Consider the following 72,089-nt stretch of genomic DNA (forward strand, 5'->3'; position numbering starts at 1 on the left):
ATGCTCTACACTAGGCTAGACATTTGTTATGCAGTGGGAATAATCAGTAGGTATCAGTCCAACCCAAGGTTAGACCACTGGACGATGGTTAAAATTATTCTTAAGTATCTTAGGAGAACGAGAGACTACATGCTTGTGTATGGAACTAAAGATTTGATCTTTATAGGATACACTAACTCTGATTTCCAAACTGATAAAGATTTTAGGAAATCTACGTTGGGATTAGTGTTCACTCTAAATGGGGGAGCTGTGGTATGGCGTAGCATCAAGCAAGGATGCATTGCAAACTCCACTATGGAGGCTGAGTATGTTGCTGCTTGTGAAACAGCAAAAGAAGCAGTTTGGCTCAGGAAGTTCCAACATGATTTGAAAGTTGTTCCAAACAAGAACTTGCCCATCACTCTATATTGTGATAACAGTGGGACAGTAGCCAATTCTAAAGAATCTCATAGCCATAAACGAGGGAAACACATAAAGAGGAAGTATCACCTAATACGGGAGATTATGCAACGAGGGGATGTGATCGTCACAAAGATCGCTTCGGAGCACAACATTACTGACCGATTTACGAAGACTCTCACGACTAAAGCGTTCGAGGGCCATCTAAAAAGTCTAGGTCTACGAGATATGTATATTAGGTAATCTAGGACAAGTGGGAGATGTGTAATGGGTATAAGGATGCCCTAGTTTATTGTATTTGTATATATACGTTTATGTAATATACTTGTGCATTTTATCATTTCCAATGTTTGAGGATTACTTTATTATATACATCCCATAGAGACTAGAGTTTTAGTTTAAGTGGGAGTTTGTTGGGTTTTATGTCCTAAAACTCGTAGATATTAAATATAATCCATTAACCGTTATTAATAAAGTGTTATTGTTATAATTTCAGTAAGTATTATTGATTATGTTAGGACAACAAACCCTCCGAATATCTCCACAATGGTATGATACTATCCATTTTGGGCATACACCCTCATGGCTTTGCTTTTGGTATCATCCCAAAAGGCCTTATACCAATGGAGATAGTTGTCCTAAGATCATCCCCTTATCTAATTGATGTGGCACTTTGGTCAGATTCACAATCCTCTCCTCAATCAAGTCCCACATTACAATCCTCCTCGCCTTGAAAAAATTACCACGATCCTCCCCTCAAAATAATCATCGTATCTGTTAAGCTCTATGAGCTAACTCCTCTTCTCGGAGCACCCCTATTTGATAGAGTCTAACTGTAGATCTCATCGTGACCTACTTTTGAGGCTTTCAAGGTTCTACCATATCTTTGTTCGATACTTGAGGATCATAATAGTATGGTTAAGTTAAAGGCATGGCTCTGATACCATTTGTTAGGACAACAAACCCCCTAAATCTCTCCACAATGGTATGATGTTGTCCATTGTGGGTATACACCCTCATGGTTTTGCTTTTGGTATCTTCCTAAAAGGCCTCATACCAATGAAGATAGTTATCCTTACTTATATACCCAAGATCATTCCCTTATCTAACCGATGCGGGACTTTGGTCGGATTCATAGATTATATTATTAGTTTTGTCTTAATAGCCTAAATTCAATAAACCAACATCCTAAGTTGTTTGATGAGTCTTGAACAGTATGTAAAGACATATAGGGATCAATGTTGGAGATCAACTTAAACGGTCTATAGTATAGGTTAAGGTTGGATACCTTATCCTAGTAACACTATGGATATGGTTCGCTTTGTATTTGATACAAACGCAATGATCCGACGCGTTCGTGTAGGTGACATCTGAGTGAGGGTATCCTATGCAATGAGTTTACATAAGATCAGACCACGAAATAGTAACCACTAGATGTAACTCCGTTAACCAGTTACGTTTCTATTTCATTAGGATGACCTAGGCAACTTAGTCTTAATCTTGAGTTTATTATGAACTCCTGTTCGTGAGAGATTGTTCTTTGATTTGTACGAGTGAGAGTGACCATATTGTCGACTCAATATACTTGTCATTTTAGAGACAAGACCGACTGGAGAGCTAGAAACATAATCACACAAGATGAAATTCACTTCTTCCTGACTTTAGGGTAAATAAATGAGTGTTCCCTTAAATGGTGTATTTGGGACTTGAACAAAGTGTCATACCCTCTTTATGGCACGAGAGGGTTTCTGTTTAGTGGTTGGACCATAAACAGGTTGTTCATTAGAGGAGCACTGATATTTAAGGACTAGAAGTAACCCTAGGGGTAAAATTGTCATTTGACCCAACTGGTGTTGTGAACACTTGTGAAGGACTAACTTACTAGTATTGGTCTATATCTATAGATATATAAATATACCTACTGTGAGAAGAGTTCAACTATGAGTCTTTAATGGAGTGTACTCAAAGTTAATGAATATTGATTAATGTGGTTAGTGAGTTTAGCCAATTAATCTCATATCATTGTAGCTTTTGATCTATAGGTTCATTCGGTCCCTATCCTAGCTTGTAAAGGGTGATGAGATTTAATTTTATTGGTTGCAATTTGAAATATCCAAATCTACTTTGGGAATTACTATAAAGTCTATATTTTAATTAAACTTCGTTATATAAATTTAATTTTGGATATGATTCAAAATTAATTTATGAAAGAATAAAATATCTGAATAGATTTTAACCTATATTCTAATTTGAATCTGATTTAGATTAAATTAATATTTGTATGTCAAATATTAATTTAATGTGAATTAGATTCATATTAAAACTATAGGTTAAAATTTAATGCGTATATGATACACATTAAAACTATAGGTTATGAGAGAAATTTATATTTGAATATGATTCAAATTTGGATTAAATTAAATATAAGATATTTAATTTAGCAATTAATTAATTGGAGAATTAATTAATAGTTTAGTTTATTTTGATTTAATTAAATTAATTAAATTAAAACTATAGGTTATGTGAGAGATATTCATTTAAATATGATTTAAATGAAATATGAATGAAATATTAATTAATTAATTAATTAATATTAATATTATTTTAATAATAAGTGATTATTAAATTAATAAAGAACGTTGGCGGTTTTCTCACATTTCCATTTTTTCTCTCAACTTCCCACTTCTTCTGTTTGAAGAAGAGGGAGAGATCTACATAACATTGCAGAATAGTTCTGTGATGCGTACTTGAATTCTCTCAAGAAAAAATGATCGCTCTCTTAGAATTCTCTTTCTCCAATTTTGTTTTCCACAAACCAAAATATCAACCAAAGAATAGGAAGGTCTCCAAGTAGTGGTGCCCCAATTTGGCGTTTTGTAGATCAAAAGTTGTCAACGTTGGTATGTATTCCTATTCTCTGTATTTCTTATAAAGTAATTTTTAGCATGTTTAGCCGTAAGTAAATTAGATTTTGTCAATGTACTGGTATTTTTAGGTTCAAATTAAAATTGGGTAATGGTTCTATAATTCTTATGCTATGCAAGGGCTTTCGTTCCTTCATTTTGAACATCAAAGGTTGACAGGATTTTCGACAGTGAAGAGTGGTCGCTGACGGGGAGAATGTTGAACGGCGGTTGAATGTTGAACGATAGTTGAATGTTAAAGGGTTCCAAGGCTGGGGGAAAACGTTGAAGGATGTTGAAGGGGTCCACAGTCAGAGAAGATGAAATGATTTTTGGATGGGAAAAACTTTGAAGGGGTCGGAACCACAGCTGAAGAAGAAGAAAAGGTCTTGGGAGGGATTTTAGGTTTTGAATTTTTTGGGAAAAAATATGAAAGGTTTGATTTGATGTTGTATTGGGATACAGGTTTTTAATTAGGAAAATTGCATCAACTGACAAAAAAATTTAGAAAAAAGCAGTCCATAGCACCTCTTTTTTTATATTACAAATATAGCAAATATTTAAAGTAATTAGATATATCATATGGTTATCCACTTTTCAATTGCTATTTTTTTCGATTTAGAAAATATAGTGACATTGGTTCTATTATCATAATTTTTTTTTCTATTTTTGCAAACGCCCCTTTTAATTAAGGTGTATTTCTCTTTTTCACAATTATTGTATTTTAGAAGGTACACAACTTGGAATTTGGTAGTTATATAACAATTGGTAACTTATATATGTAGGTTATGGATATCTATATTCATAATATATAATTATATTTTATAATAGATTTGATTTATTTTCAACTGAAAATTTAAAATGCATCATTTCTTTTATTATGCATTTCCCAATATTGGCTAAAACAACTTCTATACTTCGAGACTTTTTCCTCTTTGTACAAATATTGAAATTATCGGTTCTTAGTTATTTTTAAAAACTAAATTTATTTTCAAATATAACACTTAATAAAAGCAACTTTATATATTATATAGATTTGAATCGATAAATTAAATGAAGGTTAATTTACATAAATGTAACAAAATCCAAAAATATTTACGGCTTGTGTAACGCAAAAAACAAAAGCCTATGAAGCCGGTAAAATATTTTCATAATTCTAGATTTGCCTTTGAATATTGCAGACGATTCGTCACTTTTCTTTCTTCTTCTTCTTTGCGATTTATTCATCTTCTCTTTTTTTTCTTCATCTCCTATTCTAGATTTTCTTTCTTATATTTTTAAATGATTTATTCTTCTATTTAAATCTCATATTTTAGGTTCACCGTTTTCAGCAAGATTCTTTGAAACTACTTCATATTCCTTATATTCAAGAATATGAAGATCGTTTAAATATCATTTTGACATGATCTAAACAATCTTTTACAACTGTCAACACAATCGTTTATCATAGTCAACATGATCGTTTAAATTTGAAGCCATTTTCCCATCGTTTAAAAAGAATTAACGATCATGTTGTTATGATCTAAACAATCACTTACCATAGTCAACACAACCGTTTAGCATCTTTGTTAGATTTGCGAAGTTTTTAATGATCATTTACATTGGACTACATGATCGCTTACTGTAATCAACACGATCATTTTTCATGATCAACACAATTGTTTAGTATGGTTAACACGATCGTAAAAATTTGAAGCCTTTTTTCTCATCTTTAAAATGAACTACATGATGTGAAAATGTGTTGACTAAGACATTTTTTGTATTTCTCATTATGGGCCTATATGCTTTTTCTATTTTCAAAATTGTTCTATATAATGTAAATATTTTACAGGTTTGTTTTATTTCTGAAAAAAAAAAAAAACCCTAAGTGAATAACTTAAGATATTATTTCATGTAAATTAAAGAGATTATGTGAATTATATGAAGAAACATTTTGAAATATAACAAAATGAACCAAAATATTTATAAAACATAGTAAAATTTTAGTTATTTTTCATTTGTTGGTTATCTATTAATATAAGTCTATTAGTGTCTATTAGGAACAATGTCTTTCAAGTCTGGTCTTTTATTTAGTTATTTTCATCTGTTAGAATTATCTATTAATTGATTTTTTTATCATCTAAAAATTAACAAAAACAATCAATTCCAATCACCATCACATTGTCATGTTATTGATAGAAAATCTCCAAATACATAGCCCTCAAAGAATATTGGATATAACCAAAATAATGCTGCATATATCATTTAGAGTCTTGTTATTCTTCAAAAGCAACGACGTATCCTTTCGGTGGTTGCATAAACTTATCCTGACAATCATCAATCTCGGTCATGGCACTAGAAGTTACAATATTGACACCATTAAAGTCACCAAGTGCCAAGTCCTTTAGAGCATTTTCTATGTTACCAACAGCTTCATCATAGCTCTTAGCACAAGACGAATATCGTTGCTTAAGTTGAGGATTGGTGGTGGTTTTTGCCAATGAGTTGGCTAGGGTCAAAGATTTGCGAGCATTTGTATGGGCAAGGTTTAAGGTGTATACAGCCAAGCCTTTTAAATTTGCAGTGCCTGCAGATTTCAACACACCTGAACAAAATGGTGGATTTGAGGTTTTGGACAGATGGTAGAAACGACGTTGTTAGATGATGCCGCATTTGAAATGATGGTGAACAAAAGAACTTCAATGAGAGAGACAATAATGAGACAAGAGTTATTGCCCATTTTAATTTCTTTGTTCTTTGCCAATATTGTGTGCGGGTCATTTCATCAATATATATACAATATGCATAGGTGAAATTTAGAGAAATGGTTTTTTTCTTATGTAGGAGAAAGGGAAGTTATAATTACATAATTAAATAACCTATTTTAGTCTTGCTTTTTTCTTATGTTATTTTTATCTTAAAAAATTTAACCAAAATCAATTCATGAATAATCACATCGTCAATTTTTTTGACATAATTATAGCTAAAATGGGTTTTATTTTGGTTTTTTTTTTTTTTTTTTGAAAAGATTCAACTAAGATGTTAAAATTTGATCTTTCTCACCATGTATGATGCCAAAAACTTGGTGTAAAGTGTAAGTATATCTGTCAAGTTATAAAGTAGTAAAATGGCTAAGAAATCAAGTATCGTCTTCTCTAGAGATAAAATGTTCGGATTGAGTCAATTATTCAACAATATTTTGGATTTTATTTCAGAAATGAAATTTAGATAATGTGTTTTTTAAAATAATGAAACATAAGAAAATAGTAAAGTTTTAAATTTGAGAGGCAAAGATGTTTAAATGCATCGATTTTCTTAATCATTTCATTTAAACCATGCAAAATTCTACGTAATATGGGTTTTGGTTCTTTAATTATCAAAATGCATAGGTAGATTTGGTTATCAATGGTTTGTTACCCATATATTGGTTTAGGAAAAAATAATTATTTTTTAAATATGGATTTCTTTAGCATATATAATATAATATTATACAACATTTCATGCTATTTTAGTTACCATCAAAACGTAACAAATTTTATTTTAATGTTCTCATATTATCTCTTATTATTTTTTTTTTAAAAAGCAATTCTTCCATCTAGTACGAAGTGATAAAGATTGTTCTAGCTAGTAATTAACTTATTGAATTAATATATTAGTATTCAATCCAATATTGTAATATATATAATGAAATGGTTTTTGTTCTTATCATTTATTGTTTCTCGTTTCTCATGTCATTTTTCATAACATTCTCGTTTATTTTTTTAGTTTAGATATAATTTAATTATGTGAGAATTGAAAAAAAATCATAAATATAACAAATTGGCTAAATATTTATGGCTCGTACAATAAAATGGAAAAGCCCATGAAGATGACCATTTTTTTTTAAATATTCCAGGTTCGCCCTTGCTTTTCCTTTCCATTCCATCGTCTTTCTTCTCTTCCTCTTCTTCATTTTTTTTTCAAACTGTTAATTGGTTGGTCAAGATCGTGTACTAAATATAAAAGACCTTGAAAAAAACCGTCGTTTAGACTTGGGTAGCCAAATTTAAACAATTGTGTACCAAAGAACCTTAAAAAAGTCGTTTAGATTTGGGTAGGGTTTGGGTAGCCAAATCTAAACGATCGTGTTGTAATGACCCAACTTTTTATACTAAGTTGAGGTCATTACTAAAAGGAAACAATAACAAGAGACACTTTTTTTTAAAGGAGGGAAACTACATTTTCATTAAAAACAGAATATTAAAATATCAAAACATTGAAGCGGAAGCAAAACTGAGTCCCCATATAGCATGTCACGGATCCTTCTCTGTCGCTCGCTAGCTTTCCTCTACCTTTACCTTCGCCTGAAATATTAAACATAGAAAGAGTGAGTATAAACAAATACTCAATAAGGGACCTACTACTAGTCTCCCTAGGTGTCTGTTAACTTCCCATTAAAGTCCTGAAAGGTGGTACCTAAGAACTGATACGTTCCCGAACACGTGTAACATGTGATCCCGGAGGAACATAACTGGTCTTCAGTGATCCCAAAAGAACACCTAGGACAAACTGGTCTGTAGTGTACCCGGAGGAAACATTAAGACAATCGGGCTGCGAGCGATGCCGTCAAATCACTCGAATCATTTCTATGTCAATGTCTAAGACAATCGTATTCCCGACGCTCATTAAAAGGCTTTCTCGATGCGCTATGGTGCGTCGGGAAAACCCTTTATTCCCGACGTCGTTCCCGACGCACTGTGTACGGCGTATGAAATAAGGTATATTTTTAATTTAATTTGGCCTATTTTCGACGCCGTTTAGCCGACGCCCCTCCCGATGTAGTGGTCATTTCGTCGGAAATACACTTATTTCCAATGTTCTTTGTGCCGACGTCTTTTTTGGCATCGGGAAACCTCCATTTTCTTGTAGTGAGGGGATGAACTCTCTCTCTCTTTTGTTCTAAGCTCTCACCTAAAACTCAAAGGAAAGGAGAAGACAGACGATGTAGGACTGCTCTCTGACCAAATTGTGCACATCGTGTTCTAAAGTGAGAGGCTCTATTTATAGGCGATGATTGATGTTTACAGGACACCAAGCGTCATTAATGCGTCTGAAAAGTTGCATCGGCATAGCCCAAGCATCCTTTTTGTCCTTTTTCTGACTTTCACACCAACCAGTTTTGTCTGCTAGTGACTCATCTCATCTAGCTTACTTCTTTGTCTTCGTGTTGGCTAAAAGCGTCTTCTTGCGTAAACATTATATCGCTGAGTTTCACTTCTTTTGCCTAAAATCCTGCAATAAGAATACTAAAACACAATAAAACAGGGATGAGGTTCTTTAGTATAATGTTATTCACATATTAATCAAATTGCCTACTTTTTCCCTTGTTTTCTTCTATTCTCATGCAATTAAACTTCATTATTTTACATAAAAGGCTACAATAACTTGTATTTCTACAAGTTATCATAAAGCCTATAGATTCTATGACTTAGAAAATAAGGTAATCATAGAATCAAACGATGCAGATTTCTTGGAAGATAAATTTCCTTTTAAATATAGAAATAGTGGGGGCCTAAATAGTCAATCTAGTGGGGGCTCAAGTTGCAGTAGCTTACCTTCAGTTAAGATTGAAACCCAAAATAAGGAAGTAGATCATGAACCTAGAAGAACCATAAAAGACCTTGAAGAAGACTTCAAAATGTACAATGTAGAAGAAGATCCTAATGATCTAACAGAAGCCTTATCATTAGTAGATGCCAACTTATGGCAAGAAGCTATAAATGATTAAATAGACTACTATCTTGAATCAAATAGGACTTGACACCTAGTTGACCTACCCCCTAGTTTCAAAGCAATAGGCTGTAAATGGATTTTGAGGAAGAAACTCAAACTTGATGAATTAGTAGATAAGTATAAGGTTGGACTAGTAGAAAAAGGTTTTAGATAAAGGGAAAACATAAACTTTATCACCACCTTTTCCTTAGTAACTAAAATTATCACCTCAATTAGGGTGTTGATTTCTATAGTTACTCTAAACAATCTCTTAGTACATTAGATGGATGTAAAAACTGTCTTATTAAATGATGATTTAGAAGAAGATATCTATATGGAACAACCTGAAGGCTCCATAGTTCATGGTCAAGAATCTAAAGTTAGTAAGCTAGATAAATCCCTTTATGACTTAAAACAACATCTTAAGCAATGGCATGAAAAGTTTGATAATCTAATCATGTCTAAAGGTTTCAAAGTAAATGAGAGTGATAAATGCATCTACTATAAGATTGAGAATGGATTATGCACTATCATATGCTTATATGTAGTTGACATGTTAATCTTTAGATCAAACTTGCATGTCATAAATGATGTAAAATCAATGGTGCATGAAAATTTTGGCATGAAGGACTTAAGAGAAGCTAATCCTAGGTATCAAAAGTAAATTATTTGAAAATGGGATTTCTTTAGATCAATCTCATTATATAGAGAAGATTATAAAGAAATACAATTATTTTGGTAGCAAACCAACCTGTACACCCTATGATTCTAATGTTAACTTGTAACACTAGCGATGGTGTTAATCAATCTTAGTATGCAAGCATCATAGGCAGTCTGAGATATGCTGTTGACTACACTAGACCAGACATAGCTTATGTTGTAGAGCTATTAGCTTATGTTGTAGAGCTATTATGTAGGTTTACTAGAAAACCTAGCCAACAACACTGGAATTTTATAGAAAGATTAGTGAGATATCTTAAGAAAAGCGAGAACCTATGATTACATTACCAAAAGTTTCTTGCTATACTAGAAGGTTATAACGTTGTTGATTGGAACTCCCTCTCGGATGATTCAAAGGCTACAAATGGCTATATTTTTAATATAGCAGGAGGAGTTATTACTTGGAAATTGCTTGTTTCTTTATGTGATATATTTTCATAAGTATTATGTATGTAGATTTGTCATGAGGAGCTCTAGTTGAACAACTAATAGGCGATTAAATAGGATTATACGATAAAAAGTGCACTTCTATTCATGTGTTGCTAAATTGCTAAAGATAAACGTTATCGCACAAATTTTTCTCTCTATCACCTAAATATAAGCGAAGAGAGGTTTTCTGGTAAGTCTAGGGTCAAACATAAGGAATTTAAGCTCCTAATTTATCATATCGTGTAATTAAATCATGTGGTATAAACTATATAGTATAATTATGAACAATATATTAATTATCCTAAGTATTTACACTACTGTGCTTGACTGTGCAAGGTGAGCATGGCAAGGTGGAAAAATGGGTTATGAACTCATTATAGACATGGCAAGGAAGGAAAAATTTAATTGTCTAAACGCAATAATTTGTGCTTTAATACTTCAAGGCGATATAAAGCATATATTAATTCAAAATTAGGGCGACCAACCTCTCAGCGGTTTTGCCATACTTGCTCGCCTTTCAGGAAGCAAATACACAAAGTTTAGCTATGATTTATATTTAATCATCTTGAATGTGCTATTAGCAACTTATCCTTAATTAAGGCGGGCAACCGCTAGGTGCTATCGCCACACACATCATCCTCTCGGTGAAATATATGCAAAAGATGAGTTTGGCACTAAGATTGTATCGATACAATCTTCTCTCCACTCGCTTAGTTAAATATTGGTTCTCACTTATCAAGCAATTACAATCTGTATCATTGTTCTTCTCTCAAATATACAATGTTAAGACATTCGCGTTTAGCAAAACTCATAGTACATCCATTATAATTCTCTAAGTATTAAAAACACATTTCATTACTAGTAAGCTAATTAAACAGATTGAACATGGAAAGAATAAGAAATACGAGATAATGAAAGAGGAAATGCATTGCTTTAATAAAAACAACGTTAGGCCTCTCAGCCATGGTGTTCATTTTACAAAACAACACAATAAAAATATAAACTAGAATACAAGGAAAAAGTGTTACGTCGCAGAGTTCGATTTCTCATTCTCTTTGGCTCTAATTTTTGCCTATTGATGAGGGGGAAGATAGAGGGGATAATTCTCTCTTTCTCTCTCTCGTTCTAAGCTCTCACCTAAAACCTAAGGAAAGGGAGAAGACAGAAAATGTAAGAACTTGCTCTATGGCCAAAATGTGCACACTATGTTTTAGAGTGAGAGGCTTTATTTAAAGGTGAGAGTTGATGTTGACAAGATGCCAAGCACCATTAAGGTCTCTGAAAAGTTGCAGGCACTATGCAGATGTCCTTTTGTGCTTTCTCTAAATTTCCTGCCCATCAATTTTGTTTGCTAGTGCCTTGAACACCTAACTTGTACTGCTTTTCGCCATAAAAGTTAAATGTGTCTTCTCACGTAAACATGATATCACTGAGCTTCACTTCTTTTTACCTAAAATCCGGCGATTAGAGCACTAAAACATAGTAAAACAGGGATAAAGTTCTTTTGTATCATGCATTTCGCAGATTAATCAAATCGCCTATTTTTTCCCTCTATTTTCTTCTATTTTCATGCGATAAGACTTCATTATTTTACTTAAAAGGCTATAATAACTTGTATTTCTACAAGTTATCATAAATAAAAAAACATACTATTTTAGCCCAGTCAGCGATGAAGTCAGAAAGATAGCACTAGCTATTGCTAGTGAGAAAGCAAGCTAGCTTCAAAGCTTGCTATCAAAGATTGTCATATGGGAAAGACGGGTATCAGACATACTGATCCATTACGACAGTACTGCAGGAATCACAAAAGTTCAGAACCGTTATTACAATAATAAGAGACGATATATACGTCGTAAACATAGTGTCATTAGAGAATTTCTCACTACTCGTGCAGTGATAGTGGATCAAGTATGTACTGACAATAACTTGGTTGATCCTTTGACAAAAGGACTAGCTAGAGAGAAGGTTTTTAAAATCTCGGAAAGAATGAGGCTCAAGCCTATAGAAAACTAAATCACATGTGAGGCAGACCCAACTTAAAAGACTGAAGGTCCCAAGAAACAAGCTCAATGGGTAATAACTGATCACAAGTAATATGAAGAGAATCATGCTAAAACACCTAAAAGTTCCATTCTTATGATTGAGCAATTAGCATGATATCCTAAAGTGAATGAAAAGGCTTAACTTAGTTCTTAATGAATTTTATACTTGATATCAAGTAGGGTACCTAGCTACAAGAGTACTGTTGATAGATTCACCTATGTGAATGTGGAAGTAAGGGATGCTTCCTATGGAATTCTAGGCAAATTCTCTAGAGCATTTACTAAATCAGAATATATGTGCAAGGTCTTAAAGTACAATTATCTAAAACTTTGCTTAAGCACAACCATCATAAGACACCTTTGCTTAAGTATAGTATTACATAGATAGATATTGATCGATGAAAAAGTTTTTAAAAATTTTCAAGTAGAATATTATTAAATGAAAATTTGTGTGAACAGTCGTGGTTGCGCGATCATGGCTATGTGATCATGGTTTGTGGCTACACATCATGGTTGTTAGTTGCTGATGAGCTATAAGCAATCGTGGCTACATGATCGTCATTGTACAATCGTGGCTACGCGATATTGGTAGATCATGGCTATAACCGACTAATTGTTAGACATTTTATTTTGACCTTCATAAAATCACTGATTAAGTAATTAATTTTTGTTCGTTGGAGCCTCCACCATCCACCCTAAAATCATCGATTATGTGATTAATTTTTTTTCGTTGGAGCCTCCCCCATCCACTATAAATCACCATTTCGCCTCTCATTTGCTACAGAACAACAAAATACTTCTCCACCTCTCAAAATCTCTATTATCTTTCTCGTCAATCTCTTTTATCTCTCTTAGACTCCATCTTTCCATCGTTTCTCTTCATACTTATTTTTTATTTACTGAGCAAAAAGTATTTATCGAATGTTGGGATTCTGATATGTTTCAGTGCATAAAAAATGTAATGACATGGGCTCTATTATCATAAATATTTTTGCTATTTTTGCAAACACCCTTTTTAATTATGGTGTACTTCTCTTTTTCACAAGTATTGTATTTTAAAAGGTATCATTTGTACTAAGGAAAGAGGCATTTAAGTTCTATTTATAAGAATTTATTTTTATTTTTTTTCCATTTTTTTTTTCCATTTTTTCCATTTTTATAATTAAAATAAAATTCTGTTATTATTACAAAGTAAACTTGAAGATTTTCTATTTATCTAGTTGCCTCTTAAATATATAAACAGTTATATATTTAATATTCTCTCTTCTCGTTAAATACCATTTATGTACGTACGTATGCACGTATGTATGTAATGTATGTATGCATGTATGTATATATGATTTATTTATGTATGTATGTATGTAGTTAGATTATTCATCCTTTTTCTCATCTATAACCACTTTTCTTCCCTCTACCTATATTTAATATCTTAATCCATATTCCACCAATCACATTTTCCCCTTAAATACTAATTTTTTAAAATGGAAACAAGCCTCTTTATTGATATTAATCAAAGAGACTAAAACTCAAAGTACAAGAGAAATATAAAAAAAGCAAAAATGAGTAAGAAAAATAGATACAATATAAACTAAGACACAAGAGAACATAATAAAATTACAATGAGCTGGGCAAGGCCCTCTAAAACCAGAGCAAAACAAGAACAAGACATAAAGAAAAATAAAAAATCTTTCAACAATGAACCCAAATCACCTCAAATCTTAGATCACAAATTGCTCAAAAACTGAATGGAAAAGAAAACACCAAGAAAGGCAACTGTCGAGCTGTTTCAAGCTTGATTTAAAAAATGCAATCATGTTCCCTAAAAGACTTACTGAAATTTTGCATAAACACGTCAAAGCTTCAAAACATCAAACAGAATTTTGAAAGGAAGAAAGAAAGATTGAAATACGTAGGAAAATGCCAAACATGAAATCTCTCACTTTATAAAAACCCCATTATCTTGCTTCAACAAACCTTCCAATACGTTCTGAAAATCATCATATACCTATACAATTTTTAAGAATAAATGTCTGAAGAACCAGTAAACATATCTACTTTCAGCGCTTAACACAAAACTAACCCACATTTCTCAACAAAGGACTTCAAATGTTTTGGAATACCACATTGATTAGCTTGTGAGAGAACTCCAAAGGCTTATTTCATAAAAAAATTAAATCTTCCTCAGGCTAAAACAAAATTCAGATAAGTTTCTAAAGGGTCCATCAAAAATTGATCTTCGTTCACATCTAGTCTTATCAAATGATCATCTTCTCTTTCCCTTAAAATCTAATTAAACTAATTAACATATATAATAAAAATTAATCTTAATAAACCAACATACACTTAATTAATTTAAGATAATTAAAATAAAATTACCTCAAATTGGAGTATTTTTGTCACTCATCGACTTACCTTTATCTTTCCTTGAAAAATAAACATGGAAACAGTGAGTATATAAAATACCTAGTAAGGGACCCACAACTAAGCCCACTAGGTGAACCGTTAACTTGCTATAAAGCATATGATACATTATATGTCATAACAGTCCACTGGTACCATATGAGTGCACATTAGTTATAAAAGTGGACCGAGGGTACACTTATCAATCAATACAGTTAACAGTCTTAAGTAGTTATTCCATAGGAACACTGTACACACATAGTAAAATAACATAATAGCCAAGGTTAACATTATCATCAGTTCAAAACAATCTAATTTAATCAAATTCAGTTAAATACATAGCATGTAAAATTAAGTCCACTTTGTCATACTAAACACATAATCATCATATATCAAGAATTTCCATGATAATCCACAATAAAAAAACAGCCATAAGGGTTTTAACTACCAGAGTGTAAATAAATAGATTCACTCCTAAGGGTTTTAACTTCCTACCCAAACCCAAAGCAAAAACACTAGAAATAAATGAATGGGTAGCTCCTAGATGTAGTAAAACATAACAGGTCGATCAAAAATAAATAACATACCCATAACAACATACGAAGCATCCTTAACCTTCTGCGAGTCATAGTACACACATTACATTGTTGTCGCGGTCGTCTAACAGGTACTTTTTGTTTATCACCAATACTACTCTCTCTACCTACAGTTGCTTTAGGTTGCTTCACTGCTTAAGTCGATGCTCTCTGCTCTATTCTATCTTCTCCTATCACGTGCAGAAAATTCCTCTTATAATGTGTCATCTATCCACACTGATAACAAGTATTCATATCACCCGCCATCTTTCTAGCGGAGCTAATAATCAACTCCTCAGATTTTTCAATTCTAGAGCCTCCAATTAACTCAGTTGGGTAACTAATACCCTTTGGTTCAACCTCTCGTTACTGAATCCATGTTGAAATCCAGATTGCCCGCTATGTTGGGGGTTTGAAATTCCTTCTCTCAGAAACCTCTGGCACAATCTTCTGCTTTCCACCCTTCCTAGAAAAAGTACGAGACGTCTTGGATGAATACTTCATGTGTCCACTTTTAAAGAGTCCTCTATCTTGCTTTTCATTATTTTTACTCCTCTCAACTTTCATAAGTATTTACTAACTTGGAGAACTCTGTACATGTAGTACTTGTTGTAACTAGGGCCCTTATCATTTTTCTTAATCCATTTTCAAACCTTTTACACAAATCAGCCTCCTCTGACACAATGTGCAAAGAGCATACCTTGACATTTCTATGTACTTCTTCTCATATTCAACCACTATCATCGACCCTTAAACAAGCCTAAAAAACTCATTCCTTTTTGCATCACCGTAAGAGTTAGAGTGATACTTATCCTTAAATACTTTCTTAAACTCTTTCCATGTTGCTTCAACATTACTCATCCGCCTATGCTCTGTCAATTTCCACCAACCCTCTGCACCTTTTTGAAGCAAGAAAGTAGATAACTTAACCTTGCGATCCTTTAAGTATCGTATTACCCTAAAGAATTTCTCAACTTGCTTCAATCATGCCTCCGCATCAACAAAATCAATTGTTCTCTCAAACTTAATCGCTCCGAGCGACTTCAACCTTTATGACGAACTTCTTTTCATGATCCAAAGGTATTGATCCCACACTAGTTGCTAGTCTCCTAGCAATTATAATAAAGATCCTATCTTCCATCTGAACCTCAAGTTGAGGTTCACTAAATGCACCCTCTAACACTTCCTCGTGCCTCTTGGTAGCCTCCTGAGTTCATGACCTTCTTGTCTTTCATTTACTACCACATTCAATAGCTTTTATATAATATCATAGATTAGCTTTGTGGTCATTTAGACTCTTAATGACAAAGCAGGACTCCCAACATATCCTATAGAGCTAAATCCTCGAACTCTAAATCTCTAAGTTTGATACCAAACTGTCACACCCCCTATTAAACAATCCACACTATCTTGAAAAGGAACGTGATGGACTGATGGATGAATAGTAAGTATTTCTTTCCCAATATCATGTAGTAGCCACAAACCAACATACCGAATAAAAAGCTAGCTAAAACATGACTTACAAGCTAAATCTCTATTACCAAATGGATGAATAGTGAGTGTTTCTTTCCCAATATCATGCAGTAGCCACAAACCAACATACCGAATAACAAGCTGGCTAAAACATGACTTATAAGCTAAATCTCTACTACCAAGCTAGTGAGAACTTTTATACATAAACATAAGCCTTCAAGAGGCTAGTTACTCAATATTCATTCATCACATTTCAATAACTAGCATATGCAACACAGCAGAATACAAGTACATCTACACTCAACCCCTACCATTAAACTCAGAAGCAAGCTAATGTACAAACATGTACTAAGTGTGATAAGAAGCAACGTCAGCAGTCAACACGTTTAGGTTCTAAGAATTCTCATGCTACCTGGAGAGGGAGAAAAACAAAACATTTGAAAGCATGAGCTAAATGAGCTCAGTGAGTGACAGTTTAATAAAACATATATTTTTCCTTTTGAAATACATTTGAAAACATGTTTATTAACAAAAAAACATGTAAAAATTAAATCTTAATATCAATTTCAACAAAACCTAGCAATATCAAACATTGTAAAATGTAAATCGTGCTTTGTAATAAATAACTAGAAATCTTCCATAGATCACGTAAACCCATGTACCCTTAAATTATTATGATATTCTGGTTTGTGTGTGGAGTAATCTCCACGCAACCAGCACCAATAATCTTATGTCCTACCTTACGGTCAAACCCTTGTAACCGATGCCTAAAGTCCTCTTACATGCATATAGATGTCTCAAAGCCTAATGCATTGTCACACCCCGTTCTAGGTTTTCCACTCTAACTTAGATCGTGGTGTGATTCTACTCTTTAAAAACATTCCTTTTCCAATGTAAGATCAGTAAAACACTTTTCAAGAAATTCTATAAAAATTTCGACAGACTCTCCTTGAAAAATGGACTAACCACACTTGGAAAATAGAAGAAAATCTATGCTTTTCAAACTTAAATAACATTGAGTGTGTCTCACCATACACTCATCCAGACAATTCCAGAGTTTCATTCAGAGTTTCTATCCAAACTAGATATTAGTTATAAAATAATTATAGTCCAAAAGGGGTCTCCACACACGTGACCTTAGCGTAACCCTCGCTATTTCTAACTACCCCATTATACAATACGAAACTTAATTAAATACCTACAATAAGAATGACAATTTACAATTAATAACAAGGAGCTCAACGATGGCTTGGTCCTTGACCGCTACCTGAGGGGAGAAACATGGAAAATGTGAGCTAAAACTCAGTGAGTGGCAAATTTTTAAAAGTAAAAGCTCACAAGACATACTTTCAAACTGTTTAAATAAGACATCAATAACGAAGTAGTAATTAAAATGTTAAAATCATATATTATCATAAACCGCAAGTAAAGCCAACAAACTTGTACTCAATCAACCATGGTAAGGTGTCTAAATATACGGGCAAAGATAGCTCGCACATGACCAAAGAATCATGCAACCAAAACTAGCTCAAGCATATTTAGTACCTGCCACGATAGCAACCTCCATCCAATCCAACCATGATAGCATACTAAAAACATGACCCAAAATAGCTCACGCGTGATCCATATCCACAAGGAAACACGCAGCCAAACAGAGGTCATGCATACTTAGCACCTACCACAGTAACAACCTTAATCCAATCCAACCATGATAGCATACTAAATACACAGTCCGGAATAGCTCATACATGATTCATATCCATAAGGAAACACGGGTAAATGGAGCTCACGCATACTTAGTACCTACCACAATAACAACCTCCATATCCGCTTCTATGTGCACATAGAGCCACCTGCCATGGGTTAAACTAGGCCCGAAGCCAAAATCAAATCCTCCATCCATGTCCTCACCTAGGCTCAGTTCCCAGATTTCCATTCACAGACTCTTTCAGCCCCCGAATACCTTGACAACCATAGGTGGTACGGAAACACATTCACGTAACCTTTAAGAGTAATCACCAACATTAATAAAAATCACATATTTCATGTTTCAAAGTCAAACATGGGCAAAAATACATTTTCAAATCATTTTCGATCCTTAGCCATCAATACATACTTTTAGAACTCCTTCAAGTCAAGTTATAAATCAAAGAATGTTTTAGAAACAGTTGTCATCTAAAACTTTCTTAGTAAGTTTGAGTTCAACCACAGTTCTGAAATACAAGAGTTTATGGAAAACCGAAAATCATATTTGAAAACATTTCTAACACATAATTCATAAAACAATCATGCTCAAAGTTTTCACAATCATGGCATACCATAATAACAAATATAAATTTATAATGAAAATACTTGAAAGTAAACCAATCACAATAATGACTTGATCCCCCGGGATTATATGCTTTCCCCACTTCAATTTGGCATGAAGCAAAAATTAAGGTCTATCAATTATCTTCACAAAGCAAGACGACACAACAATCTTCAAATCACTTCATAAGGCCAACTCAAACTTATTTTAGTTTCTAAAGTCCTTGAATTCTTAATTCGCCTTAGATTAGTATAGACTTTTCACCTACAAACAGTTAGGGGTCGTTTAGGGGAATGATTGGGTTATGAAAGAGTTAGTATTATGATAAAACTAGGTTTATTATAAACCTAGTTTTATCATAACCTATGTTTGGGGGAAGGGTTTAGAAATGTAGTTTTATAATAAGAGATGCTTAGGGGAAGGGTTATGATAATGTTATGAATAAGATGTCTTTGGGGGAAGGGTTATGTGGGTAGGGTTATGAATATTTTTTTTACTTATTAATTTTGTTTCAAATTCACATTATACATATACCAAATAAATTATTTTTGCATATTTTTTATTATGAAAGCGTCGAAAAATTCCTATAGCATATTTGTTTTTTTTCCATGCGTAATGTTATTAAATTAGTAAATACAGTTCACCAATTTCAAAATAATTTGTTAACAAATTGTACTAACTTTATTCTAAGTAATTTTTTACAAATAAAAACTAGTTATTGCGTATTTGTAATTAGTGATAGCGTCGTACATTTATTTTTAACATATTTCATTACATGGTGTAACGCATACTTCCATATTTATATTTGTTAATTAAATTACTTATTACGTAGCACTGGAACGTCATATTTTTTGAATTGTTACATATATACTATACTATTTTCCTTAATTTGAACGAAACTTTTTAAACCGAATTTCGATAGTAGAAGGGACAAAAAATATGCAAAAAATAATACAAATCATACACAGATCGAAGTACCGTACATAAGAAAAAGTGGGATAAAATAGGAATACAAAGAACAGTAAAAAACATAGTCCAAGTGAAGTACGACTATTGAAAGGAATTAACAACAACCCGAGGCTTATGTGGAAACCCGAGAACCGGGAGAAAAACCATGATACTTTAGTTTTTATTATGTCTCTTATGAATGAATATAATAGGTACAAAGGGAGAGAATAAATAGAGTACAATAGGAGTAAGAAAGGAAAAGATCTAGGAAATAAAATCTTCTATATCATTCTTTCCAAAAATACTCTAAGGGCAAAGCCCTACTAATTCTAACAACAAAAAAAACAAGTAAGCCAACCAAGGAAGGACATAAACTATTGCGAGACATCTCATAGCAGGACTCTGCAAAATTTCTTCCTCTCTTCTTCAGTCATCTCTATAGAATCCCACATGTCCGTACGAGACATCAACTGGCTTTGGCACAACGCCCTGTCCAAACTGCTTAGGTCGAGCATCTCACGCAATAAACGTAAGAATTCCTGGCGAACAAAGGTGTCATTGACAAAGGCGCGTGCAGGCCACTCGGTAATGGTCCTGAGTTGGTCATTCGTACATTCCAAGGTCATATTTATGACCACAAGCTCATTCTACAGCTAGCTTCCCCTCTTTCTCTTAAATCTGCTTGATCCATGCCTACGTCTAATGAGCGAGCAAGTCGTGATGCACGTACATCCTCCTTGGACATCTTAATCATCTAGTTGTACATGGATAGGAACTTGTCGTTTCCATCAGGCATGTCAAACCCCTTATACCCAACAGGCTCGTTAGACCTGACGTCGGCAAACGTCTCTGCAAAGCGACCCATCGCCTTATCTCGTCAAAACAAAGTAAGTTCGTCGTGAAAGGGAAATGGTTTATTAAGGAGGCCCTTTGTTGCAAGATGCGACTACATAAAAAACTATACCACTTTCAAACTACCGATACAAAAAATGTAAACTAAATGTACAATGCACAAGTATTGCCACGTTTTTATTATATTCCTTACACTAACCCAATTGTCAAACACTTCCTTCTCGGTAATTATGCACTTTGCCTCATCGCTCCATTCAAACCCATTGCACGCTGGCCCATGCATTTATTACAATGGTTGCTCAGACCCGATATCTAGGCAACTTTTTTGCGATCATACGGATAAGTTGGGCTAGGTAATCTAGCCGAAACGTACCATTGTCAGACTTCCATCCATCGGTGGATACCAACTCCATTAAACACTTGACTAGAGTGTCCTCCTCTTCCTTCGTCCATACATGTTTAGGAGCACGGGACGAGGTTGCAATATTGAGAATGATAAATGACAATAAATACATGAAACACGTTAGTAATTTCATAATTCCACATTCAAGAGACACAAAAAATACCAAACAATATTAGGACATATAATTTGTTATTCCCAATTGATGCAAAGCATGCACGCATACATTCGATATTCAAAATACAGAGTATAGGTCATTTAAATTGTCATACAACACAGGGGTTCTAATTTCAAATTATTTTAGCTATGTGTTACCCAATTGCCATTCGATGAACATCGCTTCAGCTAATTTGTCCCACCGCTGAGACCACTCGTTTGTGGTCTCAATGTACTGAATGTTGTCTATTGCGGTGGTCATCGCATACACGGAGTCCCCCTTATCATCATCGTCTATGTCTTTGAAATTTTATAGCAATCAACATTTTAGGATGGTATAACACTGCACTTGGAAGGGATGGTACGACTTTCCACGAAGTATTGCCCACCGACCCTCTAGAAGACCAAACACGTGTTCGATCACATTCTTTACCGATGAGTGTTTCATGTTGAAGAATTCCTTTGTAGTGGTTTGGGCATTTCAACGTTACGCTACTCTTGCAAGTGGTACCTCTGGCCTCCATATGGCGTGAGAAATTCTTCTGTGTTTGGATAACCTACATAGAGATAGTAATATCCTGTTACGAAAACCAATGATTTTTGTGTAATCAATATGGAATTTCAAAATGACGTGGTGGGATTTAAAATTGTAAATACCCTTTGGCAACATAAAAAGTCAAGCAAACTATGTAAAGCATTAAACAAGAAAGAATCAAAAGGACCGAAAAAAAGTGCATCATATCCAAACTTGTAATAACAGAATAAAAAATGCAAAGACATACATATATGGAAAAGAAAAATCAGATATTATTGAAAACACCCAGAACTCATCATCGGCTTTTGTAGAAAAAAACTAGCATTGAAAGAGTCCAATACCTCTCTACTATACTTGATAGGTACCCATTGCCACACAATGGTGTAGAGTGTCTGTCTTATTAATGAAGAGAAACCCAAAACGACAAGGGGAACACCAAGCGACAAAAAGAGAACCTCGAGCGGCAAGGAGAAAATTCGAGGGACAAAACGAAGACGCTTGTTCACGGAGAAGACCCATCGAATAGTTTCAGAGGCAAGGATTGGACCCAACCATTCAACGAAACCGACATATCCAAAAATGGAAAGGTGTTTGGAGGCAACATCGTTGGAGCATTGCCTTCAACAAAATACTAGTAGCACTTTAGGGGACAAAGAGACGGATGAGAAAGATGTAGATGGGGATTTGACGTCATGAAATGAAACCCATTTTCCATGGAAAATGGGTTGGAAATTTTCATCTAAAAAACACAACACCTGAATCTCAGACATAAATGAAACACAAAATGCAAATGGAGCAAATAAGAGAGATGAAGAAACAACAAAAAATGGAAGGAAGATGAAGGATTGAAAGGGTTCAACACGGATTGAGAATGCATGGTATACACAGGTTGAAGGGAAAAAATGAGGGAGAGAAATTGGCAAATGAGAGTGGGAGAATTGAGATTTGTGAACAGAAAATGTAAATGGAGGAGATGAGAGAGACAAAGAAACAACAAAAAGTGGAAGGAAGATGAGGGATCCAAGGGGATGAAGACGGATTGAGGACGCATGCTTAACACGGATTGAAGGCAAAAACTAAGGAGAGAAATTGACAAATGAGAGGGAAAGTTTTGAGGGTAAAGTGGGTATTATGGAAACCCTAAAACTAGGGTTTCCATAACCCTTAATCCAAACAGGGGTTAGGCTTGGAGTAACCTAACCCCATAGTAATAAGCCCCCCACCAAAACCCCCTTAGACTTGAAATCTAGATACTTAACCCCATGAACATCCAACTTAGTTCAAACTCAATAGGTCTTTTATGTAGATACACTTTTATCTCTATTATCGATTATGTTTTGGGATTTATATCCACATATCAGCAAGGGGATATGTGGATATAAATCAAATGCTTTAATTTAGGCTAAAATTTCACTTTTAGACCCTTAAACTTCAACTTAAACTCTTAATGCCTCAAGCACCCAAACTTAAGTCGTCTTTTAGATCCATACACTCTTATATCCAATATCTATACCTTAGAGCTTTAGATCCATTAACAATCTCAACAATAATCTAACCGGTCAAGAACTTAGAAACCTACCCCAACTCGTCTAAAACAATCCCAACCGTGTTGACCAATGCTTCCAAGTTCTCTAAATCTTTAATTCCTCATACAAAAAAATATGGGTAATATCATGTCCATGCTAAAACTAAATGGGTATTTAAGAATTATAAGTGAACCCACTAAATTTATCTAAAAACTTATTGATATCTTGCTGAAATCGCCTTGACAGCACATTAACAACTTTCTAATTTTGAATCTAGTACCTACAACTATTTTATGTTTCGAAGCTTATAGAAGTAACACCAAGATGAACTCCAAAGTTAAAGGAAAGTCTATTTTCAACCTTTAACATTCAACTCTAGGACCCGAGTATTATGGGTAATTCAATTTTTAATGCGCATTCAAGAACCCTAAGAAAACTCAACAACAATAGTCCAAAACTTACCAAGTACTTAACACACTACAAGAAAACCCCCTTATTATGACAGTTGGTTCCATCCCAAATTGAAAGGATGGAACAAATAACCGTCATCAAATGTCAAAAAGTGGGTTTTTGGCGGAAAAAGATGGTGATTTCGAAATGTCCAAATACATGACAGTTATTTGTTGTCATAATATGTAAGGGCATTAAAAATATTAATTAAATATTTTTTATTAAAATAAATAAAATAAAGAAAAGGCAAAATCCCTCACTTTCCTTCTTCAAAATTCCTCCATTTCCTTCTTCACGCACACTCCCCTTTCCTTCTTCAAAATCCCTCCCCTCACGAACAACGAACGACGCATGATGAAAACCCCAACCTTAACCCCATTCTTCTCATCTCCACGTCCTTTCTTCTCGGTGCTAGAGACCCACGGCGAGGAGACCCATATCGTCGCCATTGAGTTCTTGATCTTTCATTTTTCATTTCTTCTCCCTCCGTTTATCTCTTCCCCTGTGCACAGTCCCACAATTTACCTTGATCAATTCAAGAGGAAGTAAAGTTCTTAGAGACATATAAAGAGCACCGATTTCTTGTCTTCTTTGTCTCTCCCTTTCTCTTCCTAACTCAACAACGCCTTTGTCCATTCCCTAAGGTACCGTAACTCAAAAACGCATTTTAACTATTTTGTGATTCTTTAAAGGTATATTGATGGTTTTGTGAAATATATTGTTGGCTAAATGATGAAGCATTTTGAGATAATATGTAAGATAATTCTAAGCAACTTTGTAGAAAGAAGTTTTATCATTTAAGTTCTATATTTTGAGATAGTAATCTCCAAAGTTGAAAGAAAGATTCTGGCTAAGAACCGAGTTTCTTAGCATTGTACCGAGTGGCCAAACATCAAGGTGGGGTTGCACACACAAGGGTGTTGGTGGTGCCAATGGGCATTCCATGCGTGTGTGGTATGCACGAGGTGTCACAATCGTAACTCTTCAAACACGATTGTGCGACACTTGTTCTGCTTGGTCAATAAGTTACCGGTTCAAAATTCGTAATTCACGAACAAACTCGCGATATGATGTAGCCTCCCTTCACGTTCTTGAGAAAATTGTTTTATAAAATGTGAGAGAAAAAATAAATTGTTGAAAACATCATAAAAGAGAGCATTGAAGATTGTCAATTGCAAAAAAAAGGCTTAGTTTACAAATAGTGCAACAAGGCTCAGGCGGGGGTTCAACTATTATGCTACCCCCTATAGTACATATTGAGATTTTTGGCCTTGGCAGGCTTGCATATGAAAATGCTGAAATGTCACACTCTAGCTCGACGACACAAAAATGAAAGCAATAAACTAAACTACTTACAAGACATAAAGACAAAGCGATTTGGGGATATTCAGACATATAGCCATAAGCAAACAGCGCCTTGGACAAGTATGCCCGTGACATTTTCCCCCACCTAAACGGTTGTCGTCCTTGTCAACCGACAGAGCTGGAGCTCTTCGGTCTTTTGCTTCCACGCTTCAAGATCTTTGACACATTCTCGGCTTGTTACCTCCATGAGGAGGTTCTTCCACTTCACTAGGAATTTATGTATCTCCCTCGTGGGCCTTCTACCTTTCCTTACTCTGTCAGCAAGGACTTCCTTGACTTCTCTATCTTCTTCATGTTTCAGGTTGACAGATGACTGCACGACATTGTTGCACCGTTGATCGGAAACTTGGTCATCCACTTAAAACTCAAAGGGACATCGCTTTTGATCCACCCTCTTCTCCATCGGCCTTGAAGCTTCTTCTAGGCACACCCAAGCGATGTCAGCCATTTGTTCCCATTCCTTTTCAACTCTGTGAATTTAAGGGTTGTTCCCTAAATAAGGGCCATCAACGAACGGCGGAAATACAGAATGCCTACTACCATTAATCTCAAATTGAATTCTCCTTATCAACGAATCTGTCTAAGCACTATAACCAAACTGGGCGACATTCAGCAACTGAACCCAATTTCTTTGTCTGCCATCAACAAAAGGATGCAAATATTCTCTGAGCATATAGTTGAATCACTTGGCCTCATCTTTAGAAGGCTTGGTCGCATCGGCGACCCCAAGACTTGGCCTCTCAATCGTGGCTTGCTTATCATCGAAGGCAGCTTGCCAGTCAGGGTTCCCACCCCACTGAATGTTTTCTTTCAACAACTCAGTCGGTGAGCTTACTTTTTTTAAGAATCCTTTCACGAACTGACTGTTGTTATTAGCCAGTTTGGGGCATGAGCGTAACTCCGCGACTGATTTTAGTATTTTTCAATCATACGTTGCGGCAATCTTCCTTTTTCCCACATCAATTATGTAAAACTCCACCACATGACCCAACATGTTTATCTGTCCTTGCACAAAGCAACATCTTCCTCCCTTGGCAATCGATTGGTTTTCCTCTAGTTTTTGAAAACCCTTTTGAAGATGGTCTTGAAAGATCTTGTTCGTCGGTACATAGAAGGTTGCAATGGCATCAGTAAGACTAAATGGCACTACAGGAAACTCATATGCTTCATGTTCCGTGACACAAGTCGTCTCGAGTCCCTTTGCCTCCGTTGCTCTTACTCGACAGTACCTCAGTCGAATGTCTGACTTCCAGAAATACTTCATCCTACGTAAGCGGTTAAATAGATTGGTGAGTATGGGAAATGGATATTTACGACGAACTGTGAGCTAATTCTGGATACGACGGTCAATACACCATCGTAGGTTATTGTCTTTCTTCTTTATGGAAAGGACTAGGGTTCTATACGGAGCTTGTACAGGTCTACTAAATCCTGTACCTAACAATTTCTTCGACTGTTTCTGAAGTTCAGCTAACTTCAGTGGCACCATACGATAAGCATTCTCACAGGTGTTTTTGCCTCTAGCAGCGATTCTATCCCATGGTCAATCATCCTTCGCATCGACAAGGATTTTAGCCAACTATTTGGCATCACACTATGGCACTTCTCTGGGACACACAGAGTGTCTTTGGGGACTGTCTCCTCCAATTTTCCCAACACTCCAAGCAGGATCACCACAGATCGTGGTTTCTCTTAGGCAGAACTCTTATCTAGTTTCATGGCCAATATCATTTTAAACCCATTAGGCTGACGAATATCTACTTGCATGATGGTGGGGAAAGATTCAGTAATCACTAGACATTTGGCTGAGAACATTAGTATGACCTGATGTTCAAGGAGGAACTCCATTCCCAGTCCTACATCGAAGTCATCCATCTTTACAACCACAAAGTCTATAGGGCCTTTCCATCCTCCCAACTTCATCATCGTCTGTTTCACTAGTCCAACGATAGGTAAAGCAATGGAATTCACGGCCTTCATTCTTCCTGAATCCCTCTCCCAACGGAGCCTTAGACGTCTAGCTTCTATCTCCGTTATAAAGTTGTGAGTTGCACCGGAATCAACCATAGTGCTCTTAGTTTGTTTTTGGTTGATGCAGGTGTCAACATACAATAAGCCCCTTTCCGCTAGTACACTTCTCTCCCCTGCCTTTTTCTGGAGAGACGACAGGTATTTTAAGGCCCCTATTCTAGGCTTCTCGCATCCTTTTATCCAATCCACTTCACCTTCGGCTTGATCTGATTTATCATATGAATCCAAGGTTAATGAGGTCTGAAAAGCATAGAAGTCAACTCTATTCGGGCATTCTCTTGCCAAATGATTTGATCCTTCAACAGCTTTCTAATGATGGTGTGTCGATGCCAAATGTTGAAAAGGTTATGTAGACAGATCAAACTGCCTACACGCTCTATAAGATGAATCGATGTTGAGGTATTACTTCGACTATGTTCTTGGTAACATCTCAGATTGCAGACAATCGTTTAACATATCATTTGGAGAATTAAAACTATCGTTAAGAGTATTTACACGACCGTTTTAACTCGATACACGATCTTTAAGAGTATTTACTCTATCGTTTAGATTGTGTACATGATTGTTTAGAGTATCTAACATAGAGTGATGGTGAAGATATCTTTGACTTCCTTGGCAACACCATTTGCAAGCCTACGTTTGACTATTTTGACCAAGTCCTCGTGAGGCAAACGGATCAGAACGTGCATATTAAAGCGATGAAAAAGATGATACAAGAATTGTATAAAGAAATCACCGAATCCCAACATTCACAAGAAAAACTTGATGAAAAATCCATCAAACAACAAGGGAGATTGAATGCTATGGGACACGAATCGGGATCCATTTCGGCGAGCCAAACTCAGCTATCTTCAGCAGTATTAGCTCTTACTTCACTGGTCATCTCACAAGTAAGATTGATGCGGCAGATGTCACAATCACTTTACTGGTCATCAGCCAAACTCAGTATGATCAGTAGTTGAGAGCAATGATAGAGTATACCCACGCAGTCTTTGTCCAAGGGGTGCTAGCCCTAATCCGCCTGAACTAGAAGCACTGCTCCTACCACTTCAGCAAGCAAATCTTGGCGATCCTGAGTCCGACCAGGAAAATTAAATTTGGGGGTGCTTCTACCTTTTGTAATCTTTTATTTCGCCTCTTTTTTTTTGTATTTTTTTCCCTTTTGTAAGCTTCAATGTGTAATGAATCATTTATCTACCAAAGTACAAATTTTCTTCTGTTGTTTTTTACTTTACTTGTTGCTTAATTTCATTTCCTGCATTTCTTGCATTCTTTCTTTTTGTTTCTCGCAAGGATAACTTCAATGATAATAATTATGCAAAGTGTAATGTATTTTGTATCAAGCAATTAGTCTTTACTTGATGAAACCTACTTTGTAAATATTTCTGGGATTCTTTAGGCAAATAAGCTTTACCTCAAACCTCTTTTGTAAAATTTTTCTAAGTTCATCTTATCATTCACTTTTTCAACAATGAGGACCTTGCTGCGTTCAAAAATGAGGGTTGTGCGAAGTCCGAGCTAAAATGTTTGAAAAATTGAAAGAACCTTTCTAGACGTTTTAACAAATTTGCAAAACACTTTTCTTCATTTTCATAAAATCTTATTTTCAATTTTTAGAAATGACCTTTGTTTCGAAAATTCTTGGTTCTTTTTTGCGATAAAATTTATTTATTTCTTTATGTTTGGTTTTGAGTGGGAAGTTTTGAAACGGTCAAAATTGTAAAAGTCAACATGTTAACTTTTGACTTTAAAAAACAAAACTTTGACCAGATTTATATTCAAATATGATTTGAATTTTAGAAAAATGAATACGGATTCATACTCGGTTGGTTGGAATTAGTCAAGACGGATAAAATACCAAAAAGTCAAAAAGTTGACTTTTGACTAAGAAAAGTCAAAGTTTGACTTAGACTTAATTGGTCAAAAGACCAAATTGCCCTTTGACTAATATATTTATTACTAAATGTTAGTGGAAAATGTGGTAGCTTGTAATGAATTTATAAGTTATTAATTCCATTAATAGTTAATGGATTAATTAGGTGTTGAGATTTCATGAAGTAAATTGCATGCATTTTGCATGTAATTTTCTTTATAAACTTCCATTTATAGAATGAGGAGAGACTGATAAAGTTTTCATGAAAATTCTCAAAACGATACACTTTTCTCCTTCCATCTCTCTAAGATTTCCTTCATAAAAACGAGTCTCATAACTCGGTTCTTAGTCTTGAGATTAGTAGGTCAACATAGTGGTTGTCCTTTGCTCGTGATCTTTAGGCAAAAAGAAGTTTTCGTTTATCTTCTCTATTCTTTGTTTAGGTCTGTCAGTTGAAGCTTGTTAATTTCTAAATCGTTTAGATACATATAAAGTAAAACATGTTCCTAGTCTTCCGTTGTTGTATGCTCTCTTTGTTGTTTATCTATCACATATCACTATACTGTATAGATACCGCATAAGGTTAGAACGCATGATTAACCCATTAGAATCTCCAATTCCCTATGTTGACCCTAGCTTATCCAGGAAACCTCTCTTTTTGCTTACACTTGGGTAAGAGAAAGGAAAACTTGTAGCAAAACGCTGAATTCATAAAGATAGCAACGCGTAGGTAGGATTATATCTCTTTTATCGCATAACCCTAGCCTAGTCGCCTACTTAAGTCGCATACTTTGAGCCAAACATGACATATTCACGAAATAATTTTGTAATACGAATTACGAAACAAGCATTTAACATATTTATACAATCGTTTAGCATATCCTTTGGAAAACTAAATTATTGTTAAGAGTATTTACTTTGAATCTCTTGGATAGAGTACATGGTCATTGGAAGTATCTACACAATCGTTTAATTCATATTTACACGATCGTTTGTTAAAGGTATTTAAACATTGGCAAACACTCATTCAAAAAACTAAGTAACTAACAAAAAGAATTTACTACCATTGCATATAGAAAACAAAAAACTCTAAGTTACCAAAAGAATTTATTAGCTCAAAGTTCTACAACATACAGTTGTTTAAATAATTTCATGTTTTTTGTTTTTAGACAAGTGGAATTACAGTCTATTACAAGACATTTGGCAAATTTAGCACAAAAAAATCCCGCAATCCAATGACTTCTCGTGTTGCAATGTCTCCCTGGATCTAACTATTGGTCACAAGCCAAATTTGAATCACGTTATTGGCTCGTGATTTCCAACGGCTATTAATAGTGAGGGGATGCATCATTTGACCACTTTGAGTGCCTTTTCAACAATATCTTGATTCATGTAGTTAGGGCATAGAGTCAAACACGAGGATCTTGCAGTTCTTTATGTCAATCGAAATCGATTAAATATATTTTTTCCAAACAAAAAATGAGCATTAAAAATATATTTTTTATTTTATTTTATAGAATATTTGAATTAAAACTTAAAATTTCATTCTCCATGAAGGTAAAAAAAATGAAAAAGAAAAGTCGTTTATTTTATTTTATGAAATATGAAAATTAAAAATACTAAAATTGTATTTTTTATTTTATTTTATTTTTTTTTTTTTTTGTCTTTTCAAAAATATAACAAAGTGGCAAAATATTTACAATATATAGAACAATTCCGAAAACAAAAAAATCCTACGGGCTCACTGTGTAAAATACCAAAAATACACCATCAACAACGCGCGCGTAATATATTTAGTACACGATCGTTTAGATTTGGCTATTGTTTGGTACACTATCGTTTAAATTGGGTCGTTTAGATTTGGCTATAGTTTATTTTTCAATTCTATCATTTAATTTGTTACACGATCGTTTAATTTGGTTACGTTTAAATTTGGTTAGACGATCGTTTAGATTTGGACCTAAATCTAAACGATTTTTTTTTAATTCTTTTATACACAATCGTTTATTTTTTTTAACACAATCGTTTAGATTTGTTTACACGATCGTTTATTTTTCAAGATTCTTTAGTACACGATCGTTTAGATTTGATTAAACGATTTTTTTAATTCTTTTGATACAAGATCATTTAGATTTGTCTACACGATAATTTATTTATTTACAATTTACACGATCGTTTAATTTTTTTACACGGTCGTTTACATTTGGCTACTCCAATCTAAATAAACTTTTCAAGATTCCTTATACACGATCTTTTAGATTTTGCTATTTTTTGTAAACGTCGTTTAGATTTGATTACCCAAATTTAAACGACATAAAAAAAAGAGGAAAAGAAGAAAAGCGATGGAAAGAAATCGTAGCAGAAAAAAAAAAGACGATGGAAAAATTAAACGACGTAAAAAAAGAATAGGAAAAGAAGAAAGACGATTGGAAAGAAATCGCAGCAAAAAAAAAAAGAAGAAAGATGATGAAAGAAATCATAGCGAGGAGGAGAAGAAAGACGGAACGGCAAACCTGTAATATTTAAAAAATGACTAACTTCATGCGTCTTTGTTACACGGGCTGTAAATAGTTTGGTGTTTTGTTACATTTATGAAAATTAACCAATGTTTTTAAGATGCAAAATAACAAAAAGATTTATTTAAAAGAACTTATTTTATTTAAAACAAAAAAAATAGAAGAAGAAAGGAAACCATAAAATTCCAAATAAAGTAAGGGCAACATAAAGAAAGGAAATTGAAAAGCTGCTGAAAACCAAAAGGAAAAACGAGAGTAGTAGGGGTATTCACAGTTCGATTTTGGTGATCAATTGAATCAAATTAAAAATTTTGGTTTTGTACATTATATACCAAATCATACCGTTTGTTTTCTCATCAGCAGGCGAGCATTTGGATATCAATTTGGTTCGATTTTCCATTTGTATATAATTTTTATAAATAAAAAAATATGGTTGGATTCATAATGGTTTAGATTGCTTTTTTATTCTAAATGATGTATTCAAGTCGATTTGTTTTCACAAAATCAGTTTTTTTATAATTTTAAAATTGAACCAAAAAAGAAATATTTAAATTTCAAATTTTTGTTTGAGCTCAATTCAATTTTGTTATTCAGTTTGATTTGATCATTGCAATGAATATATTTAGAGCATAGTCTATACAAGTAACTAGTGAGTTTTTTTGGTACTCGAATATTATAAGTTCGTTTAGATTATGTCATAAAGTTAATCGATTGTGTACAAATTAACTTGAACACTCGCGCAAGGAAAAAAAATCATAAACCCTAAATTGAAAGTAACCTAAGAAAAAGATAGCAAGTTGAAAGGCATGTGAAACCAAAAAAGAGCGTGGAGACTGGCTAGCTGATTTGTGCAGGCAACCAAGCAGGTGTTGATATGGCGTAATTTCTACAAGATTCAACAACTTCCACGCCGGCGCTGACAAAAAGAAACCGAAAACCCATCTCCTTCGCAGCCGCTCGATTCCCGAGAGAATCAAAAATCCCAATTCCCAACTACTGCAACTGCAAAACTGACACACACCCATTAATGGATTCTCCTCGTTTAGCTGCTTTACTCTCTTCTTTGATCTCCCAACTCCTTCTCCTCCTCTTCCTCCTCTTCCCTTCCTCCAACCCACATTCCCTTTTCTCTAATTCCACTCCCGATTCCAGTTTCTATGCCAATCTCTTCACCCACTTCCTCTTTTCCCAGGATTTTGCCGCCTCCCTTCCCTTTCTCTCTGTTTCCCGCAAGAGGAAGAGAACCAATCCCCCCGACCATCTCGAATTGGGGTCATCCCATGGACGAGTTCATCATCTGTTTCGGACTCGGACTCCTGATTCTTTCAGAAATCACTTCAGAATGACTTCTTCAACGTTTGAATGGCTCTCTGGTTTGCTCGAGCCCCTTCTCGAGTGTCGTGACCCGGTAGGTTCGCCTCTTGATCTCTCCGTTGAGATTCGACTAGGTGTTGGTTTGTATCGCCTCGCCACTGGCTGCGATTTCTCCACAATCTCCGACCAATTTGGTGTTTCGGAGTCTGTAGCGAGGTTCTGTTCTAAACAATTGTGTCGAGTTCTCTGTACTAATTTTCGCTTCTGGGTTGAATTCCCTTGCCCCAATGAGCTGGAATTAACATCCTCGGCTTTTGAAGATCTTGCTGGGCTTCCGAATTGCTGCGGTGTGGTTTCTTGTACAAGGTTCAAGATCATTAGAAATAGCCATTTTTATGAAGATAGCGTCGCAACTCAACTTGTTGTTGATTCTTCGTCACGAATCCTTAGTATTGTTGCAGGATTTCGTGGCAATAAGGACGACTCGACAGTGCTTATGTCCTCGACGCTGTTTAAAGACATTGAACAAGGGAGGCTTCTGAATTCTCCTCCGGTTTACCTTCATGGGGTGGCTGTGAATAAGTACTTGTTTGGACGTGGTGAATATCCTTTGCTTCCATGGTTAATAGTGCCTTTTGCAGGAGCTGTTTCAGGGTCAACTGAAGAGAGTTTCAATGAAGCTCACCGATTGATGTGCATTCCAGCTCTGAAAGCAATTGTTAGTTTGAGGAATTGGGGAGTTTTGAGTCAACCAATTCATGAGGAGTTCAAAACTGCTGTTGCTTACATTGGTGCTTGCTCAATTCTTCATAATGCTTTGTTGATGAGGGAGGATTTTTCTGCCATGGCTGATGAGTGGGAGAGCTTATCTTCACTTGATCATAGATCTCAGTATGTTGAAGCTGGATTGAATGTGGACTCAACTAATGAGAAGGCTTCTGTTATACAGAGGGCATTGGCTCAGAGAGCTAGAGAGCTTCACAGTTAGGATTTCAATCACAAGAATGCAGTTGTTTAGTGAAATAAGTACAGCCCATTTGAAAGAGATTTCATCTCTTAGGATATTTATTGAAGGCAGCTCATCCAGCTCCATTCAACAGTTACTATTGTAGGTAATTGATGATTCTTTTACAAATCTATATAACAACATTTTCTCCCAATTTTTGGGTGTTCAGCTCTTTATTTTATCTCTTTTCCTTTTTACACAAAAGTGGTTTAAATTTTTTTTAGTTTCTATGTCTAGAATTAGTTTAGTGGTTTTATGGTTATCAAAAAAAGTAGGCAAAAGACTGGGATATTTGGAGATACCCTTTAAGGCATGGGTAATCTTCAAGTGGAAAATTTGATAATTTAGGACTTTTGTTGGGGGTAATGATTCTCAGAATGACAAGAATGACCACAAGAAATAGAATCATATTGAATCAATGTGATCAAGCACAGGACCCTTTATATCGAGGCACTCTGTAGAAACTACATACAAAATATACAACTGAAAAAGATAAATACAAAAGAACAATTGGGTTTTAACCATACAAATATATAATCAGCCTATCATATTACTCAGTGGGCTATCTTAATAGGGAGCAACCTCCCTAATATTGATGGGTGAGTACTTTATTGGATCCTTAAGGTAGATTATTCATTCTTTTATTGTTTTCACAGCACAGAATTGCCTACTTTTTAGTCATCTTGCTGTTAAAAGCTCCATGAAAGCTTAAATTTCATTGCTGCCTGCCCATGGTTGACTTGGCAGAAACCACACACAACATCCTGCGTTGGGTTTAAATTAGGCTAGTTTTCTTTTTCGATCATTGATTTTCAACTCTTAACTGTCATTGTGTTTTTTGGTTGGATGATAAAGGTAAGCATTTCGGGCCTATTTGGAATGACTTTCCAAGTGATTACTAACGATTTTTCCACTAGGAAAGTCATTCCAAACAGACCATTCTTCTGATGTGTTGTGCTCATTTTTTGCTACTTGTCTGCTTTCTCATAGCATTTGCTCAATTCCGAATTGGACTGTGGTCGAATAAATTGGAATATCATTAAGATATTATGAGCACATTAGTTGCTAGACATTAGCTAAAGGATTGGAGCTTGAAAAGGTTGGTTATAGGCATGGTTTGGAAATAGTTTTAGGAGAAAATTAAGTCTTTCTCGAATGCTTAGTATACCTTTGATATGGTATTACATTTTTTAGCCTATGTTCTTGAGCAAAACTAAAGTTTGGTTCTTATGAGAATCTAAGCAGCTGTTGCAGGGGAAACAAAACTGTGTTAGTCATTATGACACTGCCCTGTGAGAATTGCATTTTAGATTCAGGATGTTGAATAGGCAGTTGGATAGACTTATTGTAGTTTTACATATCTCATTGATTTTCTAAGGAATTTGACGGAACAGTGCGATTCTCAAGAGGTCAGAGGTCCAAAATTCTTCTACGCTTGTTGAAGAATTGATAAATTGTTTTTTCTGGTATTTGATTTCTTTGAGCCCCTTCTTTCTATTTCGTCTCTGTTTGTAGTTTAATATAGATTCCGCATTTGATTTACAAGATTGCTCAAAGATTGATATTAAGGTCTCCATTAATATAATATTATTACTTCTCCACATGAATTTTTTATTTTAGTTTCTACATAGAAAGTCTCATATTAATGATAGATATTAACCCTATTGATTTAAAACTAAATATATCCCTATGATTTTATATGTTTTTTACTAAAGGATGTCATATTGTTGTAGAATTTATCCAAGTTTTGGAAATATCTCATATGTCTTCCATTTATATTTATTGTCTAGTTTCAAGTTTAGAAAAAGATTCAACGTGATCTTTAAGAGTTTTGATCTTTCCTTTTTTTCTTTTTTTTTCTTTTTTTTTTGGTGATAATTAAGAGTTTTGATTTATTCCTTATAGTTTGGTTAAATTTTAAACATATACTCTGGTTTGAATTTAATTTTAAGTCTCTCTGATTTAAAAACTTTCCATTTAATTACTAAGATTTTCTTAGTACAATTACTAAGTTTGAATCATACTTCACAATTCATCTTTTTCATTGTCGTATTAACAACTTTTTCATGTAGGAATTTTATTTATTTGAGTAAATGGGTCAGATGTTTTTATTGATATTTAGCGTAGAGTAAAAAAGTATAGGTGGGGTTTAAAGTAGCCAACTAAATAAAACGTGAATTATTGACCTGAAATTGTTTCTTTTAGTTGAGATTATACTGGAGCTAGTTAAGCCAGGGTTTCTAGGATTATGATAATCCTAATGTTATGATAATGTGTGTTTGAGAGAAAGGTTATTATTGGTAGTGTTACGATAATATGTGTTTCAGAAAAAGAATATGAAAGATAGTGTTATGATAATATGTGTTTGGAGGACAGATTATGATAATAGTGTTATGATAATATATATTTGGAGTAAGGACTATGATTGTAGTAATTTAAAAAACAAAAATAGAATTTGGGTAGGATAATGAAGGGTCGTAAGAAAGGAAAAAAAATGGTTATTTGGGGATTATGATCATTTATCATAACCCTTGTGCCAAACACGATATGGCCTAATTTCCTAACTCTTTTTTCCCTAAATCCTCTCCCGAACGTACCGTAGGATTTATTTAGGGATCAAGGTTCACTCGAAGCTTTTGAGTTTGATAAAGAATTTAGAAGAAACTAGCACAAAAAATATGACAATCAATGATCTAGGATTTATTTGTATATAAGTTTTTATTTTGATGTAAGTAATCTCGAAAGATTAACCGATCTACATATGTTAGGACAAAAAGAAAACCTAAAAGCTATATAGATTATAGGTCAAATTTCATCTATGTTCAAATGATAATAGAGTTGGTAATTTGGCATTTATTTATTCATTGTTATTATTTTGGATAAACTATCAATTTAGAGTATAAAATAAGAGTATGAGTGGCAGGACCCAATAAGATTTGTTACAAGTACACGTGGCAAGTGGAACTGGGGCAGTCGGTCAAAGAAAAATCTTTAAGGCATTTGGCTGGTTTCATTAACGTGTTTAAATTTTTAAATGTTATTTGTAGAATGACTCCCACATCAATAATGAAGAGAAACACATTTGTAATAAAAAATAAACTTGAAAGACCTTTATCTCTGTTCGCAAATGGCCAATGAATTGAATTTTAGAGTAGCATAGATCCACATGCTTAAATTTCTAAAACATAATTTTTAATTAATTAATGATTGGTTTGAGAAATATTATAGCTTGAGGATGAAAATGACAGTTACTTTGTAACTAATTCTAAGTGCGTGGATATTAATATTACGTAACAATTTTAGAAGAAGAAGCATGGGACATGATTCTATCTTCCTAGACTGTATATAACGACAACTGTATCAACTACCATACGAGGCTAGTTGATCTGTTCACGTACAATGTCACCGGGACTTTCTGCTAGAGCTCAACGAGCTCTTTCTCGGGACCCTAGGATTGAAATCTGCATATTAAATTAATTACCAGAACTCGACAAGCTACAAGCTCTTTCTCAGAACTCTAGGATTGGAATCAGCACGAAATCACTCTGTATCGGATCAACTAAAAGGATTTGCATCTCTACTATTTGCCTACCCCACTTAATGAAATCCTGGTTTAAGAATTTTATTTTTCATTTGAATTCCTCTTAATTTCTGATCTCACACATCAATGCACTTTAAATTTCAAACCAAGAAAGCAAAATATATACCTCTTCCAACGTGAAAAAGAAATGTCCAATGAATTAAAACAATACAGTAAAAGCATCGTTGACCTTCCTCCTGAATTCATTCTTCTTGAACTAAAAGTTTATGATCAAAAGAACAATTGTATATTAAATAGAACATACCAAACTTTAAGCGGAAATACCGTTCTGAACAAAATTGTCTCCATAATCAGTCAGATTACATCGTCCAAGATTTTAATGTTAATGAGAAATAGGTTTTTTTCAGAAGGAAACAAAAAAAAAATCAACAAGTGAATTTTAAATAACGATGTAGGAAAAAAGCATTCAATGAACCAACCACTATATGACCAGTTCACAACCTACGGATTAAAAAAAAAAACCAGCTTGTCCTTTATTAAAATCGAATACGAACTCAAATACTTTCGAATGATTAAGTTACAAGAACCAAAAAACCATTAAACCCTGATATGGATAAGAAAATTGGCTAAAGAACAATTATGTTAGCTTGGAGCCGCTCACATCTCAAAAGTACATCCTAAACCTACCAATCAAACAATAAAATTTAACAAAATCCTATCACACAATAAACGGACTAAATACAAACTATAACAGTTAAATCCTCGATAAACAATATAAATGGAGAAAGAGAAAGAGTAGTGCCTAGTTCATTTTGGTCTAAAAATTCATCATTCGTACCACCTAAACTATTTGCTATCATTCATATAAACCGTAACCATGCATTTAAAGGTTTTGAAATTTAATAACCAATGTTTGTTTTGCAGATCCATGATTAGTAAAAGTTAATAATATAAAAAAGTGCATTTCACAAATCTAAACTATTATGCGATGAGGAATTAGCAACCCTACATACTAAAACATAAGTTTTTCTAACCCTTGAAATACACAAAATAACACATAAGTTAAACACCTTTGAACATTCTTTTCAAGATCTATGATGGACTTCAAACCAAGAGGCAATGCCAAACCATATTCATAACTTGTCCATCCCTCGCAGTAGGAAAAGAAAAGGCAACACCTAATCAATAATCCATCGAACGTTACATCAAAACAACTACCCTTAGGAAACCAAAGTTCGCAAAGTGGGAGAAAAGGCATGCAAATTTTCGAATCTAAATCCAACAGTCATCAAGAGTTGGCTCAATTGTGTTAGCATTGGATAACTTTTCCACAGTTAGGCAGACCCATTAGCACAAATGTTTCAAGTTTTTGTCCTTAGCAATGGGCAGTGCATTGATAACCCAGGTAGTATTTACAGACATGCATTGAAGAACAATAGAAATAAAGAAACCAAAAAAGAAAAGGACTAAGGACGTTTCAGAAACTCTGAAGAACCCCGATAGACAAATGCTTATCGATATCCCAAATCAAAAAAATTCCAAAGGCACTCTCAATTTTTAACAACTAATTCGACCCTATAACAAAAAGCGCAATAGGTGAATGATCATCATCAACAACAAAAATCTGTCACATAAGATATCTATGGTCCATTTTGCACGCACAATAATCTAACACAAGCAGAAATTTAAGATGTTTCAAAAAACATTTTGGTTGAGCAATTATCGCGATATCAACGAAAACTCAAGTCTTACAATTCCAAATACTTATACTAAAGCATAAACAGAAACATAATTTCGAAGTCCACAAAGCTATGTAAACTCAAAAACCAAAACAAATTATCATTACCGACTAAAAAGTCTCCGCAGTAGTTCCCTAATACTCTTCGATCAACGGTATGATTTCTGAAACCTAGCACGAGCACCACGACCACCAAACTTCTTGGGCTCACAGCGCCTAGGATCAGCAACAAGCAAAGTCCTATCATACCTGACCAGAATATCTTTAATCTCCTTCTTGCTCTGCTCATCCACATATTTCTGGTAGAAGGCAACAAGAGCCTTGGCAATACTCTGACGGATGGCATAGATCTGGGAGGTGTGACCTCCACCCTTCACTCTGATGCGCATATCAACACCAGAGAAACGGTGACGTCCAAGGAGGAGGATGGGCTCGTAGGCCTTGAAGCGCAAGATCTCTGGCTCAACAAGCTCGATTGGGCAGCCATTGATCTTAATCAAGCCCCTGCCGCGCTTGCAGTAGGTGACGGCAACCGCCGTCTTCTTACGTCCAAAACATTGCACCGATTCGATCGGAGCCGCCATTGGTAGGGCTTGAGAGAAGTATCGGAGTGAAGGACTTCAATTGTAAAGAGATGGTGGAAGCGGGGGCAAAACCTGCTGAAGCGTATTTATATGATTTGTTTGTTTAGGGTTTTGGAGTTGTGAAATGTACCCTCAGTTTATCTTTAAATTACGAAAACGAAAATTATTTATTTGTTTTTTGAAATATTACAAAATTAAATCCCCAACCAAGCACTCGAAAATTCGAAATACACCACACTACACCCATCTATCAAAAAATTAAGCTTTATCTATTTTTCTACCTATATTTTATATTTTTTGAGTGAAAAAATATGATCATCAAAATAATATTTTACCCATATTTATTTCGATATTTATACTAAAACTTTCCTAAATATAACAAACTACTTATATTTGTGTTTGATTTGGGATAGACAAATGTAAACGATATCTAACCAAATCTAAACACTCCAATTTTTTATATTTTTTAAAAAACCCCTACTTTTTATGAGTTTTCGTTTTCTTTATAAAAATTAATAATAAAAAAAAGTTAATCAATCATTTGGGTTCAAGTACTATTTAGTTCCAGTTCAATTTTCATAAATTTAGTGAAATTAATTATTTTTACTAAATTAATTAAATAATAATATAATTTTTCTATCACATATAATTTCATATTTTATAGTAAAAATAGTATAAATAAAAGAAAAACAATTAATTGAAATTAAAGACTAAATCTAAGATTTATCGAAAATATAACAAAGAAATTAATTCAACAGAAGAAAGAGTAAGAGAACTGAACACCAAAATCACACCTTAAATTTTGAAGATTAACTGAGTACGTTTGTTGAACTTTTGATTTTTTGTAATATTATACAATTTTTTTAGAACTTTTTATTGAATTTTTAGAAGATTTATCTAACTCCACCCCTATCCCCGGGCTCTTTGAACCAATTCAAATCTCCAGTAGACTAAACTCCAAGGTTGTTTACTCTGCGCAATGCAACAATGCCATTAGATTTTTCTTTTTTCTTTTTTCTTTTTTCTTTTTGGCGATAATTAGATTTTTTTAATATCATTTTGAATGCAATATGGACTTAAAAGCAACAAAAAAATCTGAACATGAGTACACTATTAGACGTACTTGGAAGTTATTTCACTTCTCACCAGTACTTCGTATTTCAATGCTACCATCTAACTCTTCAATTTCTATCACAATTAATCCAACGCAATAAAGATCGCCATATTATATAGCCTAGTTCTTAAAGAAAACAAACACCATCACAAACCAGAGCTGCTATGAAAGAAAAATAAGGGAAATGAAACATTAGTTAAAGCAGAAAATTAGAATAGTCTCAACAATTTTTTTTAAAAAAAAAAAATCAAACTCTCAAAATTTTCACTCCCACATTTTAGATCTTCATTCTACTAAAATGAAGCCAGCCATCAGCGGGAAACCATTTTTGCCTGCTTACGTTAGTCACACCACAAAGAAGGGTAAAAGTTGGGAAAACGCATTAACACGAGAGTGGAGTAGCACTAAGTCGGATTAATGTTTGAAAAAACCAAGAACAAAAACCTTCGTCCTCTAGGGAAAAAGAGAGTACTGCTAACAACCGAAAACTAAACAAAAGAAAATGTCAGCAAGTCTTCCGAGATAAAACCAGTACTACAAACAAATTATGCCAGTACCGCAGTCTCCAAAAATAAACAAACAGTCAATTGTATCACACACAACTACATTTTCGTTTCATGACTCACGGAGCTTTATGAACACAAGCAACTCACGACACAAGGTTCTCCGTCAGCGACAGAGAAGCTAGCTGATCTGCTGCATTGCCAGCTTGCTGCTGCTGCTGAGCTGCCGCAACATTCCTCAAAACCTCCATAGCTTCCGCTACTTTCGCCTTCAAAGCTTCTGGGGACTCTAGTAAATGCAAAACCTCAGTCTGGTCCATCTCCAGAAGCATTCCAGTTACCTTGGCCGCGTTGTCAGGCTCTAACTGTTCCACAAGCGGGTAAAGATTCTCCCCCAGCATCTACACATCAATCACAAGCAATGTAAGACTTCAAACACCTCCACAACTACCCTATATAAAAGATCTCTAAATCACTTGCATCTTTCTGCACATGTTCTCTCATTTAAACTTCAATCTCTATTTTATTTTTCGTTCAACAGTATAATACAAAGATCTGAGACACAAAGTTGGACAATAGCTCCAACTTTCGTCAAGGTGTGACATCCAAAACCACGTTTATAGTACATGCTTAGCAGGAACTATGTAGCATCCACGACTCCGTTTATTATAGTACAGAAAATGCTTACTGTTCTCTGTTGGTCGGGAGTAGCATTTGCCAGAGCAGAAGCCAGTGCACCAATAGGGATAGGTTGAGAGTGTGCCGCATCTCGCAATGGCATACCTCCCATATCATATGGAACAGAAAACATGCCTCCAGCAACACCAGGCATAGCAACATCAGGCAAACCTCTTCCAGGGGGATACCGATAGACACGTCCTCCTCTAGGCAACATCTATCGCCCAATGAACCAACCAACACAGCCATTAAATAACACGGAAGCCAACAGACAAAAAAAGAAGAAAGAAAAAATCGCCAACCTGTTGTTGCATCATTGGAACAGGCTGCTGAGTTTGCTGGACAGCTCCTGCACGTCTGCCCCCAGGGCGCTGGCCTTGCTGACCTTGCTGAACCATTGGGACAAAAAAATTTGGCATTGGTCCTCCACCAGGCCTTATACCAGGAACAAGCTGCTGCTGATAACCAAAGCCACCCTGGCAAAAACAATACCCATAAGACAAACAAAATAATAATTTAGAAATTGGCATCGGCGCTAATCATACACACACCACACTTTCCAGAAGGCATAGAAGGATTGAATCACAGATGCATGAATAAATACGAACATCAACTATTGACACCACCAGTTTGGTGCAAGAACAAAAGAGATAATATGAAATTAAAATGTTCATAAAAAAGGGCCTGGCGAAAGTAGTTACTTGGGAAGGAATCATTGCAGGAGGAGCTTGACCATAAAACAACTGCTGTCCAATACCTGGTCCACCAGGGGGATATATTGGCATCCGAGGGGCAACTGAAGCAGGCATGGCAACTGGCCGTATTTGAGAGAACTGAGCCTACAGGGCATAGTCAAAGGCATTAAGTCATGGCTTATGCTAGACAAATTTAGGTATTAAGTCATGACTCATGATGTTAGACGAACCTTTTTATTTTAAAGAAAGAAGAAGAAGAAGATGGAGCAGAAGAAAGTAAAAAGGAAAGCAACCATCAGAGATTATATGTCTGAAGGCCAAGTTCTGACAATAGAAGTTACAATACAATGGTAATGCCAAGAAAAAGTATGAAATATCAGCGGATGTACCTGCAATCTGGCTCTTCTATCTTCCTTCCTCTGTGCAAGTGCTACATACAATGGTTTGCTAACAACCATTTTGCCATTCATCTCCACAAGCTATCAATTAAACCAAGTGAACTATTACAGTCCTTCCATATTTTGTATCATTAATCACAGGCATATATGAGGGGATAATCCACAACAAATAAATTAATCATGTAGGGATGTTTCCAAATCATAAATAGAAATAATAACAATAATAAGCACATCTACTCACAGCTCTAGATGCCTCATCAGGGGTTGAGAATGCAACAAATCCGGAACCTCTGCTTATGCCATTGGGGTCGCGCATGACCTAAAACACACAAAATAACCATAATACTTTAACCACAAAAGGCTTAAACCAAAAGATAGTGTCATGAGTTAAACTTCAATGTAATTACAACCTTGCATGAGGTGATTGTGCCAAATGGAGCAAACAGCTCCTTAAGCTTATCATCACCAATGCTATCATCTAAATTTTTAATGTACAAATTTGCCCCTTGGTACTTGTCAGCTGCCTCTTTCATAGTTTGTTCAAACCGGTGCTTTAATTCAACTTCTCTTTCAGATTTTTTCTGTGCTTTTCCAACATACCACTCCTTATCATCAACTAACTTTCCGTTAAGGGCATCAACTGCCCTAGCAGCGTCATCGGCATTTTCAAAATTAACAAATCCAAAGCATCTTGATTTACCATCAGCATCCCTCATCACAACAATACTCGTGAGTGTCCCAAATTCAGAAAAAGCTTTGTTCAAATCCTCTTCAGTAGTAGTCTCAGAAAGATTTTTTACAAATACATTGTTAAATTTGGATTTGTCAACAACACCATCTCTTTCTTGTTTACGAAGAAAAGGTCCTACATAAACTTGCTTATCATTCAACAGCATACCGTTCAGCTTCTCAATAGCTTTCTGAGCAGACTCCTCATTGTCAAATTGCACAAAACCATAGCCTTTTGACTGGCCAGAGGAATCTAAAGCCACTTTGCAAGACAGGATACTACCAAATGCAGAAAATGTATCATGTAGAGCTTTGTGGTCAATTGCCTTGTCTAAATTCTGAAAATTAAAGCGAAAAGTTAACTCAGGAACAGAATCAAATAAACAATTTCAAAATAAATGAACAAGTTAATAACATAAAATGAAAAATACTAGTACCTTGATGAATATATTTCCAGCCCCACTCTTGCGAATGCTTGGGTCACGGTGAGAATACATCACTCTAATAGGTTTACCGTTCAAAGGGGTAAAGTTCAGCACATCCAATGCTCTTGCAGCTGTTCAGGAAAAATAGAATTACATTAGAGAAAAAGATGTGGCTATTTAAAATTTAATGAGGTATTAGAATATGAAATTAACTGTTTGGATTGCATGATAATTTGAAATACAATATGCTTTTCAAATGACAATAAAGGATAAGGACCTACAACCGCAAATCTTTTATAAAATATTACACATTTTTTATCAATAATACCAAACCCAAAATACCTTTTTTTATTAATTATTAAAATAATGTTTTTTAAATAATAATGAAGAAGAAGAAAAGGCCATTAAAAAATAAATAAAATAAAAACCAAACAGACACATCACATAGGAATGTAATAAATCCAAAAGCCCATTTAAAAGTAAGAACCCTAACCCTAAATAACGTTCTTTCTTTTTCCTCCACTATTCTGCTCATCTAACATCCACAGCCACCCCTTGCTCTTTCCCCTACTCAGCCCCCCAATTCTCCTCTCTCTGCGCTGCCACTGTCGAAGATGCTCCAAAGATGCTCAATCTCCCACTCTTTGCCACCATTACTTCTGATCAATGTTGCTGACGCCAACCACCCCTCTCCAGAATCATTGTTGATTTGAAAGGTTTGGGGTTTCTTTAATGTGTTTGTGTATGTTCGTTGGTGTGCTTGTGCCAAAATAATAATAATAAAATAATATGGGACATAGATTTTGGTGTGTTGGACACTGATAGCTCACCCAAGATAAGGAGATGCCACATAGATCAGTATGAAAAGCTTAAAACAATTCAAGGCACAAAGTTAACTGTGGAAGAATTTACATAAAGGTAGCCAAAATTAAGCAAAATTGCTATAGGTGTATGGTGATGATTGATGAAAATAAATAATTGTTGTTACATGAAAAATTTTTCATTCAATGAAGGACACATCACCATAGAGCTTTCAACAATAAAACTAGATTATTGTATCAAGTTTCTGGCTCAAAGTTATCTGAAATCATAAAATATGCATCACAATGATTCAGATCTTCCCAGTAGTGAAACTAGCAATCATCAAATTGAGATATGGAACATTTAAGATGTACTCATGCTATTGGCATTATCGTTTCTCAAACAGGTGTACTTCATAGCCGTAGAAGGTAACATTCTCATCCTGAAGAGTGATGCCCAAACATCATAACGCAATAAAATGACCATCAGCATCTCCTAGTCCACCCACAGCCCGATCTTCTAATTCTCCATAGAATAAAACAAACCGTCTGGCGTTTTACAATTTCTTATAGAAATAAATGACCATCAGACAGTAAACATTATTCATTATTGGACCCTAAAAGCAACCATCCGACCTTTTATAACAGCTATCCACTTTGGTGTCACTAATTTCCCGACTAAACATTAGATTGCTACAAGCTTGACTTTTTGTGATTCAAAAGGCTCAGATAGAGTGATAAATCGATGAATTAATAAACATGATCCACACTAATATTTACATATCAACTCTCCATTTTACCAGTCCAAGCAATCAGTCGAACGAGAAATGTTCACCCTAAATATTAAACTAAAAAAATGAACAAAATGCATTAAACAGCAGAGGGAAATGAAGAAAAGTGAAGGCAAACTGACCATCTTGTGGGTTGCTGTAGTTGACATAGCCATAACCGAGAGATCGCCGGGTCGTCAAGTCTCGGCAAACCCGAACCGAAACTACCTGGCCCACCTGATTGAAAATGTCATAAAGCTGCGAATCCGTGACATTCAGGTCCAGATCTCCGACGTACAAAGAAGTAGTGACAAAATTGGCACCGCCATTCGCCGCTGGATTGATGCCGGAAATAGCATTCTGAGGCTGAGCTTGCACCTGAGCCGCCATACTGGAAATAATTTCACTCTGTTCAAAAAAATCTTTCAATGAATTAATTTTTTTTTCTTTTTTTTGCTATTTTTTTCTTTTCTCCTCACTTCCCTCTCCTAATTTTGTTATTCAGAAACAAACCCTAAGAAGGAATGAATGAACGGCGAATCTTCAGACACTCAAAAAAGGCCAGCAAAACGCAACGAACAACCGGGGGAGGATAACAAAAACCCTTTAAAGATAATAGAAATTGAAGCAAAAATAAACAACCCCGAAGGAAAAATCTTCCTACTACTAAAAGAAAGGAATAATTGGTTTTGATTTTTCAGGATGAGAGAAATGATAATGAAAAGCGGATAGGATAGATAATCGGAAGGATCCGAAAGGAGAAATGAGTAGCCGCCGGAAAACGGGGCGGCGCGTGACGCAGAGAGCGACGGAGAAAGAGACGGTGAACAAATTAAAAAAAACGCGAGGGTTTGGAGGGCAGATGAAACTGCACTAAAAGAAAGAGGAAGAGGGAGAAGATGTAAGGCTTTATATATGTGGGAAGTTCTGGGTAAACCCTAGAGATAAAATCTACCTAAGAAATCTCAACCGTCCATCGCAATGCACTGTGGCCCATCTGACGAGGTCAAGTCTAACCGGTAACGGTAACTTTTTTCGGTTGCCAGTGACGGTCTTCAGGAAGAATAGAGAACCAAATTTCAAATTTATTTATAAAAAAGAAAAAATATATCTCAATAGAATTTTAAAAAATAGAATAAACTTTTTCAATAAAAAAAAAAAAAAAAAGTATTTTCAATTTTACTAGTCCACAACCCTCTCTAAAAAATGTATATTTATACTAGTCCATAACAATTTTAAAAAAAGAAAAATCATTCTACTATTCCACAATTCTCTCAAAAGAATTTAACGAATGTGATTGATTTTTTATGCAAAGATATTATATTACCGGAAGGAGAGGGGATCTCACAACATTCATGAGGTCAAACCACAAACAAAAAATAAAGTACAAAGCAACCAAATATTTGAACTTACAAGGAAAACAACACACCAAAGAACTTAAGAAGAAAATTTCCAAAGAGAATGTCCTATGCTGGTGTCCCTATCGTAATAGTCTACAACCACTTAGAACAACACATGAAAATCCCCATCCAAATATCCAAGCTAACAAAAATTTGTTTAAATTTAGAGTTTATTTTACTCCAGATACATAATTTTTAAAGTGTTTTAATCAAATACTTTAAGAAAAATTAGTGTAAGTAACAAAACTATTCGAAAATATTTACAAAATATAGCAAAACACAATAAGTTTGCATAAAACTAGACCATGAAGTAGTAATCATTAAATGTAACTTTGTTGACTAGTTAGATTTTTATTTCATTAGAATGACCTATGCAACTTAGTCTTAATCCTTGGTGTATTACGAACTTTTGTTTGTGATGTATTGTCCTTTGATTTGCATGGATAAGGATGTTTAATTCATGACTCAACAAACCTACCATTTTGGGGAAAAGACCGAGTTAGGAGCTGGAAACATAATATTACAAGATGGAATTCACTCATTCTCAACTTATAGTAAGTAGATGAGTGTTCTCTTAAATGATATCTCCTAGACTCGAACAAATAACCCTATACTCTCTATAACATAAGGATGTCTATATTTATTGGTTGGACCATAAACTAAACATTTTGTCCATTAGAGGAGCAATGATATTTAAAGACTAAAAAGTAACCTAGGAGTAAAATGGTAATTTGACACAACTTATGTTACGGACACTTCATGTGAATGATTAACTTGATGTTGTTGGCCTATATTCATGGACACAAAGATATGTCTATATTGAGAAGAAGTCAGTTATGAGTCTTTAGTGGATTGTACACACAGTTAACGAATAGTAATTAATGTGGTTAGTGAGTTCGGCCAATTAATCTCATATCATTGTAGCTTCTAATCTATAGGTCAATTAAGTCTCTTCCTAGCTCATAAAGAGTGTTGAGGTTATTTTATATTGAATGTAATTTGAATTGTTCAAATTTACTTGAGGAATAAATATAATATATGATGATGCATTAAAAAAAAAGTTTGTAATTTAATTAAACTTTATAGTATAAATTTAACACTATAAGAATTTTCATCTTTGCCGATGCAGAAAAACGTGGGTAGAGCTTCTGTCGACTTTTTTTTGCGTGGGCACGTTTCGTGATTGAAACACTGTTGTCTTTTTCTTTGTCCATGTTGTTGACGTTACATCGACAGAACTGCTCACGCCAATTAAAATCGTGGGCAAAAAAGACATTTTTAGCCACGAATAAACGTCGTCAGAAAGGTATTTTTACCAACAATCATTATAACATTAGTAAAAATAGATTTTCTGGCCATGAAAAAAACGTCAACAGAAAGGTATTTTTACCCACAATCATCATCACATCAGCAAAAATGGTCTTTCTGGCCACATTGTTTTGTGGATTGAAACTGTTTCTACCAACAAAAAGTTTTTTTGTCAGCAAAAAGAAAATTTCTCCCCACGCTAAATTTGTCGGTAGAAGTATATGTGTGTGTCAATAAATAATATTTGTTTCTTTTTTGCCCACGCATAGAACGTCACTAGAGTTTTCTAATTGCCAACATATTTCTAGCCACACAAAGAATGTAGCAAAGACAATTTTAATTTTTTTTCACATTTATTATTAATATTGTATGCTTATAAATTAATTTTCAAATATAGAATGAATTTTCTACCTATAACAAAATATATCGAACACTGTAACAAAAAATTTAAATATGAAAATATTTCTAACCATTAATACTTCGTCAAAATATGACAAACCATAATTCTTTAGTGTGTGGTACATGAGATATACTAAATTTCATTTTGGCATGCCAAAATGAGGAAAAACAAATATTAAATATACAAAAAATGGTTAATTTGGTCAAATATTATAATTTGGGATTTGATTCAAAATTAATTTGTGGGAGAATAAAATATTTGAACAAATTCAAATATCACTACAAGAAGCGGGGGGAGGGCTCTCGACGCACTAAAACGTCAAGGGAAGTGATAAAAGCGTTGGGAAAAGGTATCCCAACGCCGTTTCCTACGCGGGATCATCGTCAGAAGAAATATGTCAAAAGTGGAATTCCCAACATGTAACCAGCAAAGCATCGAGAATAACGTTCTCCCAACATACGATTTGTCGACGCTTGTGATGCATCGAGAATATATAATTACCGACGTATTCATTTTCGACATCAACCTGTGCATTGGCAATGATGTCTCCTGACGTCCCTATATCTGACGTCGAGAATGCATCGAGAAATACTATCCCTGACGTGTCATGTGTAACATATTCTCGATGTTGGTTGTGTTAGGAATTCCTTTTCATATATATATTTTAAAATATGTAATTTTTAATTTTTTTTCTAAAATATTTTCCTCAAACAAATTCTCTATTTTGTGAAATAATGACATTCGTTTTGGATTAAATTAAAAGAAATTGAAAATAAATTAGTAAATTAAAATACAAACACAAATTCAACAAAAAAAAATTAATATTGATAATGATGGAAAAAACACTAGAGACATGCTGCAGCGGAAGATATAGATCATGTTTTATTCTATATGCATTTAAACGATTTAGAAACTAACATGCACATGCTAAGCGATGGTCCTAAGCGAAGAGCCAAAAAGGTAAACAAAGAACTTACCTTTTATAGTTATGGGCTTCTTCTTCAATCCAAAGCTTCTTCTACGCCCGAAAATTACGAGCAAGGACAACCACCAAGTTGACCTACTATGCTCAAGACCAAGAACAGAGTCGTGAGACTCGATTATATGAAGTAGAAATTAGAGAGAGATGGGAAGCAATGTATCATTTAGATGTTCTTTTCCAAGGAAAACGACATCATTTTCTCATTCGGTAATGAGAAGTTTTATATGAAATTTACATGCAAATTGCATGTAAATTATTTCATATATTATCAACACCTAATCAATTCATTAACTCTTTAATGAAATTAGTGGCTTCAAATTCACAATAATCTGCCACATTTCCCATTAACCATTAATTAATAAAGTAATTATCAAAGGGACATTTTGGTCATTTTACCAATTAAGTCAAAGTCAAACTTTGACTTTTCTTAGTCAAAAGTCAACTTTTTGACTTTTTACTTTTTTTCCCATCTTGACTAATTCTAACCTCCCGAGTATAAATCCGTATTCTTTTCTTTAAAATTCAAATCATATTTAGATATAAATCCGGTCAAAGTTCAAAGTTCTTTTACAACTTTGACCGTTTCTAAACTTTTTAAGCTTTTAAATATGAATCTATATTCATATTTATTTAAATCATATTTAAACACAAAACATAAAGTTTATTTCTACCGACTTATATCTTATATATATTTGTCGGTTTCTCTCTCTTATCTTTATTCAAACAATTCGAATTACTCCAACATACTTGTTCTTAGTTGAATCCATATGAGCTAGTAGGGGAACCTAATGAACCTATAGATCATGGGCTCCAACGATTCGAGATTAATTGGCTAAACTCTTTTAGACCAAGCTTAATCAACATTCGTTAACTAAAGATTCATTTCATTAAAGACTCTTAGTTGCACTCCCCTCACTATAGATATATTTTTGTCCACCTGATATAACCAAGATAAGTAAGTTGATCCTTCACAGGTTGTTCGTAATCTTGGCTAGGTTAAAATATCGTTTTACCCCCGAGATTACATCTTGCTCCTTAAGACTCACTGATCCACTATTGAACAATTGATTTAAGGTATAACCTATAAACCAGAATCCTTCTCGGGCCAATGAGAAGGTGAGGCCTCTTGTTCAAAACTTGGATTCAGTCCTTAAGGGAACAACCTATCTACTATCTCATAAGTGGGTACGAGTGAATTTCATCTTGCACCCTATGTCCCTAGCTATCCATTCGGTCTTACCCCTGAAATGGAAGGCTTATTGGGCCAGCGATGTTGAGTTGTCCTCACCTATGCAGATCTAAGGATACTACCGAATGAACAGAAGTTCATAGTTAGCTCAGGATTAAGATCAAGTTACCTAGGTCATCATAAAGGAAATAATTAGTTTATAGTTTACGGTGTTATAACTAAAAGTGATTATTTCGTGGTTCCAGTTTTATGCAAACCATTTACATAAGACGCCCCCACTCCCATGTCTCTACATGAACAATTCATGAATACATCGTTTGTACTAACTACGGAGTGGGCCACATCCATAGTATTTTCCAGAATAAGACGTCTGACCTTATTCATACACTATAGACTATTTGGGCTATCAACTTGAACTTAATTCATGTTTATGTCTCTACATAAAGTTCAAGTGTAATTGACAAACTCATTAAAATAGACTCGAGACCTTAATTTATTGGTTTTTTAGATCATAGCATTCAATAATAAATTTTATTGATTAACAAAGTACGAGTTTTAGGACACAAATTCCAACTACGAAGAAGTTCGAAAAACATAATAGCATTCATAATACAAAAAATATAGTATTCATAATACAAAAAAGTGCAAAGAAAGTCATACGTCTCCTAATGAGCCTCATACGCGCCATTTTACACCGCGGTCCTACAATGATACAAAAGTAGCTAAGTTTAGTACATATATCCATATCATCACTGTATAGTATCATTGCAAAAACTTAAGAATCATGAAACATATATACGTACCGCAAAGCTAGGGACCATGTGGTGGTCCTTGCTGTGCCCGAGTAATCACTACAAGAAATTGGACTTTTCCCGATGTCACAAAAGATGTCGGCATAAAAGACGTCGAGAATAAGAGGTTCTCCCGACGCATAAAGTAAGACGTCAGGAGAAAAGGCTATTCTCGACGCATAAAGTAAGACGTCAGAAATAAGAGGTTTTCCCGACGCACAATTCATGCGTCGGCCATAAGACGTCGAGAAATAAGGGGTATTCCCGACGCCGTAAGTAATGCATCGGGACAAGCCTCACGTGGAAGCTATTCTCGACGCATAAAGTAAGACGTCGGAAATAAGAGATTTTCCCGACGCACAATTCATACGTCGGCCACAAGACGTCGAGAAATAAGGGGTATTCCCGATGTCGTAAGTAATGCATCGAGACAAGCCTCACGTGGGGAATAAGGGATATTCCCAAGGCGTAGGTTTTCCCGACGCCGTAAGTAGTGCGTTGGGAAAAGCCTCACGTGGAAAATAAGGGGTATTTCCAATGCGTAGGTTTTCCCGACGCCGTATGTGTGCGTCGGGAAAGGCCTAGGTTTTCCCGACGCCGTAAGTAGTACGTCGGGAAAAGCCTCACGTGGGAAATAATGGGTATTCCCAAGGCCTAGGTTTTTCCGACACCGTAAGTGTGCGTCGAGAAAGGCAAGTAGTGCGTCGGGAAAAGGTCTAGGTTTTCCCGACGCACTACTTACGACGTCGGAAGATCCCCTGCTTATTTATTTCGTTTCTGTTTTACACAGAACTGAAAACGAAAGGGAAAGGGTTTGGAGAAGAGAGAAACCGTCGCTGTCTGTAGCTCGCCGCCGTCCCTTCCATCTTTGTTGTCGTCCCTCGCCGTGACTGCAACTTCAGCTTCAGCCTTCCTCCGTCCGTAGCTCGCCGCCAACCTTCTCTTTTCTATCTTTCAAGTTCTTCTCTCTCCATTCTCACTTTTTCAAGATCCCGTTTGTCACCCTGTAGCTAAGTCAGTCAATGACTTTCAAAACAAATATATCTTAAATGAATATTTTTTTTTTATTAAACAACTTTCATTGAATGAATATGTGTGCGTCTGTGCATCATAGGGTTGGCCTAACATTAGACAAACAAGAAAAATCTCAAGTTTAACGAACCTTTTCAAGTGCTTTTCTCGAGCTTTCAGTATAGTGTCGGCAAACTGGTTCCTTAACAAAGTTGCACGGTAAAGCCTGTCGGGGGAGGCTTTCCCGACGCAGTACATGGCGTCGGGAAAGTAGACGAGGCTTTCCCGACGTCGTGGTTTGCGTCAGGAAAGACGACGTCGGAAGAAGCTTTCCCGATGCGTGACCAACACAGCGTCGGGAAAGCCTATCCCGACTCACTTCCCCCGACGTTTGTCCCGACGTCGAGGACTGCGTTTGCAGATCCTTTCCCGACATATTTTTCACTTCCCCCGCGTTTTTCGACGTCGGAAAAATCTCGATTTCTTGTAGTGCATGTCTTGTATCAACTTTCGCATTTATTCCACTTCTGAAGCTTACGCTTGGTGAGTTCTATCTTGCACTTCAATATGTTCCAAAGCTTTATCAATTTTAGCTTGTAATTCAATCTCTCTTTTTGTAGACTTCGAACATGACGTTGAGGAACTACTCGCACTCGTTGTCTTGCGGACCTTCAGCTTGGGTCCCCAACCAAGGCCTTTTGAGTAGCCTGGTAGTCTACCCAGCACCTAATCGCATATCTCATCCCTAGAGAGTGGCTAACTACCTTTTGGGGTAGGTTAGGACTGAAGTTCCAGCATTTGATTCTGCAATAAATTTAAAAACTAAATTAGTAAGTCAAAAATATATAATTAAATAGGACAATTAATAAGGGCATAAGTCTTGCTTCGATAACTTACATGTGCATCCTTTACAGCCTGCGACACGAACGTCCCAGCTTGAACGTGTGTTTTCAAAACAACTCCACACAATCGATCGACTCCCCTCTTTTCTTAGTGACCTCGTACTGTTGTTATAGAAATGACTTTGACCCGCTGCTATAATTGTAAGGCTGCTTCTGTCTAGCAGCCTTGTTCGGCCATGATTATTCATGCATGAAAACAATTATATTGTTTATTTCTTATACATATTAAAAGTTGAAATCATAACTAATCGTGACAAATTGTTCAATTGTTCACTTGGAATGCATGGCTCATGTAGTGGTCGCAAAGGAAGTGTCAATCCTCATCACGTCCTACAAATAGCATTGGTGGGTTGGTACGAGCTCCTCGGGGTCGCTGTACTTTTTAAAGTGTCTATGGCAGTCGACCTGTAACTTTTTAAAAGTGTTGAGCAACTGATGCTCAACAAACCTATTCATTGCTTGATCATTGAAATTAAGCACAAAAGAACGCTACACATTACAAAAATAAAACATCAGATTAGTTAACTTAGATATGTTTCAAACAAAATCATAAATGTGTAATGGACTTAATTACTTGAAGGTTGCCCTTGACGACCTCAATGTATTATCTGTCAACGTCTGCCCACTTAAGGCAGCAGACAGGAAATGTCTATCGCACGCACACGCCTATCGCCTAGCTGAAGTGAACGGTGTGTGAGGAAATAAGCTTCTTTGCACTAGGGGCGATCATCATCGAAATGCACCCATTGGCTACAACGTAGCGCTCCAACTCTAAGAGTCAAGACTGCGCACATCTCCTTGGAGTCGAAGTTATAGGTGGTTGAGAAAACGACCCTGCTCAATAAATTATAAAACATATAATGTTAAAGAAAAAAACATGAAATAATCTTAAGTTAAAATGTAGGAAATTATTAGACTCACCAGAATTGTCGCCCGCCGATGACGACCCTCTCGTAAGCTTATCTAAATCGTTCTCAAACTTGTGGAACATAGCATCCGTCTCGAGAAAATTATTGCGTGGGTATGACAAAGACATAATGCCTGTAGACATAGAAAACAAACATTCAATAAGCAAATATGAACACATAGCTAGAATCAAAATATATAAACTACATAAATATATGGGTACGTGGTTCGTCATTATAATTCGTCGTCGTCGCTTACATATGACAAGTATTCATCCACATCGTTAATGAAGTCATCAGTGGAATGACGTACAAACGGACTTTCAACGATTGTGGGATCAATGTCATTCCTACACAGAGTGTCATCCTCGATGTGGTCATCCACTCGATGGCTCACAATGATTTCTAGTACATTAATATGCTCATTCTCAACATCTTTCACTTCTGACACATCTCATTTACGCTTATTCTGGACGACTTGCACAACTTTCCAATTGCTACCATTTTTTGGATCATCTAGGTAAAAAAACTTGGTATTCTTGAGTCGCAAGAATTACAAGTTCCTCCGCGTACCAAAAACGGGACGATTGAGAGATTTGTACCCTAGTTCAACGTGTGTTCTTTGACTTTTGTTTATGTCTGTGTCATACCACCGACACTTAAATAGCCATACATTTCTTTCCAACGGATATTGTACGTACAACACTTCGTCCAAATCACTTACTCTTATCGTTATGACGCACAAATCACGAAAAAATTACATAATTCGGTAATAGCAGTGTACACATTTTTCGGTAAGAATGCTGGAATACCAATTGATAGCAATCAATGTAATAAAACATGACAATCGTGCATTTTCAGTCCTGATATTTTTCCCTCTCTTTCAGCACACATCTCGATATATTGGAAACAAATTCATTAGAAAACTTAGCTGATTTCAGGAACTTATAAAACTCAACTCGTTCACTGTTAGTCAACATGTTGCTTGACCAATCGTTACCAACTTCTATAAGGTGTAAATTCTTTTTTATCTTCAGATCTTGTAGGTCCAATCGAGCATTCATGGTATCCTTGGTTTTCCCTTCGATGTTCAACAACGTACCAACCAAATTGTCACAAACATTCTTCTTAATGTGCATTACGTCAAGTTTGTGACGTAACAATAGTCTCGACCAATAAGAAAGTTAAAAAAAATATACTTCTCTTCGTCCAATTAAGAGCTCTCTTTCTTTTCTTATCATGTATTGAAGGATGTTTACTCATAACTGGAAACTCCAACTGATCTAGCTGTTCTAAGTTTTCCTGCCCATTCATCACCATTGAAAGAGCCACACGCTCTATCTTTCCATTGCGTAGCCTACTTCTACGCCACACGTGGTTGTATAGAAGATAGCATCTATGTCATATGAAAGATATTCTACCTCGTATCCCGAAGGACGATCTATCACCCATGCATATAGGACATGCATGATACCTCTTTAAGAAGATATGAAGAACTAACCTGTGTCATTAATCTATGTCATTAATCGTCCACAAAAAGGCTGCATGTAGCTGAAAGAACTAACCTGTAAGAGAGTCATACGTATGCTCATCGAAAGTCCATAACTTTTTCAGTTCCTCAATCAATGGTTGGAGATACACATCGATTTTCCTACCAAGAGATCTAGGATTGGGTATGAGTAGTGATATGAAGAAATTTGTCTCTTTCATGCATTTTCATGGTGGCAAATTGTAAGGAAGTAACACAACCGACCACATACTGTACGAGGTACTCATTTCACCAAATGGGTTAAACCCATCTGAAGCCAAGTCCAAACGTACATTTCGTGGATCAGAAGTAAAATCAAGAAATTCAGAACTAAAGTGCTTCCATCCCTCTACATCAGCTGGATGTCTCAACACATCATCTATTTCAACATGTTTATCCCTATGTCATCTCATGTCAGCAGACCATTTCTACGATAGAAACAAGCGTTGTAATCTCAGTACCAAAGAAAAGTGGCGCAATACCTTATGGAAAATTTTTCCCTCTATTATAATTAACCTTGTACCGAGCCTCGCCACATGTAGGATAATGTTGCAAATTAGCAAACTCTTTCCAATACAATACACAGTCGTACTTGCACGCGTGAATAGTCTTGTATCCCAAGCCTAAGTCACTAAGTTTTCGTTTTGCTTCATAAAATGAACTAGGGATGTACTACTACACATTGGAAACGCTACTCTTAAGAGTTCTAACAACATGTTGAAAGACTTGTCACTCCAACCATTTAGAACCTTCACATGCATTAACTTAACCAAAAGATTCAACGACGAAAATTCAAAACAACCGAGGTACAACTCATTACGTGTTTCATTTATTAAGTTCTGAAATATGTTTGTTCTATCTTCATCTATATCTACCCCAATATTCCTCGGCATTTTATCTTCCAAACGATGTTCCTCTATTTCCTCTTCCTGTTCAATCAGGGCTTGTAAATCATCAAGCATACCAAACATATCATCTTCTTCATTAAACTGCCTACTATTAGTTCCTTCATCAAAAGGGTTACAACTAGTTCCTTCCTCAAAGTTTTCTGTACCTCTAAAGCTTAATGGCTCTCCATGATACACTCATTCTGTGTAGTAGAGGGATATTCTAATAGTCAGTAGATGTCGTTCCACACCCTCTAATGAGTTCTAATTTAAATTCATACATCTCTTGCATGGACGCCTTAATCGTTCGTATGCATCAACGTGAAACTTGACAAATTTTAAAAATTGGATCATTCCCTCTCTATACTCAATGGAGAACTTATTCTTAAGTTTCATCCAACCTTTATCCATCGTTTAAGTCCCTAAAACATAAATAGGTTTCATTAGAAAACTATTCATCTCCTCTCACATCTATAACTTACTCCCCTGAAGTTTCACTAATATACAATATCTCAAAATTTTCACTAAAACTAACTTCAAACAATAGATGCTACCATAACTGCAGGATAACCAACACAACCTAATTATTAACAATAAAATACTTCAATCTTCGCATCCTACCCACCCCCTTCCAACAACGCTACCTTACAAGCTATCCTACTACCACCCCCTTCAAACCATCACAAATAGAAACAAATTCAAAATAAAAAAGGCTACCATAACTGCATGATAGTCATCCCAAATCAACAACACAAATTTATTCAACACAAACAAGCTACCATAACTGCAGGATAGCCATCTCAAAACAATAACAAAGTTATTGAACACAAAAAGACTATTAAAACTGCAAGATAGCCAAAATAAATCTTAACACACTTCAAATTTTCAATTCATCATCCACTTCAAATTTTAAATTCAACCCTAAACTCCCATTCAAAATTTAAATTCAACCCCCCACTTCAAATTTTTCCCATTCACCCCCATAAAATTTATATTCAACCACCAACTTCAAATTTCAATTCAACAAACATCAAAGTTTCAATTCAACACACATTCAAAGTTTCTATTTCACAAACAAAAATCTATTTCTAAACAAAATCCTCAAACACTTTTTTTTTTTAAAATACCCTAAACTATCTAAATAAACCTAAAAATTAAACATTTTAAACTTACCTTGTACGGCGGCAGAAGACAGCGACGAGGGCAACGACGGCTCTTCTTCTTCATCCCGCTTCTCTTCCTTTTTTTCTTCTTCTTTCATTTCGGTTCTGTGAAAAAATATCAAATTTATAGGGGATCTCCCGACACAGTACGAAAACGTAAGGAGATCCCCTTTTTCCAACACCATTTTCGATGAACAACTAATGGCGTTGAGGATTCTTGATTACTCCCAACGCCTTTCCCGACGCCCCAAAAAACGTTGGGAATACAAGTCTAATCATAATTAATGCGATCAAATTTCTAACAGTCTTTTCCTGACGCATACACGACATGTCGGGATAATGTGCAATTCCCGACGTTCGGCCCAACGTCTTTATCATGACATCGAAAAAAGGGTTTTCTCTCGATGTGCGACATTATGTGTCGGAATCTTGTGTCATTCTCGATGATTTTGGTGTCGACGTCTTTCACTGCGTCGGGAGAACCTCGATTTCTTGTAGTGTATTAATTTAATGTGAATTAAGTTCATATTAAAACAATAGATTATAGTTTAATGCGTATATATGATAGCAATTAAAGACTAGGGTAATTATATGATATAATTTACTCATGGGCTGTGGGGTTTTCCTTTTTTTTTTTTCCCTTATTTGGTGGGAATGTTTTAAATTTATTGTCCTTTTGTCTTTTTGTGACATTTGATTTAACTTTGTTATGCTTGCTGTGTTTCCTTGTTTTTGTGAGCGTCTTTTACTCTGTTGCCTTAACCTCAGGCTGTGAGGTCCTCATTGTTGTTGTATAATAATATTACCTTTTCAAAAAAAATTAAAAACTAGGGTAATTATAATCGGTGGTAATTTTAGAAACAATAATTAAGTATATAACAACATTTTTAAAAAATTGTAAATATAGCAAAAGCTATCGTTGATAGACTTTTATGATCTAACAATGGTAGACCAATATTTACAACATGGTCTCTCCTATCATTGATAAACTTTACACATTTTGTTATATTTGTAAATTTTTTAAAATGTTGCTATATACTTTATAATTTTGAATCTAATCGTTATATTTGGAATTATCTCGATATTTAATTTAATAATTAATTACTGGAAGATTCAACTAATTGTTTAATTTAATTTAATTGAATTAAAACCACAAGTTTATGAGAGATATTCATTTAAATCATATTTATTAATTAAATATGAATTTAATTAATTAATTAAAGTAATTTAAAATAAAGGGATAATTTCCATGTACCGATCCCTTTGATACATGTTGGAAGTTTCCCACGTTCAATATCTCGGCATCTTCTTCGAGTTAACTAAAAAACTTACAAAACAGAAGAAGGGCGGTGCATGATAATTGAGAAAAGTTCAGTAAAAAAAATAAAAAATAAAGAACTCTCAATAAAAGTTTCCTCAGTTCTCAATCCTAATTGCTCTCACAAACCTAGAACCTCAAAAGATCTTAGAGTCGCAAAGAGGTTTCCTTTTTGGTGGTGTTCATTCAATCTCAAAGACGTTTGTAAAATCAAAGTTCTCGACAAGGGTAAGTTTCTGTATTCTCTCTGATTTTTTTTATTTGAAAAGCATACTTAGCCATGATTTTACAATAGATTTGTTCATCTGTAATATTGTTAATGTATGAGTATTTCAAATTTTCAATTAAATTTGAGATTATGTTTATGTGATATTATTTTGTTGTAGGCTTTTATCCATGCACCCGCAAGATGTCTGAAAAAGTTTAGCATTTGAAACATTAAGGATTTCACCTCAAATGTGGGCTCATCAATTGTTGGTTATATAATGTCAGTGTCCAAAGTTTGAAATATAAGAGCTGCATAATTTATGATTGCTCTATCTTCATCATCAGTCATGTAGATGGGATTCTTTTGTTGCATCTTGTGTTATTGGTGTTATAGCAATGGATCTTCTCCATTTTATTGCACATTGTTTATGGAAGGGTCGTTTGCAAGAGGGTCCATTGGAACAGATTGCACGAATGCGATTGCTTCAAAGGTCTCTTGTGCGATTAACTTTTTTCCTCATCGCTTTCGTCTTTGCTCTTGTCTCATGCGACGAAAGGTTCTTTTTATCTCATGGTCAAATTAAAAAAGCAAAAAAAAAAAAAAAAAAAAAAAGAAGCAAGACCTCCTTTGCTTGCACCAACTCTCTCTCGTAAAGTAAAAAGCAAAAAAAAAAAAGAGTTAGATTATTCCTTGAATAATGAGGCCGCATTAAGTAACAAAATAAAAAAAAAAAAATTATAGTCTCGATAATAGTACTAGAAACTTTATCGACTAAATGGGTGAGTGGTAAAAATATGAGTGAGCTAGGTCTAAGTGCAAGCATAAATTATTGGTGAAGTTATAATCTCTAAATATTTAGAGCCTCGAACCCATAAGACTAACATTAGTTTAAATTGTTTTCGGATATTACTTAATAAAATCGAAGGTAACCAAAGTGAATTTGTGAATATATCAAAATGCAATTTAAAACAGTAAATAATTGTTGGATTTTATCTTCTAAACTTGTAAATAATAAATGTAATATGTTGACCGTCATTATAAAACGCTATTTTTGTAATTTCAATAAAGTGTTATTAATTATTAGTTTTGTCTTAATAACCTAAATCTAATAAACCAACATCTAAAGTTGTTTTATGACTCTTGAACTGTATGCAGAGATATACCCATCCATGTTTGAGATACAACTTAAAAGGTCTATATAGTATAGTGATAAAGTTGGGTATCTTATTCTAGTAACAATATGGATACAACTCACTTTGTATTTGATACAAATGAAATTATTCAAAGCGTTTGGGTAGATGACATGCGAGTTGAGGTATCTTATGCAACGAGTTTGCATATGTCACATCCCATCCCAGAACACCTCCTTACTAGGCCTGAGATGTGGCATGCAGCCGACTAACACCATTCTTCTCCTGTAGTCCTTAATTGTCTCTTTTCAATTAAACTCAGATATATAGTGTGGAAAAAAATGTTTAAACTTGGAATTAATAAGTTAAAATCTTTGCAAAACACTTTTAGGTTTACTCAACTCAACCATTGGACAACCTATTCACAATCTTATATAGACAACACTAAATTCAGAGTTTCAACCACGACAACACCAAAACAAAAAATTCAACCAATTCAAACCCTTGTACTAGTCTATTACAGAAAACGACAACTAAGTCTTCTATTAGTTTAATCACAAATTATCATGCATGCATGGAATGAGTCATACAAAATCTAATCAAACTTCTAGCACAGTAGGCGAAGCTTTAACAGGCGTCAGAACCACAATCACTACCTGCAAGGGAATTAAACATTGAAAGGATGAGCTATAAAGCCCCGTGAGAGATAGCTTTTAAAACAAAACATGTTTATTGAAACTTTACTAGCAAGGAAACTCATGACTTAGAATCAATTGGCTTGGCTTTACTACGTTGTGGTAGGGCATGCCCAGTACCCCCAATGTCTTCATTTCTAACCTTAACCTTACGATGTAGTAGGCATGTCCAGTACTCTCATCGTCTTTCTTTCTAATTTTCTTCTAATGTAGTAGCGCACATTAAGTACTCATATCATCCTTATCATAGTGGGACACGTCCAGCACTCACGATCGCATCGTTGTCATGGAGTACACTTAATATTGACAACAACATAATCTTCTTTGTGCACATAATATCATTATGATCTCAATCTCAATCTCAATCATGTATCTAGTGTCGCCATGTGTCCAAGACAGTGCGGAGCGACCGACGTCCTTAAAATGATTACTTTAAAAACAAAATAGGAGTCACCACCAATCCTTTTTATGGTGTGAGATTGGACACTAAAACATAGTAAACACTTTTTAAATAAAATCATTAAAAAATGGTCTGCGGAAACTAGAGTTGAGTTCGGAAGTTATTTGTGTATGAGGAAGATGTTAGCACCTCACAACACCCGTTTAGAAAACGGTGGCCAAATTTCAAATCTTAAATTGAAAATATTCTTTAATTTCTTATAAAACTAATGTTTTATTTTACTCCTTATTACTCCAATATTTGAAGCAATGATCTCATAAAATAAGTGGAGAACATTCCATCAATTAGACTATATTGAAAAAAAAATTCCCCACCTCAAGAAAGTGAGAAATTAGTACAATTTCTCAAAATCCATCATAGGAATAGTCTTCTAATAAAGAGATGTTTTTTTAAAACATTAATTAAAATAAATTTTTCTTGGGATCAAATATTGGATTCCCAAATATGTGGCCCCCCACCTCAAAAATTCTAAGAAATTGGACTTCCAAATTTACTAGATTCCATCATAGGATTTTGTTAGGGAAAACAGTATAAGTTATTTGATAATATTGATTAGGAAACCTTATAAAATCATAAATTAAATTTTAAACATTTTAGAAAACATAAAAAGTTATAACTTTAAAAGGAAAATTTTCTAAATTGTTTTTAAAAAGAGGAGTTTGGGAAAGATTTTAAAACTTGGAGAATTTTAATTATAAGGATTTTAAAATATTAAAATTTTTAATTAGAAAGAGTTGAGAATTTTAAATAGTAAATAAAATGAGCCTTAATAGGAAAATTAAATAAGTAGAAACAAGAGTAAAGAAGCATCATAATAAATTATGCAAATATAAAATAACATATTGAGATTTTAATAAAAACATATTGAAATCAACCTCGGACTTTCAAACAATCGATTTCCTCACCTCAAGAATTCTAAGAAATCAGAATTCCAAATTTCCTTGATTCCGTCGTCAGATGTTTTTAAAGAAAAATAATTTAAAATGTTAACAAATTTAAACAATTATTAGCAATAACATATTAAATGTGGAAAAAAATAAATATTAGATAACATATAAAAGACGAGAACATATTAAAGAAGCAATAATCAAGATGAGAAAATATTAAAGAAATAAAATCAATGCTATAAAAAGAAAGAAAAATAAATAAATAAAAATGATGATTACGAAAAAAATAAAGATGCAATATAGAGAGAGAATGAAGCTTAAGAATAAATTAACAAATGAAAAACATCACATAAAAAGAGATAAACAACAAGTAGGAAGAAATATGTGATAAATATATATCTATAAAAGAGAAGCTCACAAGATAATAAATAAATAATTATAAGAAAAATAAAAGTAGAGATCAAATAAGAACAATAATAATAAGTAAATATTTAATCATTTAGTCTCTCTCTCTCTCTTTTTTTTTCTTTTTGCATTTTGTTATGGAAGCTTGAAGAAAGATAAATGAAACGATGAAAATAGCAAGAATAAGAAAGAAAATAAAGAACTTTGAAGGAAAATAAACAAAATGATAAGGAGAAGAAGGAAAAAAAAGACAAGAAAAAAGATTGAAATCCCAACATATTAAACTCATTTGTTGTTTGAAGTGTGGATCATTGAGACCAAAATCCTACCATATGCCTCCAACTAAGTTAAAGTTTTTTGTGTGTTGGATTCTTGGCATTGTAGGGAGAAAGATGAAGATTTAGGGAGTTGCTAGAAGAGAAAATAAAATGGATGGTTTAGATCTTTTGATTTTTTTTTTTTTTTAAGAAGATATGAAGGATAAGAGAAGGAGAGGATATGGAGATTAGAGATTTAGATGAAGGAAAAATGATTTGAAGGTTGTAAAATTTTTTAGGGTTTTTTGTGTGGCCTTGTCTTTATGTTTTTTTGTGTGGATGAAGAAGAAGGGATTATTTGTAGCCAAAGTCATTTCTTAAAATGACTAAAAATTTAAAATGATGGGATTTTTTGAAATTTGAAATAATATCATCTTTGGCTTACACCTCAAAAGTGCAGAGTTTTTTGGTAATAAAAACCAATTTAATAAGTTGCCACATTGAGTAATTCTCCATCTACCTTAGTTAGTCTAATTAAATGGTTTAGTTACTTTAGCCAAACTATCTACAAAATAACTAAATAACATTTTTTTTAAAGAAAAAGGTAGTTAATCACATAATTAAAAGTAAGTCAAATTAAGGCAAAAATTAATTTAGCAATTAAATTGATTTTAAATAAGTTTGGACAAAATTAGGTAGCTACATATAGCATCACTCTTAGAAATATCATAAAGCTTAATCATGCTTTGCTCTTAAGATTGGCTAACTTAAGTCTTAACTTAGCTTAACTCGTACTTAGCTACTAGAGCTCTTGAACTTGATGTCACTCTTGCATCATGCCTTGCCTAAACTTATTCATCACTTAGATATATTTTCACAAACTCAAAATTTAAATAACTAGCTCGAAAATCTCATGTTTAGAGAAATATGTTCAACTTTAATGCTTTTAAACTTAGATTATGCATACTTATTAATCAATCTCATAAAACTCTTTCTAAACTTAAAAGTCATGCTTGGTAATACATTTATAACTCAAGTATAAATCAAATACTTTTAACTCAAAGCATGCTATAAATATAACTTAATTTAAACAAGTTTAGAAATTTATTTGAAACTCATCTTTATCACTCACTACTTTTGGCTAGGTTATTGGTTTATAGATTTGTCCTATTTTCTCTTGCCTTGAAAATAACAAGAAAACTCAAGTAAATGTTGGGTTCCAACTAAAAAGGCTTCTTCAACTTCTTACCTTTTTCCTTTTTCTTCTCAAGAGAACTCTTTTCTTACTAACCTTGACTTCCCTTGATTTCTTTGAATTCTTTGGGTAGTCTTAGCTTGCTCAAAAGCGATTCTTCAAGCTTGCCCTAGCTCAAGAGCTTCCAACAAATTTAGAGCCTAAAATAACAAGCCCTAATTTAGCAAACTTGCTCTTAAACTTTTTAAACAAGAAAGAAGAAACTTAAACTTACTTGGATTTTACCTCAAGATCTACTCTTCCTCTTTAGCTTAAACTCGCCAACACCTTTGCTATCTTAGATGTCTCTTGACTGGACGCCTAACTAAAACTTTGTGTCGAACTACTCTCTTGCTTTGACTTCACTCTCGCAAGGAAACTCAGTTTCTCTTTACTTCTTTCTACTTTGTTCTTGAAGTGAAAAGGATGAGAAATGAGATAATTAAGAGTCTCCTATACATAAAACGCTCTTTGCATTTGAATGCTAGCCTTCGTGAGATATAAATTTTCAGAAGTCTGTTCACTGAGTGTCTTTAAGTGATCTCGGCTGAGATTGGCTTGAGATCCTCTGAGATCTTCACTTTTCTCAACGAAACATGCTCGAAACCATGCCCGATAACTCTAATATTTCCCTTTTCTCCTTCTAGTCTCGGTCAAACATGGCCTTGAGATGATCTAAAACTCTTTTGTTTCTCATCTTAATTTACCACAATCTTAAGGCACATCTTTAAACCTTACTCTCTTTCAACTTGGTAGTCTAATAACATCGGGATGCCCCTGCCATAGCACCGAGATTTGCTTTCTGTTTTCCACCTCACCCAAGATTGCTCAAAGCTGGGCCAAGATTCTCACTTTTATCTCTTTCTGTCTTTTCTCTGGACCAAACAAGATCGAATCTGAATTCTTCTATCTTGAGATTTCTTTGGTAGAACTCTTAGCTTCTTCTCAACTTCTTAGAAAGCAAATGGGATAGAATATATAGGTATTACAACATAAGACTAGACCATAAAATAGAAACCACTAGATATAACTCCGTTAACTAGTTAGGTTTCTATTTCATTAAGATGACCTGGGTAACTTCATTTTAATAGACTCAAGTTTGTCCTTTGATTTATACGGATGAGAGTGGCCAAATTGTAGACTCAATATGCTTATCATTTTGGGAACAAGATCGAGTAGGGAATTGAGAACATAATCACAAGATGGAATTCACTCATTCTTAACTTAAGGGTAAGTAGACGACTGTTCCCTTAAATGGTGTCTTTGGGACTTGAACAAAGGGATTTACCCTCGTTATGGCACGAAAGGGGTTTTTGTTTATTGATTGAACCATAAACAAGTTGTTTATTAGAGGAGCACCAGTATTTAAAGGACTAGAAGTAACCCATGGATAAAACGGTAATTTGACCCAGGTGGTGTTACGAACACTTGTGAATGAAACTAACTTACGGTTATTAGTCTATATCCATGGACACAAAAGTATATCTATAGTGAAAAGATTTCAGCTGTGAGTTTTTAGTGGAGTGTACACACAATTAAAAATATTGATTAATGTGGTTAATGAGTTTAGCTAATTAATCTCATATCATTAGAACTTCTGATCTGTAGGTTCATTAGGTCAATTTCCTAACTCGTAAAGGGTAATGAGGTTAATATATATTGGTTGTAATTTGAAATGTTCAAATTTACTTTGAGAATTAATATAATATACGATGATACATTATAATACAAAGTTAATATGTTAATTAAACTTTATTATGTAAATTTAATTTTGGATATGATTCAAAAGTAATTTATGAGAGAATAAAATATTTGAATGAGTTAAAACATTAATTTAATGTGAATTAGATTCATATTAAAACTATATGTTTAATGTATATATGATACACATTAAAATTATAGGTTATGAGAGAAATTTATATTTGAATATAATTCGAACTGGGATTAAATTAAATATAAGATATTTAATGGGAAACTATTGTAAATGTAACAAAACACCAAACTATTTACGGCCCGTGTAACAAAGCTTATAAAATTAGCCATTTTTTAAATATTCGAGGTTTGCCCTTCCATATTTCTTTCTTCTGCGATTCATCTTCCTCCTCTATTTCGTCTTCTCCGTTCTTCCCTGCGATTTCGCCTTTCTTCTTTCCTCCTTTTCTTTTCTGCGATTTCTTTACATCATATTTCTTATTTTTTTTAATTCTTTATTTACGTCGTTTAATCTTTCAATCGTTTTTCTTCTTTTTCCTCTTTTTTTTTTTGCTTCGATTTCTTTCCATCGCCTTTCTACTTTTTTTTTTACGCATTTGCATTTGGGTAACCAAATCTAAACGACTTTGTATAAGACTGTGTAAAATAAATAGCAAAATCTAATGTGTATAAGACTGTGTACAAAAAAATAGCAAAATCTAGAAGATTGTGTATAAAGAATCTTGAAAAAAAAATCATTTAGATTGGAGTAGCCAAATGTAAACGATCGTGTAAAAAAAGTAAACGATTCTGTAAAAAAAATAAAAGATTGTGTATAAAGAATCTTGAAAATAAAATCATTTAGTTTGGAGTAGCCAAATGTAAAAGATCGTGTATAAAAAATCTTGAAAAAAATTCATGTGGATTGGAGTAGCCAAATGTAAACGATCGTGTAAAAAAAAAGTAAACGATCGTGTAAAAAAATCTAAACGGTCGCGTACCAAAATAATTAAAAAAATCGTATACCAAATTTTAAAAAAAAAATCATTTAGATTTGGGTCCCCAAATCTAAACAATCGTGTAACAAAATTAAATGATGGAATTGAAAAACCATATCTAAATGATCATGTATAAATTGTAGTCATACCTAAACGATCGTGTATAAATTGTAATCATATCTAAACGATCGCGTATAAATTATAGTCATATCTAAACGATCGCATTGTAGCCATTATCTAAACGATCACGTATAAATTGTAGTAATATCTAAACGATCAATAACCAAATCTAAACGATCGTAAATATATTAGGCGCACGTTGTTGACGGCGAGGTTGGCGGGGCATTTTTAGTATTTTATACGGTGGGCCTCTGGGCTTTCTCCATTTTCGGAATTGTTCTATAGAGTGTAAATATTTTGTCGCTTTTTTATATTTTTTTGAAAAGACCCCATATTTAATTTAGAAATTAATTAATTGGAAAATTAATTAATAATTTAGCTTAATTTGATTAAATTAAATTAATTAAATTAAAACTATAGATTACGTAACCATCATGTGTTGCCCTAGTGGTAAAAAAGGAGACATAATCTCAATAACTGAAATTAATTTCCTACGAGTTTCTTTGACACTCAAATGTTGTAAGGTCAGACATCGTGAGATAAGTCGAGGTGCACGTAAGCTGACTCGAACACTCACGAATATCATAAAAAAAACTTAAATAATCCTCTTTTAAAATTCCTCTTCTAATGCTGGTTCGAGTCAATAACGAGAGTAAAGTCTTTTTTTTCTCTGTATTTTTTTTAAAAGCATACTTAGCCTTAGCTTTGTATTTTTTTCAATATAATGGTATTTTTTAGTTCCCAATTAAATTTGAGTGAATGATTCTGTTTATATTATTTCGTTACTTAGGGCTTTTATCCCTTCATACATGACTTTTTCTATTCCTACACTTTGAGTTCCATATCTCTTATATGAATTCCTTTTACATTATAGCTTTCTTAACATTAGAGTTCCACTAATTTGCTAAAATTAAGTGATCAATTTAATTTACCAAATATTTTGTTAAAATCAACAAAGAGAATACAAAGACAACATAGTGATGTAAGCCCAATAGTACTTAAGCCATGAAAACAAACATTTACATTGCCGAAACTATAAGAAATTTAACTCATGATCAATGACAAAATAAATTTATTTATTAAACAAAAACCATTGAAACAACAAATTTGATTGGTAAAGAAAGAAAATAAAGAATTACAAGAAAATAAAATAAATACAACTCAAAGATGCCTCAGGATGATTCCTCAATTTCTCTTTTCGCCACACTTATATATGAGATGAGATGACCTAGAGTCATTATGTTCATTCTAAAGGCTACTAACTTGAGAATTTTGAGAAGAAGCCCAAGCACTACAAGAAATGAAGCTATTCTCGATATACAAAAACGTTGGAAATAGTGGAAAATACGTCGGGAACACAATTTCTGACGCACTTACGTTGGGAAGACCGTCTGAAGAAACGCGTTGGGAGACCTTTTCTCGACGCGTCACCAACAGGCATCGGGAATACCCTTCTCCCGACGTCATCTTTTTTTACGTTGTTAATGCATCGGGAATAATGAATCCCCGACGTCGACATTTTCAACGTCAGTAATGCGTCGAGAATAACCCCATTTCCGACGTTTGTATTGTGTCGGCAAATATTTTTAATATGTAACTTTTTATTTTAATTATGTAATTTTTATTTTTTCTAAAATATTTTCCTATAATGTTTTCCAATCGAGTCTCTATTTTCTAAAATATTCACATTCGTTTTCGATTAAATTAAAGAAAATTCAAAATAAATTAGTAAATTATGAAATACAAACACAAATTCAACAAAAAATTTAATGTTCACATTTATAATATTTGTCTTTTACAAATATACACAAAATGAAACTTATAATATTTGTCTTTTACAAATATACTATAACTTGAATCCACCAACAAAGAAAGCGAGAAGTTTCTATCAACAAGTTACAGTGATCATCATTTGTAAAAAAATCATTGAAAAGCATTGCTTCGCTTGAAAGGATGATGATTGACAGCCGCAACGTTGTCAGTGATCTCCACACCGCATATATCGTAATTCTTCTCCTATAGAATCGAAGAGCGTAATCCAAATTTCAAAAACAAACTCATATGAATGAGTGAGCATAAATTGAGTAAAAAGTAAATTGAGCACATGAGAAAAGCCTAGAATCTACAACATTAAATCTACAATGTACAATGATCACCAATGGAAAGTAATCTTAAATCTACATAATCGAAAAGTCAGTAGTGTAGCAACTAATTTACCTCAAGTAATAGATAGCAAAACTAAAGCAAGGAAAAGTTTGATACAGAGCAAATAATGTTGGGCAAAGTTCAATTACATTTGGAAAAGTTAACTTCATGGTACAAACAAGATTGTTTCAATATACAAACGAAGTCTAGGTTTTGGTTTCAAATTATGTTATTAAAAAAAGTTTAAAGCTTAAGTGTGATAATTTAGTTAAATTCAATCATTGTAACAAACACACCTCTCATCACCATCATCATTAACCTCTCCATTTCTATAAATTCTTAGGTTTTGATATGTCTAGCAGCTTCTTCTAATACTCTATTTATACATTTATATATGCACAGCATGATTCATCACTTGTTGGATTGGATTGGGAACTCAAAACACTCTAAAAACGACAAGTTGAACGCTACAACACATCGAAATATTATTGTTGTTTTCAAATAGTCTTCTTTCTCTACTAACAACAATGTTTTTTTTTGTTGCAAAACATGCTAATCTAAAATGAATCCAATACAAGAGCCTAGAGGTAAAATGGCAAAGACAATACACATTAACTGATCTAAAACCATAGAGCTTCAATCTCATTCTTAATCTTTTCAAAATGTTTCAATCAAGTCTCTACTCAACAACGTTCTAAGAATTGGTTGTACTAATTGAACACAAGTTCTCATATTTTTTCTTTCCAACACAAGTTCAAATTAAATTTTACATTCCCAAACGAAGAGTAAGAGCATTCCAAACTTGTTCATTTTCCTAAAAGGAAAAGAAAAAATACAACATTTTGTGTACATATTTGACAAAATTTTGAAAAATACAACTTTAAAATTGCCCTCTCAACTCCAATTTCCTCCCCAAATACCCCCTCAACCCACATTCAAAATTCCCATTTCAAAAACCAAAATCTATTCCTAAACAATATCCTACAACTATTCGTCATTAAAATCCTAAAACTAATTCTAAACAACAAAAACCTAAACTATCTAAATCTATTCCACAACAAAATCCTAAAACAATTTTTTTTAAAAAAACTCTAAACTATCTAAATAAACCTAAAAATTAACGATTTTAAACTTACCTCAATGTACATCGGCAGACGATGGCAAAGGACGACGCGGCGAGGACAACGACAATGAAGGCACAGCGGCGAATCCTTCTTCGTTTCGCTTCTCTCTCTTTTTTTTTGTTTGCCTCATTTCGGTTCTGTGTTTTACAGAATTGAAACAAAATTTATAGGGGATCTTCCGACGCAGACCGATAACGTCGGAAGATCCCACTAACAACGTTGAGAATGCTTCTTATTCCCGACACTGTTCCCGATGCACAACAATAGCGTTGGGAATGCTCCTTACTCCTGACGTCATCTCCGATGCATGATGCATGGCGTTGGGAATAAATGTCTGTCATAATTTATATCATTTGTTTTTCGACACTTGTTTCCCGACGCATGATGCATGGCGTCAGGAAAACATATAATTCCCGATGCTATTCCCGATGTTCATTATACGGCGTCGGGAATATCGTTTTATCCCGATGTTTTACACGGGGCGTCGAAAGATCCTGTCATTTCCGACGACTTTTCTACCGACGTCTTTCTCTGCATCGGGAGAACCCCAATTTCTTGTAGTGAAGGTGGTTGCTGAAAAATGGCAAAAAATGAAGATGAAGAAGATGAGTTTGGTGGTGGCATAATTGATTGATGAAAAATGAAGGATTTTCGTATCCCTTTATAGGCTAAAAGTGGTTGGGAAAAACCTAAAATCACAGTTGGTTGTTCTCCCTTCATTTTAGGTGTGGAATAATGATAACTTGTAGAAACAAGTTATTTAGCCTTTTAGGTAGAACAATCTAGTCAGAATGCAGAATAAAGGACCAAAACACGTAGCTTTTACTGCAAAGTTATAAAGATAAGAGAATACAACTTACATAAATCTCCACACATTTTTTAGTATTTTCGTTGCATGATGATTAAGAAAAGAAGAAATATAACGAACCGCAAGAAGAACGCATGCAAGAACTGAAGCGATAAGAAGTGCCTAGCGATTAATATCACTAGGCGAGATGCTACCTCATCACGAAAGGAGATTCGC

The 72,089-nt window shown here is 34.3% G+C and overlaps 3 protein-coding genes across 3 annotated transcripts; all 3 read right to left on the bottom strand.

Moving 5' to 3' along the window:
• Positions 1-5,557: 5,557 nt before the first annotated feature.
• LOC127149686 (pectinesterase inhibitor-like) lies at positions 5,558-20,672 on the bottom strand. Its single transcript, XM_051085547.1, has 2 exons — positions 20,579-20,672; positions 5,558-5,868 (listed from the first exon to the last, which is right to left on the bottom strand). The coding sequence occupies exons 1-2, from the start codon at positions 20,670-20,672 to the stop codon at positions 5,558-5,560; spliced, it is 405 nt and encodes a 134-aa protein (XP_050941504.1).
• An 18,513-nt stretch (positions 20,673-39,185) lies between these two features.
• LOC103496170 (40S ribosomal protein S16) lies at positions 39,186-40,044 on the bottom strand. The gene has a single exon (XM_008457919.3). The coding sequence runs from the start codon at positions 39,812-39,814 to the stop codon at positions 39,380-39,382; it is 435 nt and encodes a 144-aa protein (XP_008456141.1). The 5' UTR covers positions 39,815-40,044; the 3' UTR covers positions 39,186-39,379.
• Positions 40,045-41,310: 1,266 nt separating this feature from the next.
• Positions 41,311-46,819, bottom strand: LOC103496171 (polyadenylate-binding protein 2-like). The gene is made up of 9 exons (XM_008457920.3): positions 46,070-46,819; positions 44,369-44,487; positions 43,613-44,269; positions 43,444-43,521; positions 43,194-43,283; positions 42,811-42,948; positions 42,412-42,585; positions 42,120-42,326; positions 41,311-41,832 (listed from the first exon to the last, which is right to left on the bottom strand). Exons 1-9 carry the CDS (start codon positions 46,314-46,316, stop codon positions 41,578-41,580), a joined length of 1,965 nt encoding a protein of 654 aa, XP_008456142.1. The 5' UTR covers positions 46,317-46,819; the 3' UTR covers positions 41,311-41,577.
• Positions 46,820-72,089: the final 25,270 nt, after the last annotated feature.

Source organism: Cucumis melo, chromosome 6, assembly GCF_025177605.1.
Source record: "Cucumis melo cultivar AY chromosome 6, USDA_Cmelo_AY_1.0, whole genome shotgun sequence".
Lineage (NCBI taxonomy): Eukaryota > Viridiplantae > Streptophyta > Magnoliopsida > Cucurbitales > Cucurbitaceae > Cucumis > Cucumis melo.

Excerpts from the sequence above, each read along its gene's own strand:
- LOC103496170 (XM_008457919.3), bottom strand. The coding sequence starts at position 39,814 with ATGGCGGCTCCGATCGAATCGGTGCAATGTTTTGGACGTAAGAAGACG.
- LOC127149686 (XM_051085547.1), bottom strand. The coding sequence starts at position 20,672 with ATGTCCAAGGAGGATGTACGTGCATCACGACTTGCTCGCTCATTAGAC. Across the intron at positions 5,869-20,578 it reads AGAAAGAGGGGAAGCTAGCT|GCACTGCAAATTTAAAAGGC; the intron begins GTAGAATGAGCT and ends TGAAATCTGCAG.
- LOC103496171 (XM_008457920.3), bottom strand. The coding sequence starts at position 46,316 with ATGGCGGCTCAGGTGCAAGCTCAGCCTCAGAATGCTATTTCCGGCATC. Across the intron at positions 44,488-46,069 it reads CTACAGCAACCCACAAGATG|CTGCAAGAGCATTGGATGTG; the intron begins GTCAGTTTGCCT and ends TTTCCTGAACAG. Across the intron at positions 43,522-43,612 it reads GCACAATCACCTCATGCAAG|GTCATGCGCGACCCCAATGG; the intron begins GTTGTAATTACA and ends TGTGTGTTTTAG.